Here is a 71,408-nt window from a genome sequence, read left to right as displayed (position 1 = left end):
CTTGCAACTATATAAATTACTTTAATAACCTGATACTATTGGGTTAGTAATTTATTAATATTATGCTTTTATTTGATATGACTTTTAGCTCTGCTTGATTAGATGAAACAGGCACACATGCTTTAGCTGTTAAAATTCCATTTTCTGGTTCTATGTAAAGCAACATCTAAAGTAGCAGAGAAGGGAAACAGGTATATTTTCAAAAATAGTTAAGCCAGACTGTTTCCTGAAGATACTTCATTTATTTTCCATCCTCAGATGCTACTGGCTATTTTTGGTAGGGTTAGACATTAATACTGACCAGTTTAGCTTTCCTGACTGTTAACAAACTATCCCACAATGAACTGCCTTCATACTGAAGCCATTGTGGTGAACTTTAACATATACATATTCTAAAATATATGCTCAAAGTAAAAAGATCCAAATTCACAAGAGTATGAAATATTTATAAAAAAATCATGCATCAGACTGTACAGCCTAGAAATAAAAGAAGGTTCAAATTTAGTAATAAAGGTAAGAGCAATACTTGCTCTCGCAGTTAACAAAAGACCTCGCAATCCCAGCGGGCGCTGGGCTCAGTTATCCTTTTCGGCCTGCAGAGAGGCCGCAGCCAGGGCCACTGCTGTGACAGGCTGGGCTATGCCGTGCAGCTGCATCTTCGCAAGTTTCTTCTGTTCACACTCTGTGACCAAACGGTTCAACTCTGCCGCACTGTATCCAATAAGAGTCTTCAAGTCACAAACAAACTTGTACACAAATCTCTTGCCTTGAACTTTACAAATCATGTCCCCATCATAATAATACCTTTAAAAACAGAAAAACACATCAGTTATATAAAGAAAACTTCAAAACATTATTTACTAAAATTTCGATTCTCGGTACTCCAAAACTATAAAGTTTATATACTAAATTTTCAAAGCATACTTCCCACAATTATGACAAAACACTGATTTTAAAATAAACATTATTAAATAAAACAAAAATCTTGGGAGCAGTAACAGAACTTATGAACAGGGGTTGAGAGTCAGAATGCTAAGATTCGAAATCTAGCATCTTTAACTTTATTTCCTTTGTGCCCAGAAGAAAGCCACCTTTTCTCTGAGCTTTTATTCTTCATCTAAAAATGGAGTTAAAGCCCAGCTGGGTGTGGCTCAGTGGTTAAGTGTCGACCTAGGATCCAGGCGATCAGGGTTTGATTCCCAGTCAGGGCACATGCCCGGGTTGCAGGCTGCAGCTGATCAATGACTCTCTCATCATTGATGTTTCTATCTCTCTCTCTCTCACTTCCTCTCTCTGAAATCAATGAAGATATATTTAAAAAATAATAAATAAATAAATAAAAATGGGGTTAAAAACAGTACTTACCCTCACAGAACTGGGGGGGGTGGGGGGGTGGTGTGTGTGTGTGTGTGTGTGTGTGTGTGTGTGATGAGAAGTGAATCACAATCTCTCACTGTGAAACTCATACACAATGTCCAAGTGAAACATGAAGTAGCAGTAAAAATGTTGAGAAATACAGAAGTAAACTGCAGAACTACGTTACTATATTCACTCTTCAAAAAATAAGAGACATAATTCTATGACATTCCTATATATTCTACTTCCCAGACACTTAAATACATATACTGAATTTCCATCATTGTAGTAAACATAATTTCTTATAGTAATTACATCAAAAATTTCATTCCAGGTAGGGGAAATTATAAATAATTTTATTCCATTCCACTTTTATTAATGTAAAGGTTGGATATTCAGATTTAGGCAGATTGTACGGGGAGAAAAAACAAGAAAATGGGCCAATATTTTGCATCTTATTATAAAAAGACAATATCTGTATATTTGCTCAAGTTTATACTCAATTCACCTATGCAAATGACAGTATCTTTATCTGTTATGTAAATAATAGAAACCTCAAAGATTAAAAATGTTGGTTTTAAACAGAGTTGTATATGCTTTTAAATAAAATAAAAACAAGTAACTTTTCCCCATTAGGCTATCAGATTTCTCAGCAATGTGACAAGCTGGGAGTGAGTAGAATGACATTCAAAATAATAAAAGGTAAGAACTGCCAGCCAAGAATAATCTACCCAGCAATTAATCTTCAGATAACAAAGAAGAAATAAAGGCTTTCCCTGATAAACAAATAATCTAAGAATAACCTTTTTAAAAACTCTTATGTACCTCAAAATTACAAAAGATATTTTTAAAAGTCATTTTTGCATGTGAAAACTTTTAGTTTTTTTTAATATATAAAGAAAACAACATCTTATGAACAAGTATTTTAACATCATTACCTAACAATGTTTACACCTGGAAGAAGTCATTTTTCAGAAAAGCTTGATACTCATTTTAAAAAGTACTAAATGCTTACCTTAATGCACGACTGAGTTTCTCATAGTTCATTGTAGGTTTATTTTTACGTTGTCCCCATTTTTGTGCAACCAATTCAGGCTGATTTAGCTTAAACTCGCCTTCATCACCAACCCAAGAAATGCAGTCTCGAGCATCCTTGTCAGTGAGAAGTTCTAGCAAAAACTGCCACAGCTGAATCTGGCCATTGTTTCCTGAATTGACAAGGGGAAGCATTGACCATAGTGCTATGAATTAACAGAGGGCAAAGGCGATAGGTTCTCTGGTTCTTATCTCAGCCATATTAAAAGCACAGTTTTTTCAAATGCTAAGCACTGCCAGAGAACTAGCCTATACTCACAATTTTATAGGGAAATAAAACAAAACAGACATAATCTGACAGATTTTATGAATACCAGATGAAAATGCAAAAAATACCTGTTCTGTTCCCAGGTGAACTTCTATCTTCTCCTGAAATCCTGGGAGCTCTTTGGACTTTAGCTGCCTTTGCACTGCTGTTTATACCTTTAATGGTAGTAGGTGTAGCTGACTGTACGGATGCTGGGATAATTTGGACAGCTGCAAAGAAAGGCAAGGGAACAAACTGTCTTCCCTTCTAATACAAGCAGTGAAAAAAACTACTGAAAGACAAAATGCAATTAGTTTAACTAATGCCCCTCTAATTACCTCAACAAAAGCCCTCATTTCAAAAAAAACCACCTTAATCCATAATAGTTTTGAACAAAATTACAAAAAAAGTTACAAGGACAAGGTATGATGTCTGTTTGCATTATGGTTCATGAACCTTAACTTAGTGCATAACAGTTGGCCTTATTTGTGAAATAACTTAGTGATGTATATGCAGTTATAAACTATCTGTTCATTAAAAATGGTTTATTAAATGCTGGAGAAAATGTGACAAAAGAGAACTCTCATTCCACTACCGATGAGAGTCCAAATTTATATCAACACTTTGAGAAAAATAACTGGTAATACCTAGTAAGATTGAAAGGTAGAAACCTTATGATACTACAACCAGAATCTCACATATATTGACAAATACTTATTCAGTGTAATGTTAATGAAGTTTTAACATACAGCAGTGAAAATGAACTCGAGCAGTAAGTATCAATATGGGTAAGACTTGTAACTTTTAAACAAAAAAAGCAAGTTATAAAAGTATATTCATAGTATATTACCATTTTACCCGAAAAGTTTAAACATGCAAAACAATGCTATAAAGTGTTTATGGTTATATAGTTGGTAAAAATATAAAATATGCAAAGAATGATAAAAAGATTTAGTTTTTAACAGTGTATGGTGTTATGGTGTACAAAGACGTTGGTTAGAGTTTATTAGTTCTTTGTATACCTAAAATACTTCATAACTATTTAAGTTTTTCTTTTTATCCCTTGCAGTACTGAATGAAACATATCTTATTGATAAATGGGCTGTATACTATGGCATGAATACTCACGTTGATCAATTGTAACGATCTCACTCATCTGTTGTTCTTGGCTTGCCAATACATCTGAAGAACACACATAAAAATTTTTGTTTTCATTTAAAACCAGAAAGGCCAACCCAATCCAGTAAAACTGAACTTAATAAATATTCTTTTAAAAGGAACTCCACAATTACAACCAAACAAGAAAAGCAAAGCATCCAATAACTGAAACTTACTGGCATGGTAACTTTAAAAAATATTTGACAGTCACTTTAAAACGAACAGATATTTTTAAGGGGCCTAACAGAGAGAAAGCTTCAATTTCTTTTAGAGTTCATTATTCAGAGAACCACGGTTTTCTAAATATAAATGCCTATACTTAAATCTATTTACCTATCTACACAAAACCATGTAAACATGAAAATCTTTGACACCGATCAGAGATGGGAAGGTACCACACTGAAATTACTTAGATATATATTCACCACCAAAATGCCCCTCAAGACGACCTGAGAAATCTTCACAATTTAACCATCTGTTCTAACATCCACTTTTAAATAAAACTACTTCAACTTGACAATGCTTCTTAAAGACAGCTAAATTTTCATTAAAACTCTAGCTGTCCTAAATGTCACAACTGAACTGGGTAATTTAACATCTACATGTACAGCTCTCAACAAGAGTTACATGGTAAAGGGCCCCAGTATAACCTGTTACAGAGAGCACTCATTACTCATCTTTTGCTATTCCTTACTCAAATGCTCTTTACTTCTCAAACAAGAGATATACTTCCCAGTCTCTATTCCTTTAGCCTATTTAACTGCCCATCACTGCCTGGAAGCTTCTGTCTTGAAACTGAATTATACCCACCAGCAATCGTGTGTACTGAGAATAAGTCCTGGGACCTGGGCTCCCAACACAGTTCTACTTAGGGTACCACAGAGGGATCCCCTGCCAGACACACACAGCTAGAGAGGGCTGGGGAACTAAAATGAAGTCTGAATCCCACCTGTTAGGTGGGAGTTTTCTTTGGGGGTCCTGGGTTTGGGGGTTTAAATAATTATATGGGACGAGCCTCACAGAGATCTGGGTTCTGACCTGAGCACTCACTTACTGGATGTGTGACTTTGGTTCAACCAACCTGAACATTAATTTCCTTGTTTAAATGAGATATCCCCCACCTACCACCTCATGAGGATTAAAAGAAAATGCTTTTCAGAAGCACAGTGCCTGAAATATAGTTAACTTCTCAGTAAACTGAAGATGCTACTGTTTTATCCAGATTCCTAGTTCTGAGCATGCTCCCCCAAGAACTGTTGTCTCTCTAAGAAAAATCCACACCATATGTTTGTGGCAGATTTCCCCCCAAAATTTTATAAAAGAACCTTGAAGAGGCAAAGTGCTATTGAAATGGAAATTGTTCCATTCATGACTGTAAATAAATAAAGGTGCCCTGGACTAAAAAGGCAAATGAGAGAATCACCATCACGTAGCACAGGTGTGACCAACCTATTAAGATCATCTTCTAAGTCCTGATTCTCAGGAAAAGTTTGGTCTGTTCCCTGGGAACTATCAAAGTAAAATAAAAGGCACAACTTGGGAAGATAGAAGTTTTTGAAAGCTTGGAATAAGACCATATAGGCACTCTGCCTTAATACAGAGATTAAATAATACACATAAAACTCTTAGCACAGCCTAATTCAGTTAATAAATGTTAAGTATTACTGCTATTATCGATAAGCAATTACAATAACAAAGTTATAAAGAAATAAAATTAAACTTAAGTTACAATGTAAATAGGTAATAACTCCAATTTATACATTTTCGAAGAAGCTCCAGATGACTCCAGAGAATTTCTCCCCGAGGGACCCGCTGAAAAAAATCTTCTTGGTTGAGACTACATAATTCTCGTCCTGAAATGTTGAGTGTGCTGAGGTCTATATCAGTCATGCTGAATTCCTTCATTACCCAAACTACCCAATGCAAGACTTGGTCTGTGGACCACTGTATAGGATCTAAAAAGAAAAATATTACCATTAACCTAGTTCCATCTTAGATATTATATACATTTACAGTTAAGCTATCAATACACACACACACACACACACACACACACACACACACACAGATAAAATCCAGACAGCTTTTTCCCATCAAGTAAATAAACTCAGTATATAAAGTAAAAAGACCTGTATGCTACATTTTCTCCTCAGCTCCTTTTCCATTTCTTCAACTAAATTTTTTATGGATTCATGTTTGTTCCACATCAGTCAGTCTGAAATTTTATCAAGACAAACAAAATGCAAAATTGCTCTCCAGTGGGTCAAATGAAATGGGAGATAATGTAGTAAATTGTCTTTTCTCATCTACCTTCTCTCACTTCAGCTACACTATGAACACCTTAAGGGTAGAAGTGTTTGTTGTTGTTAATCCTCACCTGAGGACATTTTTTTCCATTGCTTTTCAGAGAGAATGGAAGGGGGGAGAAGGAGGAAGGAAGGAGGGGAGGAGGGGGGGGAAGAGAGAGAGAGAGAGAGGGAGGGAGAGGGAGGGAGGGAGAGAGGGAGCGAGCACACTCTTGAGCAACACAGCAGTGAGAGACACATCAACTGGTTGCCTCCTGCCCCCGCCCTGACTGGGGTTGGGGGGTGGAGCGAACCCCCAACCAAGATACATGCCCTTGATTGAGAATCCAACTCATAACCCTTTGGTGCGTGGGGCCGACACTATCCACTGAGCCACACTGGCCAGGGCTAGAAATTTTTATGCAATTGTGTGCTGCATTATGTTTCAGTCAACAATGGACCACATTCATGACATCGGTCCTATAAGACTACAATGGACCTGAAAAATTCCTATCCCCTACTGACACTGTAACACTGTGTGGTGCAAAGGTTGCAAAAATCAACCAGCTGTGGTTGAGATGTCAGAAAACTTAACCTGGGTGTGGAAGAGGAGGACACTGAGTCCCAGAGGTAGTTCCTAGGGAACTGACTCATGAGTTGCTGGAACTGGAACAGGAACACATAGCTGAAGAAAAGGCAAGAGAAAAGGAAACTGCAGAAGAAAAAGAACCCCCAAGAAATCTGACAGCGAGGGTTTAGCAGAAGCTTTTGCAGACCTCAACAAACTCCTTAAAGAATTTTAAAACATGGACCCCACACTGAAAGGGATGACAGAGAGGAATGTTCATGATGCATTATCTGCTCACAAACAAATCTGATAAAAACAACAAAATAAGCAAACCACTATGGACATATTTCTAAAAAGAGTGACACCTCCTCAATGAGAGCCTCAGGCAGGTCCTTCAGGTATTCCAGAAGGCACTGTTCTCATGGGAGATGACAGCACCATGCCAGTTCTTTATTGCCCCTGAGGACCTTCCAGTGGGAAGAGGTGGAAGACAGTGATACTGATGATTCTGACTCTGTGTTAGGCCTACGGTAATGTATGTGTTATGTCTTAGTTCTTAGCAAAAAAGCTTAAAAAGTAAAAAAAAAAATTTAATTTTTAAAAAGCTTCTAGACTAAGGATATAAAGAAAATATTTTTAGTACAGCTGTAAAATGTTTGTGTTTTAAGCTAAGAGCTACTACAAGAGCTGAAAAGTTAAAAAAATTAAGTTTATAAAGTAAAAAAGATACAGTAAGCTAAGGTTAATTTATTGACAAAATTTTTCTGTAAATTTAGGGTATCCCTAGTGTATAGTGGGTCAAGTCTACCATAGTGTACAGTAACTTCCTGGCCTTCACATTCATACCGCTCACTCACTAACTCCCCCAGAGCACCTTCCAGTCCTGCAAGCTCCATTCATGGTACGTGTTGCACAAGGGTATCGCTTTTATCTTCTATACCATATTTTTACTGTACCTTTCCATGTTTTGATACACAAATACTTACCATTATGCTACAACTGCCCACAGTGTTCAGTACAGTAACATGACAGACAGATTTACAGCCTAGGAGTGATAGGTTTGTGTATGTGCGGCCTGTTTGCACAATGACAAACTGTCTAACAATGCATTTCTAAGAATGTATCCCTGTCTTTAAGCAAAGCATGACTGTATTTCTTTGTATTCTTAGCACGCAGAACAGTATTTGCCCATCATGTGTTACGGCCAAAAAAATGACAGCAATACAGAAAATCAATATTCTTCCTAAAAATCCTATATTTAAAACAAATTATAACTTATTTATTCTAGTTTCTTCTATGTCAAGCTTAATTCTTTTTATTCCACCTAAAATGTAATTATGTATTTTCTTACCATAGGGTATCCCAAGGCGCTCTTGCTCTTTCCTATAACCTTCCAGCGCGGCAGCCCATCTTGTCACTTGTTCTGAGGTTTCATCTGAAATGGTTGTAATGTGTTTTGTGCCATCGAGAGTTATCACCTGAGCTTCCTCTACAAGATGTGCTTCTGCCTCAGCGTGGTGAGCATCTGGATCAATAACTACTTCAACTGTTTCCGCAGGTTTAACAATTTCAAGGATGTTGAGCTTTGGTTCAATTCCTTAAGAGTGAATTTAAAAAAAAAATCTAAATGAAAACACAAAATTCACTAGGAAAATTTAGTTTAGTTTATATGTTTTCAAATGACAGAGCAAAACTCCATTTTAAATGTTTAGCAATATGTCTAGAGAATTTAAGAGATTCCTATTCAATGATAAAAACATCAATTCAACAGAACTTTAGTAGATTAGATAACAGTGTTGTGTCAATATTTCCTAATTTTGATAACTGTACTGTGGTGATGTAAAATAATTCCTTGTTTTTAGAAAACACATGGTCTGATGTATTTATGAATAGAAGGGGATCATGCCTGCAACTTATTCGTAAACAGGTAAAAAAAAATTAGGGGGCAAGAAAGAGAATAAAGCAACCTCCTTTGCAAATTCCTCTTTTTGTGCTAAACTGCAAAGAACAGATCTCCTTGCAGCAAGGTTTACCCGATGTGACTTAGGCTCTAGAATCACTGGATGAGCCTTCTATTGAAAAATGAGTTAATAGGAAATAAGTAGGCACATGGCATCCATTTTTCAGCTCCTGTGGATCACTGAAAAGGCTGCATGGTTCCAGACCCTGGCAGGCAGGGCAGCAGCTTCCCTGGCAGCTCAGTGCTGCGGTGTGGCTGAGGCATTCTTAGAAAGCCATCTAGAACCTGTTCTTCCAGCCCTCTCTGTGATCCTGTTATTTATTACCCTACAATATATTCCTTGCTGATTAAACCAGATAATATGTGATACTCTCTGCTTCATCCTGACATAAAATAATTAAAAACCATGAATATCTGGCTATAACATCACATTAAGTAATTTAGACAACCATCTAAAACATCCAAAACTTATGAGTTCTCATATTGGAAAAACACGAGTAAAGTTTTAAATAACTACACAAAAATTAACTTACCTTGGTAAGAAATTACCTGTACACTAAGCTGTACAGTACCATCTGTCTTTACTCCTTGGTCAAATAAACTTCGTTCTGGATCCAGCTAAACATGGGTAAAATGAGTAAGGTTATTTTCACACAATCATCTAATTTAATAAAAATGGATGTATCAAACTGTACTTAATTACTGAATTAAATTGTAAGAACACAATTACCCAAGTTGTCATATCATTTCATTATTTGCCAAAATTTAAAATATTTTAACCATTGTGGAAGTAATTAAGGACTACATAAAGAACAGGATTTATTTTATATGACTATTTTCTCTAGCTCTGGAATCTAGTTTAGGATTTTAAATAATGCCAACAGACAACTGTTTATTCTGTAAAAGTATCTCAAGTGGAAAATTATGCAATTTATCTGTCATGAAAAAGCAAGGGTGTTTAATTAGTGGGGACAATTTAAATAAATTTATTAATACTTGCCACATGTCCTTTGTAACCAATGATATACATTTAAGGTCAGGGTTAATGCTAAATCTCTAATCACAAAATTAATAAAGCACTTATGACTTCACTACTTGACCTAAATATGAACATTTTTTATCATAATTCGATACCCTTTAAATATCAGTTTTCCCTTCATATAGCCTTACGGTGAATATATTTCACACAATGACAGATGATGAAAAGTTACTATGACTTCTAGACATTTTCTGTCACCTGTTTCAAAACAGGCTTCCACTGTAATTATCCAAATAGTGTCTATCTATCTCTATGTGTCTGCATATCATAGAGCTGGAGGTACAAAGCTCCCCACTCATTCCCAAGAGTTCAGTCAGTACTGACACATTTTGTAGTCACAGTACAAACACATTTTCTAATATCAAAAATGTGATACGTATAAAGCCTAAAGCCTTAAATGACTATGCATCTAACTTAATCAGGGACACAACAAACTGTGTAAACCCTGCAGAGAGAGAGGTCAAACTTGCCAGTTTGTCTCAATATAATGGCCTATGCCTGACATTTTGGTAAAAATTCTCCTAATATCAAGATTTCTGCCCTCTCTAGTGGACACTGGTATAATCCACTAGGAGTGATGGCATGCAAAACTCTGAAACTGAGCTCTCATTACTGAATACATGAACTAGTTCAGTAAAACCTGGCACAAGGACAAAACTCAAGCGTGGTATTTGATCGTGGGTCACACTCCTCAAACACTGCAACTCAGCTGTTCCATCAGCTTTGAAGTGAACACTCATGTGAAAACGCAAAAGCATTACCACAATCAGACTTAAATGCTAAAATATAAATCTCAAAAAAAAGAGATTACCTGAATATCTTGTAGACAAATTTCATGAGCATCCAAAGAACACTGTAGTCTTGGTTCTAGTAGTTTCTTTAAATTGCCTATTGGCTCATTGATATCTATGGCCTGGCTTACACATTCAGCTGGGGTGTAGGTTTGTTCTACAATGCTGAATGTTAAAGGATATAATGGTTAAAAATTATGTTTTTACCCTGAACATTAAAGTAACAATATGCTCAAACCAAAATTGAATACTAAAACGTATTTTTGGTCTTTGAAACACATTTCTGCACAGGCACCATTCACAGTGGTAGACTTATCACGAACTGGTGTTGCCAAAAGACTAACACAGAAGTGATATATGGCTTCTTAAACTAGGTTATGTAAAACAACACTGCGGCTTCCATCTTGGTAAGCATGTTCTCTCAGAACATTTACCATGTCATGAGCAGCCCTACAGAGAAGCCCATGAGGTGAGCAAGTCAATAGTTACCAGTCTTATGAGTGATCTTAGAAACAGATATGCTAGCCCCAGTCAACTCTTCAGATGACTATAGCCAGACTGACAGCTTAACTGCAAACTCATGAAGTACCCTAAGCCAGAACTAAGTTCTGGGGTAATTTGTCACATGAATGAATGAATGAATGAATGAATACATATGAAAACTAAGAGAGACATGCAGTCACTATTGTTTCTTCTGCTGGAGAAAATAGCATAGTCAAACATGTTGAAATCCTCTATTAAAAATTTAAGGTCTCTAGGGCAGTCATGACCTTTTCTGTCAGGGACATATTTCTATGCCAGGGCATGGTAGCAGAGGACAGGACCGATGACAACTAACATGGGGTTTGTCTTAAGAGCTAGAGCCAGGCCTTTCCCCTGAGAAGAGGAGGTGGCATAAATAACCACAGCCTACTGGCAGAAAACATGGGGAGTTGCTAAATAACTGGTATAAATCTCAATTATGCCAGATGAGTAAGTTCTAGAGATCTGTTGTATAACATGTGCTTATAGTTAATGACACAGTATTGCACACACAAAAATTTCTTGACGGTAGATCTCATGTTAAGTGTTCTCACCACAATAAAACAAATTTTATAAAAATTAAGGTCTTAAATCTCAGCTGCACTCCCAACACTCAGCATCCTATTCAACCTTAGTAATTTGGTCCATTCTCACTGCAGTTATTCTAAACCTTTATTACTATACAGAAGCTCTCTTCTACTCTTTAGTCCCTTCTACTTTCAGCATATTATCTTCATCTCTGCAAAGCAGGACCATTAGCCCTAACCCCTAACCTTCCTTAACCTTCCTCTTGACTCCCAAATCTATTTTTACCTATATTCTCCCTCTGGATTCTGAATGTACAACCTCTGCCCTCCTTCCTTAATGGAGTCAGTATTATTCTATTACTATTCCAAGAACTAACACCTTTCACTACTGTATATGCTTAGTACTGTGCACATAATCACTCATATACCTGTATGCGTCCTCAAATACATGGTGGCCTCTACAAGGGCAGGTAACCGTCCCATATATACTTCTGGCAGTACACAGTAGTTCCTTACAGATATTTGTTAAATCAGTTCAGGTTGTGAACTAAATAAACACTATAGGAAATCAAAATAACCAGCATAGATGAAAGAAAAAAGAAACAGTGCCCTAAGGGCTAAAAACCATCACAATCAATTGCCTGATCATTACTAGCTATGCATATTACTATCTTTAGTTTAAAACTAACTTTCCCTGCCAGCCACAAATTAGAGGAAAAAAGCAATACATTATCCCCAAAAATGCCAACATCAGTTGAAGGAAGAAAAAAAAAGGCCCCCAAAGAACTCTGGCTTGATTCTTAATTTTAATTAGGTATGCTGATAATATAAAATGTGGTAAATTCAGATAGCACCAACCTTTCTTCTGTACATTCTGGTTTCTCTGTTCCATCAATCTCAATTTCTATCAGCTCCTCTGCTTCTCTTTTTGTCATGGCTGAAGTATTTCAAAAGCTTAGCCCTGCAAGAGTTAAATTTTAAGACATCCTGAACTTATCTACACAAACAGAAATGCTACACAAGTAGAGACCAATTCAAATAAAAGCAGAGGGCAATAGAACAGGAAGAAGTAATCTTTACACATAAAAGAAAATCCACATGATGCTGACAAACTAGTTTTTGTTTAGATGGTACTTAGTAGCCTGACATGAATTCTTCATCATTCTATTGGATTTCTTGGGATTTGTTCAGCTCAATCTCAGTCAATAAATTAACTCAAGTTACTTCAAAATCAAGTGAAAGGTATGTCAACTATATTACAGCAACTTCACTCTAAACCTGCAGCTTAAAAATCAACATGGAGATGAACTACAACTGTTCAATTAAAAGCTGTACTGTATCAGCAGAATGAGAATGTGCTTTACTAGCATTGTACTGACAGTGATGTAAAATTAAAGTTAACCCTAGCTATGATTTGTGTTACAAATTACATATCTTGTAAGCGCCAGTACAATATTCTAAAACAGCAAAATTAAGTGACAGAAGTTATCAATATGCACATTATTGTAGTAATTCATTACTGCAGCACTAGAAAACTAGTAGAGTCTTCTTTTCCACTTTAGCAAGGGCTGCACCTCTTCTCAGGTCTCAACATCTCCAACTACTGGGAAGTTGGTATTCTGTCAACTTAGTTCATAATTAACTGGCATCAAAATCTAGAATGCCTGGTACAAAATGGTCTGATTTTCCTCACATTATTAAGGCTGATCTCACATGTGACCTTATAAGAAGACCAATATGAGTCTGCGGTTCTCCAGTAGAATAGAAATACATCATGCCCATTCAGCAGTCCAGCAGACTGCCTAGGCCCCAGCAGACTTTTGTTTGGATAATCAAAGAATGATGGACTTTTGTTTTCTTTTGTTCTGACCCTAGCCTATTAAGTCTTCCCTTCCCCCAATAAAGTCTATTCCTTAACACACTATGTATAAAACTGGAATTCATCCTGAGCACTAGAGCAAAGTGGGTGGTGACTCTGTAGGACAACATAAGCTCCACTTGGTTTGAAGGGATATTTGTTTGTTTACAGATGTATACAAAATACTTTGAACAGTACCTCACTCTTGGTAGGCACTCTATTAAAAAAAATGTCATAAGAACTATTATACACCATATAAAATTGACTCCAGATGCCTTAAAGGCTTAACATGTGAAAGGTTAAACTATAAAGCTAATAAAACAAAATGGTGGGGATTTTTTTCTTTGTGGTTTAAAAATAGGAAAGAATTTAAAATTCCAAAAATTAAACCATAAGGGAAAAGAATGGATTTGATTATATAAAAATTAATATTTACGTTCAATAGACAGGTTATAGACTGAGAAAAGATATTTCCAATACCCGAAAGTGACAAGGGAATAATAACTGGAATAGACAGCAAACTCCTACAAATTGATAACAACCCCCCCAAAAGTCAGGACAAATTAGAAAAGCAGATAAAATATAGAAAAAAGAAAGTTACATAGGGAAAAACCAAAATGGCTAAGGATATGAAGAAATGTTCAAATTCAAATCATACAAAAATGCAATTTAAAACAAAAACTATATACCTCGATTGCATGTGTATGTGTGTAAAATTAGAACAGAATACTGAAAAGAATTAGCAGGGACGTGGGGACATAATCCTCTGCCTCTCGATGGAGTACAGACAGGTCCAGCTATTCTGGAGAAAAATCCAGCAGCACTTGCTTGAATCAAGTAGCTTATACCTATGACCCAGAACCCTGCCCTTAGATAAGCATTCCAGAAATAGTCTCATACTGATTGATAAGGATATTCAGAGCAGCTTTGCTGGTGATAGGTGGAAGCTGGAGCTAGTAAAAGTATCCATCGTAAGAAAGTATTGCAATACATGAAAATGTGAAAGAAGCACACACCATGGAACCTTAGCAGCAGTTAAAACAAGTAAATAATGTACACACAAAATCATAAAAAGGGTTGTGTATTGAAAAAGAAGTGAGAAGCAGTAAGGTTTATAGCAAAACAGAACTTTAAAAGATATTTATGTTTTACTTCCAGGGCCCATAAAGAGGTCCACTCCTCTCTCCATAACCAATTTTTTTAAAAATAGATTAGAAAACAAGTGATTTTTTCCAGGAACTTTGGAAAAAATAAAAAAGTATATGAGTAATCAACCAGGCTGAGAAATGGCCCTAAAGGCTTATCGGCAGGGTTACCTGTGGTTCCCCATAATATATACACTAAACAGGGAGCTGTTAAAAAGAAATGTATCCTGTGACCTTCCAAAAAAGTTATAGATCAGTCCCTAGAAGGTGTAAAATTAAAAAAAAAAAAAGAATCCCATACACTTTAGAAAAAAATATGCATCGTCTCTGAATTGATCCTTGTCTCTTTCTCAGTTCTCTAAACTTAGCCTCAAAAGTTAAAGAGATTTAGGAAGTTGTCCAAATTGTTGGTACCACTGCTCTTTTTCTGGAACCAGGATTCTTTTTCAAAACTTACAATGGAGGAGAGAACATTACTTGGGAGCCCTTCCACCTAACGGTGCCCCCGACACGTTGGTTTCTCCTAGATTAAGTCTCACCTGGGGTTCAGAACCCTTCACAAAATGGATATAAACGAATCTTAACTAAAATGTCCAGAAAAAGCTAGTTTTTAAAAAAAATACAGTTATGTTTAATATTCTCTCTTGGAGCCCTGGCCGGTGTGCTCAGTGGTTAGAGCATCAGCCTGCAAACCAAAGGGTCTCAGGTTCAATTCCCTGTCAGGGGCTGGAACCTGGCTGGCCGCTGGTACAACCCCTGGCGCTGTCAGGGTGCTTTCAGGAGGCGACCGATCCGTGTGTCTCTCCCATGTCAACATTTCTCTCTTCTCTTCCCCGCCCTCTCCCTACCTTTCACTCTCTCTAAAAATCCATGGAAAAATATCCTCAGGTGAGGATTAACAAAAAAATAAAAAAGTATTCTCTCTTAGAGTTACAGATAAACTTGAGGATTAGTCTTCTTCATTGGAACACATTGTTAGTTTAGGACAATTTTCCCCAATAAGGACAATACTTATATGTAATATAAATCTGTATTGAACATACAATATATATTAAAGATATGATATATAAAATAAGTGTATCTAATATAAATATGTAAGTGTGATCTGTGAGTACATACTTGATCAACTGAACATTTTCTCAAAAAATACTTTTAAATACCTGAAGAGATTTTTTTAAAAAAAATTGTTTTTTAAAATAAAGTCACTAGCCCAGCTGGCGTGGCTCTGAGCTGTCCCGTGCAACAGGAGATCCTGGTTGATTCCCGGCCTCGCACACGCCCAGGCTGCAGGCTCAGTCCCCAGGGGCATGGGGGCGGCCGATGCCTGCAGGGGCGTCTCTCCCTTAGCCCATGTCTCTGTCTCTCTCTCTCCCTACCTCTGAAATCAATAAAAAAATATTTTAAAAATGCCTCCCCCGCACCAGATGTCGATGTCCACTGTACAGTCTCATTGTATACTTTTTCAATTTTCCTGGAGATTTGAAGTTGTAAAAATAAAAGTTGGAGAGATTAAAGTTTTAATTTAGCATTCAGCCGCCACATGCGCGTATGAATGGCCTCAATTCAGGGTCTAACTCAGTATTTATCTACTTACTTCAGGACTATATGGCCCTCGTAACACATGGCCGTCATACGCAACCCAGGCAGAATTGGCTTAAGTGCCCCTCGTGTTAGAATATGCCTGGAAGTAAAGCAGCCTGGAAAGTCGGGATGAAGCCCTGAGAGCGGCGTCATCCCCTGGGAGCGGGGTGGAAGAGCCGACCGGTTCCTCCCGCAGGGGAAGGCAGCGCGCGAGAATGCCGCCCCGCCGCTCCCACGGCCCGGCCGCCGCGCGCTCCGGGCCGCTCGTCACCCCGCGGGCCGCGTCCGCCCGGCCGGAGCCTCGCCGAACCCGGAGCCCGGGATACACACGCGTGGAAGCAGCTTTTCTCCCAGCCCACAAAAAACTTAGAAAGTTCGCAAACTACCCTAACCCACCGTGTTCCCCTCGTCTTCCTGCCTCTTTGTAAAAGAAACCCAGTGGACACAAAAAAGGGGCTTGGATGCAACCGCGGGGCAAGTCTAGAAAGACAACTGGATCTGAGGGGGACCGCAGTCGCCCCGTCGGCGAGACTCGTCTGGCATCTTCCTTTGAAAGCCCGGGTCGGCAGGCTCGCTTCCCGACCGCGGAGACTGCGGACCGCGGCGGGCGGCGGGGACCGAGCGGCGAAAGGTGACAGGGGCCGCCCGGCCGGGGCGCGCGGCTTCCCCGAGCCCGGCGCCGCGCGCCCCCCGCCCCTGCGCTCCGCTCCCCGCACGGCCTCCCCGCCCCTCCCCACCCCGCTCCCTCAAGTCTCCACGAACGGAAATGGGAGTCGCAGCGCCGGGGACCAGCGGAAACAAAACACAGAGGTGGCCGCGGGGGGGCCGCTTCGGGGGAGAAGGCCCCGGAACGGAGCCGGCCCGCGCGGGCCCGCGCTCCCCTCCTCTCCCGCGGCCGCACTCACCCGCTCCGGAATCCACCGGGTCGCCCCCGCCCGCGCTCCAGAGCCGGCTGAGAACAGCAGCGGCGCGCGCTCCACGTGCAGCGTCTCTCCCGGTAAAACCTGCAGCTCCCGCGACTCGAACTGCGAGGCCCCTGGGCCCTTCCCGCGGAATCGGCGCGGAGAAACTCCAACCCCCCTCCCGCCTCCCAGGCACCCCCGGGTTCAGGACTACAACTCCCAGCAGGTTGCGCGAAACGAACGCCCCGAGGCAACGGAGGCTCGCGAGGCACAATGGAGCACAACGCCCCAGTCCGCTTTGTTTTACAGTCTTGTCACTCTGTCGGTACGTTCAGACACCTCAACAACCCAAGGAAAGGGACTACTGATTCGGGGCAGGAGGGGCTGAACTGAGTGAAAGGCCAGTTCCAAGTGCGCAGGCGTACATAGGCAGGTTTCCAAGCAGATCTAGTTAGGGGGAAGGAAGATGGCGGAGGAGTCGCTAGGGGACCCGGAAGCACTTACCCTCCACTTCCTCCTGTTTGCCTTCTGCCTCACCTAGAGCCGTCCGGTCGCAGACTGTCTCCGAGACGCTTCCTGTCCGGTGAGCGCCGACCGACTGAAACGGCGGCCCATAATGCATTGCGATGGCGGGTAGGCGGGTGGGGGCGGAGCCAAGGCCGGAAGTAGAACGGTGGCGGCGGCGGCGGCTTTGGCGGCTCGGGACTGAGTGCAAGGTGACTGGGTGGGAGGGTGGCCGGGCTGGCTTGGCCCCTTGGGACTGCGATTCTGAGTTTTTTCACGGGGACAGGGCCGCCTGTTACCTTTGCCCTTCTTGAGAGAGCAACTTTTTGGCCTCGGGGACCTTGACGGCCTGTCCCGAGGTCACTGCAGACCTCGGCGCCCTTAGGCCCTGCAGCGTGTTCAGGGGACTCCATGTGTATTGTAGCCTCGATTCACAGGCCCGCTCTGGCCGCGAGCCGGGGGTGCGGAGGTCGGGGACGCGGGGCTTCCACGGGCCGCAGCCCAGCCGGGCAGCCCAAGGTCATGCCCCGGGGCAGGTCTTCGCCAGGCCCGCCCAACCTGGGCGCCGCGGAGGGGGAGTTGTCATGAGCTATTGAAACAGACTGGGCACCGTAAGAGGGTGGTAACATAAGAGGCATTCAGATCTGCAGAGAACTTTTTTGAGTTTATTTGAGCCAAGCTGTTGACAAGTGCCGGGAAGCAGAACCTCAACAGATTGAGATAATGCCCCGGAGAATGGCAGTTTTGCACCTTATACATTATAATGGAAAGAGGAGATGCACCTGGGTTACTTGAGATCCGTTGGTGATAGATTAAGGAGGTGGGAGGAAGCCTAGCGGGGAAGCCTCTGGGATTGGATAAAAAGTAAAAGGACAGACACATACCTCTTACTTAGGTGGGTACAGGGTAGTTAACAGTCAATAATTAACATGATAAAAGAGAGGATTCACCGTCTCCACCCTAGTTGGGGCCTGTGGCGTCTGAAAAAGGAGACTTACCTGACCTTCCAAAGGAATGTTATTGTAGTTGCAAAAGATAATAGGCTTGGTTAAGGCAGTTTCACCTTTGGGAAGATAACGGGCCTAGGACCTGACTACCCACCGTAAACTGCTTTTTAGTTAAAACGTTTTAATTTCCGCCTAGCCGGTGGGTCAGTGGTTAGAGCATTGGCCCACAGACTGAAGAGTCTCAGGTTCCATTCTGGTCAAGGGCACAGACCACATACCACAGTTGCAGGCTCCATCCGAGTGCATGCGGGGGCGCAACCAATCGCGGTCTCTTAAAAAATAGTTTTAGTGTCAGACCATCCTTTGTGGTTACTTTAGGTCTCTGAGTTTGCAAGGCCACCATGCAGGCCTTCCCTGAGCTAGTCTGGTTAGTGTCCTAGGGCCTTTGGTTATGAAGTTAAAACTTGCAATGGGCAGGGTATGCAGCGGGGATCAGGTGACTGTTTTTAGCATTCAGTGAGTTCTGGTATGCTTGAAGTTCTATAGCAATTAAGAGAATTTGATTCCCACTATGTGATATAGAGGTGTTTTACATTTATATACATATTAAAATATATTAACATTGTGGTGCTTCTTTTCAGTAACAGAATCACCATGATTCTTCAGAGGCTCTTCAGGTTCTCCTCTGTCATCCAATCTGCAATCTCAGTCCATTTGAGGAGGAATATTGGTGTTACAGCAGTGGCATTTAATAAGGAGCTTGATCCTGTACAGAAACTCTTTGTGGACAAGATTAGAGAATACAAAACTAAGCGACAGTAAGTGGGTAGATAATTAACCATGGTGTAAATATATTCAAAGTATGTAGGTTTTGGGATGGTAATAAAATTACTTGGTGTTTAGAAGTGTCTAAAACTTTCACTGGTCAGGCAAGTGCGGGAGGCAGCCAGTTGATGGGTCTCTCTCACATTGATGTTTCTCCCTCTCTCTCTCTCCCCCTTCCACTCTCTCTGAAAAGCAATAGAAAAAATATCCTCAGGTGAGGATTAATTTAAAAAAAAATGAATTTACTCACATGATTTTGTTTATAGCTTGAAAGGGGTCTCAAACCCATAGAAGGCCATTAATAGACACAGCCAGGGGTCTCCTCAGGTTACAAATAATTGGTATGAAGGTTGGACAGCTAAATGGGGGTGGAAAGAGGATATCTTTTAGGAGGAAATATGGTGTGAGCTAAGGCATGAAAACTAGAAAGCATACTTGAGAAATTGTGTAATGCTATTTCCCAAGGCTATAGAATATATGAAAAGTGTAGGGAGAAATAAGGGTAGAATGGGGTTAGAATGAGGGATTATGGAAGGCTTGATTATAGACTGGACAAGTAAGATATATGAAAAGCACATGTGACCTTGGGCAAGTTATTTAACCTCTGTACCTCAGATTCCTCATATGTAAGACGGATGATAACAGTACGTGTATCATAGGATGTTATAAAGATTTAATAAATTAGCATGCCTAGTATTTTTTTAAGTGAAATAAATAAATCTCCCTTGAGTGTCTGCTTTGTCCCAGTCACCATCTAGAACAAGATGGGCTGGGAGAGTTGTAGTCAGTTGAGAAGGTCGGTGATTTTGTGGCTCCTTTATATTTGTAAGAGTACACATTTGAGTTGTGACTGCCATCAACCTATCAGTAACCAGTATATTCATGAGACTGGATCTTTTCAAAGCATTTTCTAAAGCTTGTGGATCCCAGAGCTGGAAGACAATCACCAAAGTATTTGGTTGAAGGCTCTATCAAGAACTGCATTGTATGTATCTCAGTAGCTGTTACTCACATGTGACTTTCCAAATTCTAATTTAGTACAATTAAGTTTATTTATTTATTTACTTATTTATTCTTAAATATATTTTTATTGATTTCACAGAGAGGAAAGGAGAGGGAGAGAGAGAGACATCAATGATGAGAGAGTCATTGATCGGCTGCAGCCCACAACCCGGGCATGTGCCCTGACCGGGAATTGAACCCCGATCGCCTGGATCCTAGGTTGACGCTTAACCGCTGAGCCACGCCCGGCCGGGCAGTACAATTAAGTTTAAATAAAAATTCAGTTTCTCAGTTGCCTTAGCCACATTTCTAGTACCCAATAGCCAGATGTGGCTAGTGGCTACCATATTAGACAGCACAAATACAGAGCATTTCTGTCATCACAGAAAGTTTTATTGCACATGCTGATCTAGAAGAAAGTTGGGTCCATAACAAGAATATCATTCGTAAGCTCTTAAATTAGAGCTGTCTCTCTATTTTGTGAAAATTCTGTAACATAAATAAGACCATATGCATAGGCATGTGTGAAAATATTATTACTCTTGATGGACTTTTCACTTGTAAATTTTTTGTTTATTGTTCATTGATACTTGGGCAATAACATTATGACACAAGAATTTATGCAAAGAATTAAGTAAATCTAATTGGCCTCATGGTGCTATATTTATCTTCCAAAGCACGACTCTATTTTTGTCATTTTATTGCTTAGCGAATAAAATAACAACCTCCCAGGCTTAACATTTCAGGGTTCCCATAATCTGTCCTGATGGGTCTTCTTCATCTACACTTATTCTTCCCACATAAAGCCAATGCTTTACCTCCTCCATATCTTTGTTTTTCAGTCTTAGAAGGTTGCACATTAAAATCTGACCCAAATGCAAATGCATGATTTGTCAGAAATACCACTTTTTTTTAATCCTCACCCAAGGGTGTTTTTATTGATTTTGGAGAGAGGAAGGGAGAGAGACAGAGAAACATCTATCGGTTGCCTCCTGTAGGTGCCCCAACCAGGAACGGAGCCCGCAACCTAGCTATGTCACCTGACTTGGAATTGGACCTGCCACTTTTCAATGCTCCAACCAATTGAGTCACCCGGCCAGGGCACAAATGCCACTTTTTTTTTTTTTTTAATGAAATTTCTTCTGATTAGCTCAGCAAAAGTGTCCTCTCCCCAACTTAAGTAGTTTTTCGTTAAACCACTTTGAAGCTTATCACGTAACTCCCTTACAGCATAAATGTTCTAAATGGCAAAACCTCTGAGGATAGGGAATGATTTTGGTTCTGTAACTAGTGCCTAAAATGAATTTTTACTTGCTCATTTACACACAGGTCATCTGGAGGACCTGTTGATGCTGGCCCAGAGTATCAGCAAGACTTGGAAAAGGAGCTTTTTAAGCTTAAGCAAATGTATGGTAAAGCAGACATGAATGCCTTCCCTGACTTCAAATTTGAAGGTAAATCTCTTTAATCGTGGCTTCATCCTGTGTTACTGTTTTGACCAGGGGACCTCTGGAGAGAGAGCCGCTGGGACCTTCATTTTCAGGGGTTTTAAAGGCTGGGTGTTTAGAGGTGGTCTTAGGTGAGGATCAGTGGAATATTCATCAGCTTTATGCTGATGTACCAAAATGAGATTTATTCTCTTAATTTGTCTGTCCCTGAGTATGATTGACAAATAGCACTAATTTCTGTTACCAGTCTTCCAGAGTAGGGTGATTTACGCTATTACCCTTTGGTTGGTGAGGAGAAATGCAAACCATTTACTTTTAAGTGTCCTTGGTTTAGGGAAGATAGGATTCACTAGTTGGCTGCTAACAGCTGTTTAACTATATCTCTCAGTTTCCCTGTTCCACTTGTCCTGGAATTTTCCTAGCTTACTATTCTATAACACTTGTGGGAGATCACTTTAAGAGGAAAATATGTTTACTTATTTATACTTACTTGGATTGTTTAGAGGATAAATGTTAAGTACACGTAGATTTATTAGGACAGTGTCGTGTGCATGGGAAGCTGTGGGATAAACAGTTGCCATTGGTATAGGAGATCACATAACATAGAGGTTAAATGATGGGGCTCTGAGATCAAACTCCCTGATCTTGAATCCCGACAGTATTATTGACAGACTGTGATCTTAGATAGTTAACTGGTACCTGTTTTTTCATCTGACGTTTGAGAAGAATTATAGTACCTTCCTTATGTGGCTTAGTTAAATGATATATATAAAGTCAGTTAATACCTCGCTCATAGCAAGTGCTGGATAAATCTTTAGCAATTGTTAATATTTCCATGTTGATGTTTAGAAAACAGTATTCACTAAAAAAAAAAAAAATCAAAAGATTGGTGAGTTAAATAAGCCTTCTCAATAAGGCATTTGGTTGCAGTATGGCTAAGCTTGAACTTTTTTTCCCTCTTAGATCCCAAATTTGAAGCTGTGGAAAAACCCCAGTCCTGAAGAAATGTAAAATTTATTTGGTAATTTGCCCTAAATAAGTGTACAACTGATCAGAAGTATCAGAATAAACATACATTTCAACAACTGTCGAATGTTCTTTCATTCTAATTCCAATGAATTTGCTGATGTTGGGTGTATGCTTAATTGTATTTAATTCTATGCTTTAGCATTAGTTTTAAATCTTCCCATTTGATTATAATGAAACATGTGAAGTACTTGGATAAATTGGGTACAGCTTGTTTATAACCTGCCAGACTCTTCTCAGTGTACAGGGTATCGTTTACATTGTGGAGACCTACTGCCCAAGGGGAGCCACAGACCTAAGGAATGTTTGCTATAGAGGTATACTCTACCAGAATCCCAGGCTAAGGAGTTTAGTAACAGATTATAGAAAAAGAGTGAAAGGCTTTTAGCAAGGGGAAAGGAGAAGGGAGTTGACATTGAAAGTAATTTGGCAGTGACTGACAGGGTGGGGAGATGGAGAAACTAGAGGGCAAAGGAGCCTTTAGAACATGGAGAAATTGTGACTAAGAAAGAGGACCTTTAAGGGAAGAAGTTCCTCAGAAGACAAAGGGTGTGAGATAGTAACAAAAGCCTAAGATAAAAGGATTAAAGTTGTGACTGTTACCAAATGTGCCAATGAATGACAGCCAATAAATGAATGGGAAGTTAAAGCTGGGAAGATTTAAAGAGATTAACCAATGAATTTATATGCATATATGCTGCATAATCCAAGGACAGACAATAGTGCAGGGAAGGCCTGGGAAGAGGGGAAGAGAGTGTCAATAAGGGGGAGAGGGACATCTGTAATACTTTCAACAATAAAGATTAAAAAAAAAAATGGGGAGCTTTAGAAAAAGGGTGGTATTGATGGTGATAGAATTTAAATGTATTCATCATGATTAGCTTCAGTATTTAAAAAAAAAAAATTTCTTTAATCCTCAAATTGATTTTTAGAAAGCTAGAGAGAAACATCACCTGCCTCCCTCCTGTACGTGCTGTGACCTGGGACCAAATCCACAACCTAGGTATGTGCCCTGACCGGTAATCGAACCTGCAACCTTTTGGTGCACAGGATGATGATCTGACATACTGAGCCACCCGGCCAGGGCTAGTTTCAGTATTTTTAAATAGATGATGTGGGCATCACTGGTGAGGGGAGAGTGGACAAGAGTGAAACAGCCCACCGTGCCATTTAGACTAGGTAGAGGAGAAAGGGAAGACAGAAAAGTGTTTTGGGCTGTGAGACTAGGAACAGGTGCCCAGACCAGAGATTTCTGAAAATGAAGGGGAGGTAAAGTACAAGAATTTGGAAATTTAATAGGAATGTTGGGAACAGAGAAAAACGTCTTCATGTGAAACATCTTGGATCACATGCAGTCACGGACCCTCAGTCTCAGTTTCCTCATCTGTAAAATAGGACATTGCCCACTTTATAATATTGATGAGGTAAGATTTTCTCTACCCTCTCCATTTTCCCCACCTCTAACAGATATAAAATGTTCAATAAATAGCTGTGGCTTTTATTTTCAGAGCTTTTTTCCTTTTCAGTGTTTGAGAGGTTGGCAGGTATCCAGACTGAGAGATGATGAGATTCTAATCTCAGGCAGCTAAAGAGCTAGCCTTATAACTACAGGCAGTAAGAGGGTGTAGTTTCCTGGGTTTCACTGAACAATAGGTGGATGACTCTTTCCCTGCACTCTTAAATGAGGCTAAAAAAGTTTAACAAGTCCAGCTATTTATATTAACGTAGACTTTCATAAAACAAAACCACCTGTGAGATGAAGTTTTTTGCGAAGCTGTACTGAAAAACAACCAATTGTTCCAGATTTAGTTAGGTTAAACCCCCAACTAAAAATAAACCTAGCCCGGCCGGGCGTGGCTCAGCGGTTGAGCGTCGACCTAGGATCCAGGCGATTGGGGTTCGATTCCCGGTCAGGGCACATGCCCGGGTTGCGGGCTCGATCAATGACTCTCTCATCATTGATGTTTCTATCTCTCTCTCCCCCCCCCCCCTCCTTTCCTCTCTCTGAAATCAATAAAGATATATTGAAAAAAATAAAAATAAACCTAGTTACAACAGCAACAATAATAACTAAAACAAAGCAAAACTTGCTATTAAAGATTCTAGAGCCCTAATCCTTGTATAACACAATTTCACTGAAGGAAAATAAAATCCAAATCCTCTAAGAATTATAATGAGGTTTTACTAGTTGTTAGTGTTCAAGTCCCTCAAATAAAAGCCGTTGGAAACACAAACCCAGACACAGGTGAATATAGTTTTAATAACTGGAAAGTGAGTGCTCAGTACTTATCCTTTGTGTGGGAGAGAGCATTCTTCACACAATGATTTTTACTTAGCTGTGTACAATATTTTAAGATAATGTCTACATATTTGACATAAAGTGTTAGATGTTAACACTGCCTAAGGTGAATCCTTTCACCTGTATGGCCTAGAAGCTTTTCATGTATTAGTAAAGCTAAGGCACTACGTATTTCTTCCCCATAAAATGGATTTGTGTCATTTAAATCAAAGAAGTTGATCTCATGAGCAAGTAGGTAAGCCTGAAGAGGCATCTTTGAGACTCCCATGTTCCCTTGGCACTTGGCAATGCAAGAGGAAAGCATTCCTCAAACCAAAGCAACTGGAAGCTTGGGCAACAGTTGGCCTAATTTCTTATAAAAACTTACAGATAGGTGTTTTTTCATGCTTTACCACTGGGAATTGGGAAATTGTGTGTTGGCCAAATCTTATCTGTGCTTGCTGTTTTTGTAAATAAAGTTATATTGGAACACAAACATGGCTATTTAATACTGTCTATGGCTGTTTTTATGTGATAATGGCAGAGTAGAATAGCTGTAACAGACCATATAGCCTATACCTTGTATTGCTTAATATACCTATCTGGCACTTTACAGGAAATGTTTGAATGGGGATTGGTGAGAAACATTGAATGCCACAAACAAGTGTTTACGTGGTGGGGGAGGGTGCAGTCTGACTACAGGTGAATCCTGAGAATTTGCTTTGCTTATTGGGCAAAAAGAATGGAGTCCTTTAAAAGCAGCTTAACCATGTTCAAAGTTGTGAAAGGTAGCAAGTGACCTTTTCATCTAAATTTGCCCAGAACTGGAAAGATCCTAGCCATATTTTGTTTTTAATATGAATTAATAATCAAATTGCATTTTTAACTGAGTCTAAGTGCTCTTACTATTAATTAGATCATTGGAATTTTAACTTTGTCACACTAGTTGGAGCCTTTGTAATTAAGCAGTTGAGAGACCAGAGGATTAGGCCCATTCTTCATTTCAGCCACCATTTCTCCTGTGCCCGAGATGTAGCAAGGGGGGTGGATGCCAAGTTCAGGGAGCCATAGGGAACTCTTTCAACTAATTTTACTTGTCAGACAGGCACTTCTCTCCTCCGTTTCACAGCTTTGTGATTAGCAGGATGGGCAATCCACTGACCATAACAGCAAGGGACTCGGCCCAGCCCCAAATTTCCCTGCACGATTTTGAGAGACAGGTATGTGAAGTCACCATCCCAGGAAAAGGTTTTCTGCAGGGTTCTGTGTGTTGGCTCCAGGTCACTGATCCTCTACAAAGGGGTCTTAGTAGAAGGAAATAGCATCAGGCAGGTCTAGGGGTGAAATAAGTTACTTGGGCTTGGGTTTGACTGAGTGAGCTCTGGTCATGAGGTATTTTTCATGTTGCTTTTGGTTCTTAGAAATGAAAGTAAACATGGAGTACAAATCCTTGGATATAAAACTCACTCCCACTACCTCCCTTCTGTGGAGGAATGAGCAAGAGAATAAGGAAAGAGGATTCTGGTGGAAATGAGACCAGAGGTTCCTTTGCATCTGTCAGAGTATTCCTGAACCCTCAAAATCAGACCCTTGCACAGAGAGTGCAAGCAGTTTATATTTGCATGCTCTGTGATTGATTGCACAATCAATATATGATATATTTTAGTAACTCTCTAGAAGTTAGGATATTTAACATCTCACAACACCCAGAATATTATTACCATGTATTTTGATTCTTTTAACTTAGTCCAGACTGTATTTTAGGTGCAGTCAGAACAATTGTTGTTTTTGTAATAATTTTTATTTTTCAATTACAGTTTACATACAGTATTATATTAGTTTTAGGTGTGCATCCTAATGATTAGACATTTATATAACTTAGGAAATGATTACCCTGATAAATCTAGTACCTACCTGGCACTATACATAGTTATTACATTATTCACTATTCTCTTTATGCTGTACTTTACATCCCCATGACTATTTTGTAACTACCAATAAGTACATTTTAACCCCTTCCCCTTTTCACCCATCTCTTCAACCCCCCTCCCATCTGGCATCCATCAAATGCAGGATCAGTGACCTGGAACCTACACATAGAACCCTGCAGAAAACCTTTCCCTGGGATGGTGACTTTACATCTCTGTCTCTAAAACAATCTATGAGTATATTTGTCTTCTTTTGTTTTTTAGATTCCACATATAAGTGAAATCATGTGGCATTTGTCTTTCTCTGACTTATTTCAGCGCAATATTCTCTGGGTCCACCCATGTTGTTGCAGATGATAAGACTGCATTTTTTTTTATGGCTGAGTCATAGTCCATTGCATATATGCATCACTTCTTTAGCATTCATCTATTGATGGACACTTACGTTGCTTCCACATCTTGGCTATTGTAAATAATGCTGCAATGAACATAAGAATACATGTCTTCTCAATTTAGTGCTTTGGGTTTCTTTGGAATAAATACCCAGAAGTGGGTGTGTGAGAACTGACTGTAAGTACAGTGGACAAGTGGTTGTGCAGGGGCTGATTCTGTGGAGCTCGACTCACTTTAGCAGGGCTGTGGCGCCTGCCAAGTCTGCCCTTTGAGTGTATCATTTGTGTAGGTGGTTGGGTGGTGTGCTCTGAAGCTGACTACCGGGTGTGTTGGTTCTGGGGTCTATTGGGAGGTGCAGGCCAAGGTCAGCAGCTGCTTATGCCCTGCCCTGGGCCAGATGATCTGTAGAGGATTGCCACTTGTGCTGGGCTTGGGGCTCCTTAGCAAGAGGTACAGGGCACACTGCGGCCAGAAGCTGCTTGTTTGGGGTTTATGAGCCTTTGAGTGATTAAACCTTAGGAAAGTTCGCAGCATGAACCAAGGCAGGTGGTTTGTCTGCAGAAGCCGCTGGAATTGGCTTGGGTGCATCTGAAAGTTGGGTGGGCAGGGCCTCAGGGGATCACCAAGGCAGGGTGAAGTGTTGGCCAGGTTAATGGAGACTCAGATATGGCAGCCACCTGCTGGCTCTGTGGAGGGAGGGCTGTGCGAAGGGACAATGGCCTTTGCCAGCACTTCTCTCTGGGAGAAAGCTGCCCCCCCAGCTCTTGCTCTGATGCCAGACAGTTCAGTTCCTCTCCTTGTGTACTTTCATGCTGGTGTCCCAGTGCTGGAGCTCAGCGAGTGAGTCCCGGTAAGTCCATCTGTGGGCTTTCAGGAAGAATGCCTGGGACTCTAGCATCCCTCCGCCTCACTCAGCCACAATCCCCACGGGTTTTCACAGCCAGGAGTTATGGGGACTTCTCTTCCCGGCACTAAAACCCGGGGCTTGGGGCCTGGTGGGGGGTTGGGACCCCTCGCTCCTCAGCAGGGACCTCTGCAGCCGAGATATCCCTCCCGATTTTTAACCGCCACATGTGGGTGTGGGACCAGCCCATTCTGCACCACCCCTCCTACCAGTCTCAATGTGGCTTCTGTATATCCTTAGTTATAGGACTTCTGTTCAGCTAGATTTCAGGCGGTTTTCAATGTTGGTTGTTCTGTAGTTTAGTTGTAATTTTCATGTGGTCGTGGGAGGAGGCAAGTATAGGGTTTACCTACTCCACCATCTTGACTAGAAGCCCAGAACTATATGTTTAAAATAACAATTTCAAGTGATTTAGTGTTTATAAAAATTTTAATGAAATACCAACTTCATCTCCTTATGTACCTCTTGGCAAATGTAAGACAAAGCAGAGTTTTATAATCTTTTAATAACTGTGTAACAACTGTGGTATTGGTGTATCTCAAAGGTGGAATTCTTTTAAATTATGAAGGATTTCGAGTGCTTGAAATCCTATGGAAAGAAAGAAAAACCAAGTTTAAATATAGAGTATTAATTTATATTGAAAGAAATGTTTAAATCTTATGAGTATAAAGCTACATCCACTATAAGAACCTTACAGGTACAAACCAGTATATATTGAATTAAATCTATTTTATGGGGAATTAAGTAATTAAATACTAGGCAACACAGTCTTTGAAACTATGCCTAAAGAGTAAAGCAATAGGCCCGTCCGGCATGGCTCAGTGGTTGAGCATTGCCCTATGAACCAGGAGGTCACGGTTTGATTCCCTGCCAGAGCACATGCCCGGGTTGCAGGCTCGATCCCCAGTCGGGGGCATGCAGGAGGCAGTGGATCAATGACTTTCTCATCACTGATGTTTCTATCTCTCTCCCTCTCCCTTCCTCTCTCTGAAATCAATACAAACATATATTTTAAAAAAGAGTAAAGCTATAGGAGTGGGACTTAGAGCAGGAGAAATCTCCTTTGCTGGGGCTATGCTATGGGAGCTAGTGGGTCAAGGTCAGGGGTGCTGCTAAGCATTCTCCAATGCACAGGGCAGCCCCCCCAAAACACCAAATTATGCAAAATTATAAGAATTCATTATACAAGAATTGTAAGAAAATGTCAATAGTGCCAAGGTTGAGAACCCTTTCCCTAGGGTAAAACGAGAACTGGAGACTCTAGCTCTCAGCTGATGAGAGCAACTGAGAGGAGGAAGAAACAGTGAAAGGCTAGTGCCCTTCCGACTCGGCCCCAGAGTGCTGTTTACTGTTTGGTGGGGTGCGGTTATTTTATTCCACATTCAGAGAATATTTTCCACAAGTGGTAGGAACAAGTATGGACTGTTACATATCACTTGTCTGCCAATTAGAGGATAATACACTTTCTGTAGAGTAAACTACAAAATAAAATGACTTCTGTGATCGACAGATTCTGGCATAGATGATGTAAAAAACTTTTGATAGGAAAAATTCTTTAGAGCAGTTTGTGGGTGTTCAACACTCGTGTCAATCAGAATCACTTCAGTGTTTAAAATACTGATGCTCATGCCCCACCCCCAGCTCCAGTGAAAGGAAATCTAAGAGAATCCCTGCCATAGATACTAAAGAATTCGGAGAACTAGGGCTCCATTTCTCAAGAAAGGGCTCAGGCTTCTAAAATCTTTGGAAACCTTCCTCCCCACACTGTGTTCCTGAAAAATCATCTAGAAATTTGAATATCCATCCAAAGAGCTACAGAATCTGAGCGATGTATTTACTGCTTCGCTGTAGTGTTCACGAATGCGCAAGTACACCAGGTCCAAGTGCCTAAATTATGTCCCCTTAGCCATCTAAGTTAGGTAATAACTGCATCTTTTCAAGGGCATCTGAGATGCTCCTTTCAGCAATAGCAGAGGATATTGTACATCCTTAAAATTTCTCAGTGCTTTAAATAACCAAAGGAGCATCCTGGGACCACGGATCTGCAGAAGCGAGCTACTTGGTCAAGCTGAGAAAATCAAGGTGCCTGGTTCCCAGCTCTGCCACTGTAGTCCTCTGAGAGCTCGTCTTAATTTCCTTACCTATAAAATGGAGCTGATAATGCCAGCCCTAAAGATACTAAGAGGCTGACTAATAACAGAAAACACCAGAAGATAAAATAATGGCGTGGTAAAGCCGCCTCGCTCTACAAACACGCGGCAACTTGATCATGCCACCGCAGTCAGAGATGGAAGCTAACTTTATTCAGCTCCTAAGGACCAGTGGTAGACACTAGCACAAAGTATATTAAAAGTGAGAATCTATGATTTCCACACAATTACTTCATTTCCTTGCCATATTCCCGAAACATTTGTTCTATAAATATGCTTTAAAAATACTCACATTTTCACTCACTGGCGTGGCTTTCGACGCAGAGCTACTCTTCCTGTTTGTGGAACGTAAAAGACAACATTTAGTCCATGATCGCTTCCAATTCTGAAACATACCCTCTTTCAGTTAATGTTACCTCCAGTTTCCCAACAGGAAGATGAACATTTGTAGCCAGGTGCAAAAAACAGCCAGAAAGCCCAGCTGAAGTTCTTATATTCATAGACAATATTCACAGAGAAAGCCATGCAACAAAGTATTAGTGTGTGTGAAGCCCTGTGTAGCTGGTTGGATGTAGGAAAAGGCCAGCAAACAACAAATGAACTCTGAAGGAGTTGGGTAGCAAGCTTCCCAGGATCGCAGATGTCCCCTTGAAAACGAGGGAGACATTTCTGCCAGGAACTGAAAACAGATCCTTATCGATCTGGGAAGCTCGCCCCCAGGAGAGTTATGGCCTTAAGGAAAAATGTGAAGCATACAGCTCAGAACAAAGCCACTTGTTCTTGCGCATTTTACGGTTTCTGCTGATCACTATCTTCCACACCTGCTTTTCTGTGGCTCACAATAAAAATCGCTGGATGGTGAGGAGGGTGGCTGAAGCGCCTCCAGAGCCTCAACCCTCTGCATCTCCACCTAAATTCTACATTCTCCGTGTCTCGAGTTTTCTTCCCGTCCTGCGAGCACAACAGTTGGAGCCTAGGGCTAGTATACTAATGATTTTTGTGGAATATGCAAAACAGATGTACTAACATTTAACATTTTGAAAGCTTGAGATTATAATCTCAAATTTCATTTTTTCCTTAGAAAGAAAGTTCTATGTGGTGACTATGGCTATGGGCTGAATTGTGTGGGTGCATCCCCCTACCCTGTTTTGTTCACTGCTGTATCACCAGTCCCTAGGACAGTGTTGGGCAGAGAATCGGTATTTAATTAAACGTAAAAATGACCACTGAGTAAAATTTTACTTGGAAAATTTCAATTTAGCAAATTACAGAAAATATATTTTTAAAAGGAATACTATGGAAATGCCTATGAAGTCAAATTAAGAATGTGTTTCTTCTCTAGGTAATTAAACATCATTGACAAGTGGGCATGAGGTATGAGCTGGGATGTATTTCTCGATGAACCTGAGTCACAGTCACTTACCATAGGATTAAAAGCCTTCACAAATTAACTCAGCTTCCCACTTTGGACTTTAAATAGATGATTAACAGAAAATTTATTGATATGGGAGAGAGGCATGCATTTTAAGAAAGTATACTTACTGGAAGGAGGTTTCTTCTACAAAAAAATAAGTATATATCATTAATACAAGAGTTCATATGGCATGATACAGATTCATATAAAAATGAGTTTAAGCTTAATTTCTTTGTCTCAATCTTGATTCTCACTTGCTGGCATTTGTATCTTCTAAATCAAGGTTTCCAAACTTTTTCTGCAAAGAGCTACATGGCAAATATTTTAGGCTGTGGGCCAAGAGGTGAAATTGAGGATATTACGTAGGTAATTATATAACGAGAGAAAACAAACTTCCAAAAATTTTTATTTATTTAAATTTTTAATATAATAATAAAGTCTGGTGTCTACTAAACAGAAGAACGGAATTCTTTTGAGAGAGGTAACATTTCTTTTAATTGGGACTCAAGGTTAGTGTTCCCTATTATCAAAAAATTGCAAATGTCCATCTTTAAAAACCATTCTTAGCTCATGGGCCATAAAGAAACAGGTGGCAGGCCAGATTCGGTCCACAGGCTGTCGCTGGCCCAACTCTGTCCAAAATGCAAGTTCAAGAAAATGGTTCTCTTACATAGATTTTCTGCCAGTTGAAAATGGGAGTCACATTCTTAGGGAATGAACTACTAATACCCACACCAAATCATTAATTCAGTATTTTAAGGAAAAAAAAAAGTGTTTACCAAATCTTCAAAAAATGCTTATATATTATTTGCAAGTAGAGAGAAAGATGACAAGAATTTGAGCACTCTTTTGTCTGTACTTTCACTGGTGACCAGCAGGGGGACTCAGCAGATTCCAGTCACAAAGTTACGCTGGACTAGACTGTGGCACTACTATACGAAGGACAAGTGTTTATTCACAGAACGCTTCATTTTAAAGAATATCCTTGAAACCATGTTCATGGAAATATTTTATGACAATATCCACTTATAGGTATTATTAGAAACCCCTTTTCAATTTTTTTATTTTGGTATAAAATATTTTTTTATACCTAAACTCCCAAATTAATGTTCGCTGTGAAACAGTGGATCTAAAACTAGCTTACGCTGTAAATTTATGTATTATTCCATTAAAAATTCTACTTTAGGAAGGAAAATGAATTAAGAGAATAAAACAGATTATTTTTAAATCCCACACATTTACATCAAACCAATCACCAAATGGGGGGCTAGAATTATAAGACTCCTAAACACGAAGAACTAAAAACCTTGCATGGAAGGAACTCTAGTATAACAGGTGTCTAGTTTTTACTGGGCAATCTCTTCTAAATACAGTTGTGCTAAATTTGACATTCAACATTCCACTGTTCTCTATTATAAAACAGCTGACAGATTTCAATGAAATTTCTCATCATAAAACTAGAAATCAATTTACCGCTTGAGATAAACAATTCCTAACTTAAAAGGCTCTTCAATACATGTACATGTCCTATTAACAGCCATCGACGTGGACTACCTCTTGGTATCGCTGCACTCCGCCACTCCAGAGAGCCTCCTGCGGATGCGGCGGTGTCCCGGGAACCTCGGGCTGGGGCAGCTCTGCCTTGCTCCCTATGTTTACCAAGGCGCTTCATGACTCACCTGCATGTCATCTTGGATACTTTCTACTACTGAAAAGCAATGAAAAATATTCTCCACAGTTTCTTAAGAGAAATGGTGTCTCATAAGAAAACTCTCTGTCCACAGGAATTTATCTAGCCAAGGGTGAAATTCACTTACTTGAAAAGTAGCCTTTCCTCTGAGCATAGCACACGCCAAGGCCACAAATGGAAACCACTAAGGCAACGACTACCACAGCCGCTATGATGCCACTGACGTTGAGATCATCTGGAATGCAAAATAAACCACGAATTCATGTCAAACAGACGGACAGATGTAGTCATTAAACTGAAAAAGTTCAAGAAAGCTCCCATTTGCAGCTATACCATAGACAGATTTATGAATTCATTTTATTTTATTTTAAATATATCTTTACTGATTTCAGAGAGAGGGAGAGAGAGAGAGAGAAACATCAATGATGAGAGTCATTGATCGGCTGCATCTTGCACACCCCCTACTAGGGACTGAGCCTACAACCCGGGCATGTGCCCTGATTGGGAATCGAACTGGTGACCTTTTGGTTCTTGGGTCGATGCTCAACCACTGAGCCACAATGGTGGGCAACTTTAATTTTTAAACTAACTTATACAGAAAGAGCAGATATATGGAAATCATGTTCAAATTAAAGTGGTACTACTAGCAAAACAAACTATCAAATTTTATTTGTTATATATTTACTGCATGTTGGGAAAATGTAACTAGGATGTCAAAACCATAACATCACATATTATTACTTCTTAAGATTGGCTAAATTAGGCATTAAAATTAAACATGGCCATTTAAAGGAAAAAAGTAGTAATAATACGAGTGGAACAAGGTTACAGTAAAAACCATGAGGCCAGTATGTGAATGAATGAAGTTAGGAAAACACTGGATCGTGTTAATTTTTGTAACAGATTCTGATTAATTTTCCTAATGATATGTATCCCTGAATTTAAAAAACACCAGAAATTCAAACTTACTGTGGAAATTAGACTATTGAATATATTATACTTTAGGATATCCTGAAGTCTAATAAGATTATATTTTCTTTAAAAAACAATGCTGAGCTTAATCATATATAGACAATGCACATTACTGCACACATATCTCTATACCCTTAAGTACACTGGGAAAATGAATTTCTTCAAAAAGCTGAGGACAAGCTCCTGAACCAAGGGGAACCCTCAGACTTCTGCTCCAGGGTGCACAGTGACCTTTAGCCCCTTGGGTACCATCTCAGCTCAACCTTCTCTATTACACAACCACTTTAAAAATGCATGGCTTTCACACAGGAAGAATTAAACCAAATTATTAAAAATAAAATGAAAAATTAATATGAAACTCTTATAATCTGAAAAGATCGAGCACTAATTTTATTGAACTTTAAGTTTATTTTGTGTAACATAATGTATGGCAGCTACCTTTTATAGCAACCTAGATCCATAATGATATTCAACGTCTTTTTCTGAGAGCCCATTTTGCAGTAAGTCTAAGCATAGTACTTCAGAAGATCGACAAAATTAACAACAATAACCTGATAACAAGTAAACAGCAACACTTACATAGCCCTCACAATATGCCAGCGCTACTCTAACACTTTCAAATATTATTTTTATCTTCATAACAACCCTGTGAGGATGGTATATTAATATTTCCATTTTGGGGGAGACCGAGGCACAGAGGTTAAATAGTTTGCCTAAGAGTATGTAGCTACTGTGTGGCAGGGCCCGAATTCAAACCCTCATACTGAGTCCTTGACCCTGAGTAATTTACAAGACTCACCTTTTGTCTGAAAGAAGATTGCTCCCATGAGCACAGTGTCAAAACAGTTATTTGAAAAATCTGTCAAGTATAATAAAGCTAAGTATTTTTGGCTTGTTTGCGAGACGGATTAAAAACAATATCTTTGCTCCTTGCAACACATATGTCAAGCTAGTCTTAAATACTCCCTCCAGTTTTTCCTCCCAAGCACTCAGCCCTTTCCCACTCCTTGCTCCTTCCACCCCCAGCCACTTGCGCCTTCTAGGTGCAAGCCATTTGCTCCTCTCGGTGTTTCATGCTTACCTACTTGCATTCGTTTCCCAGGGCACCTGCGAGATCCAACAGAATTACGGGCTTCGCAGTAATACTCTCCGGTGTCCAGTTTTGAAACAGTGTTAAATTGCTGGAATTTTGTAGAAGAATAAAAAATAAATGTATTTTTTAAGCAATAAGTCTGCAAGTAGACTCCTAAAATAACCACGTCCTTTGAATTTTTGCAGTAAGTTGGTCTTTCCTTTTCAATGACTTAAGACTTTATATTTTTACTATCAATTGAAAAATCTTCCGTGCCTTCAAGGAGTAAATAGCTAGGCCTCCTGCTTAATTTGACAGAGAAAGACTAATGGAGAAGCGTCTTTTTGTGTGTGATACTGTGAAAGATGTGCAGTTATGAAAGCAGTGGGCATTTTTTACAGTTTATAGTACACTGTGGTATTAAGTATTCCAGGTATTTCTATTCTCCTAGGAAATTCCATTTGTAAGTGAGGCCTCCTTTCTGAAGTCGCAAGTGAGTCCAGTGCAGCAGCAAATATTAACACGCCCTCTAAAGAGCCAGAGTTACCACCAGGAAGAAATGTGGAGCCTGGGGAAATCATAATTGATGTAGTTCATGGGATTATAAATCCTATCAAGCTGTAGAATTTTTGAAAATTCTGAAAACATAAAGTCCAACCCTTGCTCCTTCCACTCCCTGCTAAAGCTACTGAAAGGAAAGACTTTGATATAATAGGTTCATACTTGCTATTTGTAGTTTTATCCCCTTGGGGAATTTCCGGGAGGGAGTGGGGCCTTGACTAGGTGGGGACCCCGCCAGGACCAGCACAGGGTAAGAGTGGCTCAAAATAGTCCCTTCAGTGCCCACCTGTCACGCCCTCAGTCCCGCAGCCATCGCTGCTGATGGCCACGAGAGCCATGGACCTCTAAGGAGCACCTCCTCATGGTCTCTGATCTTCATGCAACATTATGTTCCTAAAAATAGCCAAGGTTCTTATTTACTAACACCTTTCCTCTCTCGCTTTGCTTTACCCACTACCTGCCTACTTGTCCTTTCTGGGTACTTCAACACAGTGAGATTAAAGTTTTTCCTCATTTATTTTAACTCTATGGAAGCATCTCTCTCACTTCTCCAAAGCCAGGACACTTAAAATATTCACCATGAGCTCAAGGCCGAGGTATGCACAAACCATTAGACTACACCAATGACCTTCCAGCACATTATAACTGATGATTAAAAGGAAGCCACTGGCATCCGAACACTGGCATCTTGGTTGCTCATTTCTCAGCAAATAACCCAGTTCTGCCCTTGACATCACAAGGTATTTCAAGGGCAGCTGAGGAAAGTGAATCTATATCATTTCAGACTCGCCTTGGGGCTTTTATCACCTGCTCTGAGAAAAAATAAATTTGAAAAGTAAATATAGCAAAGTGTGACGGCAGGTTTTCTGCCCAATTTCTCCGTGTCAAGTCACTGGGACCTGCTGACTGGCGCTGGTGACGCCCTCGGGGCCGGAGCGGGGCCTTCCCCAAGGCGTAGCTGCATCTACTGATATGCTTTGTTATTTACCAGAGAGCCGAGTTTTTAATTGGTATCATGCACTTGTAGACTGAAGGCATAAAAGGAAACATTATACCCTCCTTTTAAAATTCATCTAATGCTTTCAACAATAAACATAAATTTCAAAGACTGAAATAAAATTCATCTAAATTATTGGGGGGATGGAGCTGAAAGAGTACACAGAGGGGAAAAATGGTGATGGAAAAATAAAATAAATCATCAAAGTTATTATTACCATGCCTTTAAGATTTTTTGATAATGGTTGTGGTAGTGATTCTGCATTATTGGAAATCAGATATTTTTAAACTGATGTTATATTTCTTTGAATGAAAACAATAAACTTCAAGCCTAATGATCTTTATTTTTACTTCCACCTCTACCCTGAAAAGTCAGAGACAAACAAATGTAAAAACACTTTTATTTTTAAATGTCATTAACTTTAAAGAGCTTATCTGTTAGGTTTCCATCAGTATTCCTAGAAAGGCTCTTCAATCAGTCAGAAAATCTGGACAAAATCTAAAGTCATAGGTTCTTCAGTCACTGAGCCAATGGTTGATGATACAGTTATGGAAGAGTTTAATGACACAGTCACGCTATCATAGGTTGGGAAAAGTCACTATTCCTACGTGGCTGGCACTGGGGTAAGGGCACCCCACCCCAGAGGGGTTTTGTGCATCTCCCTGATACTGTAAATAGGGGCCCGTACTTACTGCCTTTCCAGGCCAGGAAGGCAGCTGCAGTGAACTACCTGATTCGTCGTCGTGAGTCAGACGTGCTCTGTTTCAGGTCTCTGTGCAGACCTGTGTGCAGTCCCATCTCCCGTCGCAGCCCTTTCCCTCACTTCTCTGTGGATGCACCCCCATCTTTCCTGCCACCCTCTCCTCTCTCCACTTAATAAGCAATGATATCAGCCCTCTATCCTACATAATTTTAGCTCCAATCATTTTTTTCCCCTCCAAATGCAGAACAGTTATTATTAGGCCAAGGCTTGCAATGCCCTCACCAAAGTTCCAGATTTAGTGTTCATTGTGTACGAGCTGTTGGTGGTCTGGGTGTCAAGCTTCGGATTCCCCGACAAACGGGTGCCATCCTTAAACCACGCATACTCAGGAGCTGGAATCCCTTCTTTGTCTTTACATCGCAGCTCCACCACGGTTCCACTCAGAGCAGAATTGGGTACTTCGCAGGATGGCACTCCTGGGGCCACTGAGGGATGAAGTCAAATGGCATTGGTTACTTATAAGCTAAACAAGGATTTTAACAGCCAGAAGAAGATTTATCAGGTACCCATGATAGAGATTCGCTACTTGTTCCAAAGACCTACTGCCCATCTTCGTGGGCACATAGCTAGCTCACATTTGCCAGCCTCCTTGCTGCCAGGTGGGGTCATAGGCACAAGCTCTGTGCCATCTCTAGGCCTGATCCATAAAAGCCTCCTGCACGATTCTCCATTCACTCACCCCCCACCCCCTCCCACTGCCAAGTAGGTGTCAACACCCATGGTGACCACAGAAAGCCATGTATTGAAGATATGAGACCTATCAGGTTGGGTTTCTAAAAATCTCATGAAGTAGAATAACATTGCTCCACCAAACTGCCCCCGCCATTCAGACTTGACCTACATGAGAAACTTCTATCACCTTAAGCCACTCGCTGAGAGTGCTTTTCTGTTATAACAGCAACCATGGTGTTAGCTCATATAGCAACTACTCTTTTTTGGGTAAACAATCTCTACTTTTCCCGTCACCAATGATTTTAACGTTTTTATTACCAACTATATTCAAAAGAAATCAACCAGAGTATATTTTTTCAGGCCCAGTAGGATTGTATTCTGCCTAGGACTGGCCAAATTAGTGAATACTTGAGTTAGGTTATTCTGGTCCCAGGGATTTGTAAAGTCAACCAGACTTTACTAAGCAACTAAAATCCAGGAAAATCCAGAATTCTAAGTGGTGGGCAGAATTCTGAGTCCCCCAAGTTCCCCAGCCCTGGTACCTGTAGGCTTTCTCTCATTCATTCCATCAAACACTGATCTAGGTACCGCTCTGAGGGTTTTGGGAGATGCAGTTAAGGTCCCAAATCCACTGTCCTTCCAATTGGGGCTGACCTAACCAATGACCCCTGACCCCTTTAAAAAACCACTTTAAAAGTGGTGTTTTCTGGCTCATCACAGAAGGGAAAATGAAAGATTCAAAGCACAAGAACGATTAGATATTCTTCTGTGAGACTGAAGATTTCAGCCTCGTGAAACCCTGAGCAGACAGCCAGCCCGGTCACGCTGGCCTTCTGATCTGCAGAACCGTGAGCTAATAAATCGGTGGGGCTCCTATGCCTCTAAGTTTGCTATCATTTGTTACGAGCAACGGAAGGCCAATACACCAGCTCACTCTCCTGCAAGGTTTTCTGAATTTCTTTTGTACAAGTACATCACTAGTATTTTAGAAAGAGGATGAACTATTAAAACAAAAATAGTAGTGATTTTTCACTCCTGTACCAACAGTAATCATGACTTGTTAATATCCATCAGGGATTTTTACAGTAATTAGCTGTAGGGCTTTAGGGTTAACCCCACCAGGCTCCAAATCCTGGCCCAGACACTGACTAGCTGTGCGGCCTTGGGAAAACCATTTAACTTTGTTTCCTCATCTGTGAAAATCAGGTTGTTAGTGACGGTGAAGTAAAATTACATATTTGAAAGGGCCTGACACATACTAGCTGCACAATAAATCCTAATTTAATTCCTTTACCAGGTAGTTTCTAATACTTCCCATGGCCTACCTTTCTGTTTTACTGCTTTTTTGTATCATCTCACGGGATACTATTTTATGTGGTAGGAGAAACACTACATATGCTAAAAGCTATTGCAAAATAAACTCTCGGGGGAAATGCTCCTACGTACAGTGTAGGACCATTAAGACTGACCTCAATCTTGAACAAAGAGAGGTTTTGTGATAATGAATTAGTCACAGTAACATTTCATGAGCCAACGAGGTGAAGAGAGAAAGAGGGGAGACTCTGCAGGAAAGGAGGTGCTGGCGGTCTCTGTGACTCAGCTGCCTGGGCCCCGAGGTGCCTCGCTGCCCCCAGGGCTGGGTGATGGGAAGGAGGGTGGGGACAGAGTAATGGCACAGACACAGGGACATCACCTAATACTTCCAGAGTGATGGTGTCCTCTTCTAGGCTTTGGCCTTTCTCAGATGGGGTACTAACTTCACAGCGGTATTTCCCAGCATCGGTTCTTGTAACATTTTTGATCCTGATACTGAAATCCATCATCTGAGCGCGATCTTTAAATTCACCTTTTAGAAAAAGAAGACGATGTTGGTAACAATGCGAGTAATTTCTATATGCTACCTACCTCAAGTCGCTTTATTCAGTAACCCAAGTATTTTCCTGTTGGTAAACTCAGTCTAAGAACTTAAAACTTGTATGCGGGCGCCGCTACTTCAAACTTTTTTTTCTTTAATGGCATATTGTTCACAAAAAAACATTCGGTGCCATATTCCTATATTTTAAAGAATTCAGCCCCCCCTCCTGCCTCACGCCCTTGCTACTAGTATGTTTATAAAACGATTCCTGCCGTCAAAAGGGACCGAAAGCCTAGTGTCATGAGCTGGAAAGTAACTTTTCCTGCTGTGCGGGGGCCCACGTGACACTCCACAGAAGAAAAGGTGAGGGCGTCTTAAAAACATTCTTTCGGTTAGTTTTTATAGTAACGTGTATGGAATTGAAATAGCGTTTCGTATCGTGTTTAGGTGCCGGAATTGGCAAATGTAGAAAACTCAAGTCGAGGTAGCTGTGCTATTAGCACCCTAAAGTCTGTAGCCTTATCTTGACAGGTAAGAACCAGAGGGATATATGAAATATTCTGGAAATACTTTAAGCATTTGTTTACTTATGTAATTCTTTAAAATCAAAGTAATGCACACTATTTTAAAATAACGTGTTTATTATACTTGTTAAATTATATTTCCAACTTTAAAAATTGTAATGGCCCATTTCAATCATACACAAAATTAGAGAGTGTAGTAAAATGAACCTCAGTGTACCCATCACCCAGCTAACAGCAATTAACGCATGGCCATCTTATGGTATCTATACCCTAACCCCCGAGTTATTTTGAAGCAAATCCCAGACATCCAAGCATTTCTTTCATCCATTACTATCAATACTTTAAATCAAATGCTCATCACATCTTCAGTAGGAAGAACAGGGAGTAGAAATATAAAACAAAAAATAAAAAAGGAAAGCATTGGATAAATGTAGTTGTATTTACCCTCCTCTAAGTCTTAACTCCCTAAGTGTCTCAGTGATGGCCTAGCTTTCTGATGGAGATACGGAAATATGGGGAAATTATTATAACTGAGCAGTGACCCTGCCTCTCGTCTGCCTTTCTCTCAAGAGTTTAATCTACTGGGCCAGTAAGAACAATTGTATTTTACACCCTTGAGGACTGAGCTGAGCACCCAAGGGTCCGGGGCTTCAGTGGAGGTCACCTACTTCTGTGTTGTGTTCTCTGGTTTTGTGGCTGTGTCCTAGGGCTCCATCACTCACTGTTGGTTTCATCTCACACTTACAAAAACACATTTTCAGTAGCCAGCCATGTCCTGCTCTCATTTGCAAACTAAAGGATCCCAGCTGCCCTTGGTGTTCATTCTCTGGCTCTCTCCTCATGTCCACAGCTTCTTACCTCTTAGAGACTGTTGATAGTAGACAAAGGAGACACTCTGCCCCAGTTTCTTCCACTCTAATCTGGAGGCTGCGGACTTCCGTGGGTATTTACAGGTTAAAATCACCTCTAGAAACAACAACAAAAATACTTATTAGCAAATTGTCCCTCTGAAATTATATTTCACTTAATTAAGCAATGAATTTTTAACATCCTTCAGTTATCCCTTTGTATTTCTATTTATTCCATTCATTCATTCATTCATTCATTCATTCATTCATTCATTCATTCATTCATAAGTTCCCTCAACATGTACCACATTGGCTTAACCCAAAGGTAAATTGAAAACATTATAGCTCCTCCCCATAATAACTGTGAGACACTCTGTTACTTTCCGTAGTTCTTCAGCATCAGCTACCGTCTGTAAAATGAGATAGTATCTCAAATTCTTGTGAGTCTTCAAATACAGTAATACATGCACAGTAAGTACTTTAAAATGGCAGCAATGACTGATTATCTTTTTCTTTCCAGGCTCAGACCTCAAGGATTTTATCGTCTGGAAAAAGAGGCAATTAAGAGAACGCAATTTCAGCCCAGTGTGATGAGCGCCAGCCTGGAAGCAGCAGAGCGCGCTCCCCCCGAGTGCCTAGGAGGGGCACCAGCTCCCGCCCAGGCCACGCTGTGGACACCCACAGACGCCCCGCAACAGGCTGCATTCTCACTCAGCCCCTTCTGGGACTGCCCGCTCTACAAACAGATCAACACAAACCCAGTATTGTCTTCTAACAAACTGCTGATTCCTACTCCTTCCCTCAATCCACATACATTATGTTAAAATTCTCTCCACACCTCAGATTTTGATATTAAGCAGATTTGATGACATCTTAAAAAACAATTCAGGATATTACATGACACAGTAGATTAGAGAGTAATACTTATAATACACACAGGTATGGGCAAAAAGCCTGTATAAATCTGTATGAAAATATTAACCCAGTGATGACTTCTGTGATAGAATTATGAATTTTCTTTTTGTTATATGTAATTTCTAATGCTTTTCAGCTCCACATGTATTGCTGGAATTACAGAAATAGAATAAAAGGGAAGGAAAATAGAAAGGAGGAAAAGAAAGGCAAGAAAAACACACAGTTGTTTTTTTCCAAAGATGCCTAAAGGTTTAAAGGCAGGTTTTACGTTACAGAGACATCATTTTACAGGCATGTTTACAATTCTACTGCAAAGACAAATGCGTGCTGAGGAACTTGTCTGAGGAAACACAGTTCTATTCTGTTGATTAAGGAGAATGGGTGGTGACTTCCCGGAGTCTTGAGTTTTAGATAGGTTTCCTTCCCGTATTTTGTTGAGTTTCCAACAATTAAACACACACCCACACTCATTTTTTAGCCCATACTCCTCGGTCCTAGGAATAAATTTACACTCAATTGTTTTAACTAGACACACGCACACCCCTCTTGGTGAGTTCTTCCTAATTTCTGTCCTCACGGCTCTATGGGGATCCTCTGCAGAAATTATATTCGAAAATGCAACCAGTGATTTTCCTAAGTGCAGGGGACTCCACTCCAGCCTCACTGGCACTGAGCACGTCAGCTGGGGAGGCATGGTCTACCCAGCTTGTCTAAAGCACACTGAGCACCTACTGTGTGCCCGGCAGCGCTCTGGGGTCATGTCAGTGAGCAACACAAAGGGCTCTGTCCTTTCGGAGCTTACAATTTGCAGGGGGTCAGGCACACGAGAAACTTCGTAAAGTAAATTATACAGTATGTTAGGAGGTGGTACGTGTTATGGAAATAGAGTAGATCAGAACTGATGCTCCTAAGTAGTTGTTAAGAATTACCTGATATTGCTTCTGTGGAGAAAAGCATGCTATTAAACCTCGATTTATAGCTCTTGGGGTTGGACACTCTACATAAGGCTGTTCATATAACTTACAAGCCTGGCAGAGCTGCCCTTTTTTCAGTCTTATTCTGCTTTTGGCACCACTATGGGAAGTGATACAGAACAGCAGTACTGAAAAGGAGGAATTAATTCATGATTTACTGACGTCACAGTGACAGAGACAAAAAGCTGAATGAATTGGATGGAACACACATATACACAAATTACAAAATATTTTTGACTGCAAGTAAAATTAAGTTACTGCCTAAAATATCCTATAACTAAAATGTGGAAGAAGGTAGAAATTTATTTTTGCTTTATGGAGAGCCAAGTTGGAATGACTGGGGCACAGAGAAAATGGAATCAAAATGTAATTCTTAATTAAAAGGAGCAGAGGTGAAACAAAATGATAGAAAATATTTATTTGGGAGCAAGACTAACATTTGATTGCAATAAACTGTAGAAGGATTTTCCATAGTAAACACAAAACACTCATTAAAATGTAATGTAAAGGCCTGGCTGAGTGGCATAGTTGGCTGGAGCATTGTCCTGTACACCAAAAGGTTGCAGGTTCAATTACTGGTCAGAGCACATACCTAGGTTTCGGGTTCAATGCCCAGCTGGAGTGCATACGGGAGGCAACTGATGTCTCTCCCTCAAATCAATAAACATATCCTCAGGTAAGGAGTGAAAAACATACTTAAATAAAAGTAATATAAATGGCACAGGGTTTTGGCCTGGAGCGATAGAAATGTTTTGAAACTGGATAGAGGTGCTGGTTTGCACAACATCGTGAATGTTACCCAATGCCACTAAATTGTTCACTTCAACAGGGTGGATTTTATGTTATGTGAATTTCACCTCAGTGAGTTTTTAAAAAATAATGGAAGACTAAAGAATATAACTTTGGCATTCTAATTCAAATATGGCACAGGGCTGAGGGGCAGGGTGGATGTATATCCACGGTATCCAGTTGCATCCAACAGCAAAAACCTCCAGGAAAGTAAAAAGTAGGAGACATGAACTTTTCTCCCTTTATCCCTCATGAACATCCTGACCTATTTTCCTTTCACTGCTCACGCTTTTGGCCTTTCCAGTGTCCTTGGCACCTCCTCCAGCCCTGTAACGCCCTTCCCATTAGTGCATTCCCTAGTCCCAAAATACTCCCAACCATTGAGTCCCCATCCCCACCTCTGCCCATTTAAAACTAAGCCATTATGCCTGCTGATGTTTCTCTCTCTCTCCCTCTCATTTCCTCTCTCTGAAATCAATAAAGATATATTTAAAAACAAACACCTAAGCCATTATGAGTATTTTTATTAGCTTAATCATGTAAAATATTAGGACTTAAGTGACTTATTAAGTGATGCTCTCTCTTTTTTAAAAATATATCTTTATGGATTTCACAGAGAGGAAGGGAGAGGGAAAGAGAGAGAGAACCATTAATGATGAGCCATTGATTGGCCGCCTCCTGCCGCCCCTGACTGGGGATCGAGCCTGAAACCCGGGCATGTGCCCTGACCAGGAATCGAACTTCGACCTCCTGGATCATAGGTTGATGCTCAACCGCTGAGCCACACCGGCCGGGCTAAGCGATGCCCTTTTTGAATGACAGGCTGCCTCTTATTATGGCATATTTTTACCAAATAAGCACATATAACACAAAGTGCCAGGTACTATCGTAAGCGCTGATGAAATACTAATTCACTTAATTCCTCCCCACCCAGTCCTCTTCTATAATCTATCTTTCCTTGAAATCTCTCTCTCTCCAACTCCGGGGACCTAAGACACTCTGGAAGAATAGGAATCAGATGTTCAGGACTTGTTTCTAAATACCTGCAATCTCTGCCTAAACGAGCATATTTAAGACAGAGTCACTCTTCTATTTGCCTAGTATTATTGTGTTCTAGGTAAAAGAGCCTTCAGGAAAGTAGTGGATAGTTAATATTTGAGGTAAATGTACAAAAGCCCTTATAAATTTTGGGATATTTGAACCTTAATTTTTTTTTTTTTAATATATCTTTATTGATTTCAGAGAGGGGAAGGGAGAGGGAGAGAGAGAGAGAGAAACATCAATGATGAGAGAGTCATTGATCTGCTGCAGCCCGCAACCGGGGCATGTGCCCTGACCGGGAATCGAACCCTGATCGCCTGGATCCTAGGCGGATGCTCAACCGCTGAGCCACGCCCGGCTGGGCTTAATTTTTTTTTAAATTGTGGTAAAATACACATAATTTAAATTTAAAATGTTAACGATTTTTAACTGTACAGTTCAGTAATGTTAAGTATATTCACACTGTCGGGCAACCAATCTCCAGAACTTTTTCATCTTGCAAAACTGAAACAATATACCCATTAAACACCAACTATTCCTTCTAAATATTTTGAAGAAGCTAAAATAAATAACAAAATGGCACCCCCAAATAGGCTATATTAATGCCATCTTAAATACATTAAATATCATTAAATATCATAAGGCTCGTGGTGTTAATTTCCATTCACCGTGTCTAGCTGGCTGGAAACTTTGCAGGATCACCATCTCCCCAGTTTCACAAATTAGACTTGTTTTGTTGCAGATAACTGACGCAGTAAGAGACCTTTTTTGTTTATCGGGTCTTTCATCGCATATCCAAAATTTCCATTGAGGAGGTAAAGAAAATGTTCCCAAGGTATAAATGGCATTTTAGTGTGAGGTGAGGCAGGGGGTGTGGACAAACAGAAGGATAACATCATGTATGTCATAGTCTTGAGTCATTTAAACAAAACAGTCTGTGAAAATCAGGAAAGTACTCTACCTTGGTACTCGATTGCTGTGATTACTTGATGGTCTTTTGGGGCAGACGATCCATAGGCCTTATGACCTGGAAGATGAAAACAGATAGGATAATTAAAAGAGTACAAAAGGTCTTTTTTAAATGTTTGAATGGGGTGCAATAGTAAAGAAAACTGGCCTCAAGTTTGGTGACAGTCTCACATAATTCATAGCACATAAGTTTTAAAGTATCAAAGTAAGAAAAACCGAGCCAAGCCATTATATGTCTCTTCCATGTTCTGTATTGTGGTTTTACCCTTTAAGCATTTCCTAAAGCAGAACCTATAAATCTATTAGGGCCCCCACCAGAAACAACACACTTTCACAAGCCCGACTGTTAAACAAGAGTGTATGTCCTTAATTCAGCTAATATGTGATCTAGGGTCACAGGATATTGTCCCCCAAATAAAAACTAATAACTTTTAACACCTCATTCAAGGGTATAAACTGCTTTGCATACTTAGCCCTGACTATACCTACATCATCTGGAATGGGTCATTATGGTGATTATGGTGGCTAATGTGATCTGATAAGTTATACAGTGACGATGATGATGGTGACATCATCATTCCCATAATCTTATACAAATTTTTCATTTAAAAAAAGTGCACATATATACTCTTTAAAAATTCTATAAAGTTCAATATTCAGAGTGACCTGGTGTGCTAGACATTACTTTTAAGTTTTTTAAAATTTATTTTTCAATTACAGTGACATACAATATTCTATTAGTATCAGATATACAACATAGTTATTAGGCATTCATGTACCTTATGAATAGACATACTAAGACCTGAAGCAAGTAGCGGAACCAGGAACTCAATCTTTCTGATTCAATCTTTGATACGTACCACTTTGTGTTATGAATGTCATCCTACAGTCCAGTTTAATAACCACATTTAAAAATAATCTAAATCACTTCCTGGAAGTATGTATCTCTGAAATACAAACATTACAGGGGAAATATTTTTACCTGGTGTATTCTCTGATATAGCCTGAAAACCTAGAACAGTGCTGGGCATAAAGCAAGGCACAGTAAATATCTGTTGAACAGATAAACAGTACCACTCCATCCATATTGTATGCCATGGAGAGGAATTCAGTAAATGGGGTCATATCAAACCAACACTAATGAAGGGTTCCTGAAGGCAAGCAATTCTTTGGGGAAGGTGTTGTAAGTATACAATACTGGCTGGTATTAATTAATTACTTCAAAATAAAAAAACTAAGCATTCTCGCTGGTTTGCTTGAGTAAACAATTTAGGTCAAATGATCTAACTGCTGTTCTTCACCCCTAAAATCATATATGAAGTAACCTAAGGCCACAGTAAGCTGATCATAAAAATCTTAAGGTTATTTCTTGAATATATTTCTACAATTTACTAGAAATGCTGTTTCTCTGTTCATGCTATCATCTGCCTTCTGTCTTCATTCGATCCACAGACCCTGTTTGCACCGAGGAACAAACCTACCTCACTGTTGCCATATCCAATGGACAGTTTTTAGTGTTTATCTTACTTGATCTCTCTCTGACATCTGACTCTGTTGACTTCCTTGGATTGTATGTTTCCCTCCTAGTCTTCATTCTCTCTCTTGTGGGTTCTTCCCATCCATCCATCCATCCATGCAGTCAGAAACTGCTTTTCTGACTCAACTAACTCCTTTCTATATAATCTCTTATACTCTCATTGACTCAACTACCATTTACTTGCTCAAAAGTTCTAAATCTGTACCTCCAGCTCTAATTTCTCTACTGAGATTAAATCCATAAACTCCTCTTTCTACAGGATATCTATATCTCCATTCCCTGTAAGTACCACAAACTCATAGGAAAAAATAAACTCATATGTTTACCCCCAATCTTTGTTTTCTTTCTACAAATCCCATCACAGTGAAAGACACCACAGTCCACGTGGTCACTCATGCCAGAAACTCAGGTTTTGCCCATGATGTAACATCGTTCCATCTATTTACTAATCAGTTCCCATCTACAGACTGAGAACTGCGTGTGATCCAAGACAACGTTTTGGAATATCTGCCCTTCCTCACCTTCATGCAGCCAATGGCTCTTTGCCTTAGGAGGGGATATAGGTAGCCAAAGCCAGAGAGAGAAAAGCAGGGTATTTCCAGCCTTTCCACATCTAGAAACCTTGGCCATGAAGGAAACGGAAATGACTCATAGCTTATACAAACATTAAGAAAAATCATACTTTCTCCCCAGCCTTAATAGAGTGGAGGAAGTCAGTTGGAGAACATGGATTTTAATGGACCCTTGAAAAATAACAATAGATAACATTTATGAAGCACTTAGACGCTAGGCAACATCCCTAGTCTTTACAAATGTTAACTTAACTAGCTCTCACAACAATTCTCTGTGGCAGGGTACCATTTTTATTCACATTTTTTTCAGGTGAGGAAACAGAGGCACAGAGAGGGTAAGAAACTTGTCCATGGTTATACAAGTAGTAAGTGGTGAAGTTGGGATTTGAACTCAAGCCAGCCTATATCCAAAGCCACTTCCATGCACAACCACTCCCTTAAGCATTAACCCCTAGGGATAAATAACATCTAGGCCTCAGCTGTGTTTCAGCTCCAAGACCAGAAAAGCAGCAAAACCAGACAAGCAATGCTATGGTGGACATTAGGACCCTGCCCTGGCTCTGGACCCTGAAAAGACACACCTGGAAAGCTGATGAATTTCCTATTGGGATCCTCCCCTGAAATATCCAGATAAATACCCTCAAGACAAAGACCCAGTGCAGCTCTCCCTCCTGGGAGCATCCTCCCCTCCCTGCCCCGCCCTGCCCCACCCCGCCCCAGGTGTGTTACCTTTACCTTTCCCTCTCCTAAGCTCCAAGGGCGCTTGTTTTGCCTTTGTAACTTGTTTCTTGAGCCCATTTCTTCTACTGCTCACTTCTTTGACCCCTGTGACTTTCTAAATAAACTTTCTCTTATAGTTTGAGTCTTGGCTCTGAATTCTTTCTTAGCCAGAACTCAAGTACCGAGGTTGCTGAGCCAAGGTCAGGTCTGACTCCTCTGGTCTAACACCTGGTGCTGTTTCACTACTGCCAACAGTTTGAAGAACCAGGAATAGAAGTAAATAAATAGATTAAAGGAGAGCAAAGAACCATGAATTTAAGGATTTTGAAAGTTCCTATAGAAATTTCTATCAGAACTTTTCAACTATGAAATAATTTATTATACTTCTGGGAAGTAGAGTAAAATCTTTCATACAACATAGCACCTTTTCTTTGATTTATTTACCTATATGTAAATTAGCCTTTCACTGTGCTAGACTATCATTTCTAAGGAACGCACGCTATTCTGAATTTTCTTTTCTCTCCCTTAGAAGCCTGAACAGCAAATCTAATTATGGGGGGGGAAGGTCAAAAATCTACAGGCCTCGCCCGGCAGGGCGTGGCTCAGCAGTTGAGAGTAGACCTAGGATCCAGGCGATCCGGGTTCAATTCCTGGTCAGGGCACACGCCTGGGTTGCGGGCTCGATCCCCAGTCAGGGACGTGCAGAAGGCAGCCGATCCATGACACTCTCATCATTGATGTTTCTCTCTCTCTCTCCCTCTCCCTTCCTCTCTCTGAAATCAATAAAGATATATTTTAAAAGAAAAAAAAATCTACAGGCCTCAAATTTATCTAGCTCCCCTGTCAAACATCAGGCAACTAGTCAGGTTGTGTCTTTCTAATTTGTAAACATCTCCATTAGGGAATTTGGCAACCCTGATGTCTGCGTGAAGAGGGCAGCACTGAACTGATCCTTTTTATTAACAGCTGTAAATAGATTTGTACAAAGCCGTGAGCCACGTCAGGGCCGCTGAAGAGTAATTTCAGAATAACTGTTTTGCTTATGATTTTAAAAACCATGAAGGGGGTCTAAGCAATCTTTTTAAAGGTCATTTTTCCCTTCCCCTACACTTCTGTCACATACCAGAATATGTCCCGTGTTCCTCTGAACTCCCCCCCCCCATGCCTTTCTTTGGCAGCTTTCCCTCTCCTTCCCCAATTTTGTTTTGTAGCATCCACGGGTAGGGTGGGGGTCTTCAGAGAGCAGAGGAAGGGGAGACACTAAGCTGGTCAAGCCAGACCCCTCTTAAGTGAGCTGCAGAAGACGGGGCTTTGTGCGTTCTTATTGTATTATACCTGCATTTAAATCATATGCATTTTTATTGTATTTTTTTGCCGGTGATTCTAATTCCAATCCATTAGTTTGTGAGACTTTCAAAGCACACTTCAAAAAAGACTCCTCTCTCCTTCAGCAACATATACATTAGTGCCCTCAGAGACATGCCACTTAGGACTGGTGTTTCTTGTCATTTTTAAACTACTTTAGCATCTTTCAGACAAAACAATGACTCATATTCCCTAGAAACCAGCTGAGGGAGAAATCTGGGCGCAAGAGGGAAAGATCATTTTTGTTCCCGCCACACCATCATCTCTGAACTGTTCAAACACCACAGTGCCCACTGAGAGTGTTTATTTTCTTCAGGGGGCCTGCACCTTCTTTCATTTGAGGCAAATGTTCGTTCACCTAGAGGCTGGAAGATTGGGACTGGGGTAAGTCATATCCCTCCTTTTCAATTTTTCTACTTACTTAAGCTTCCCTTGAGAAAAATTTCTTAAAATTTTCAAAAATCACTTTAAAAGTTCTATGGAAATTAACAGCTCTTAACCTCAGATTTTCTTAAGTCCCTCATGATTTTTATACAGGGTGTCTCCAAAAAATGGATACACACTCCTAACCCATTACGAATTTCAATGGGTTAAATCTGAAAAGAAAGAAACATCAGTTGAACTATCAGCTGTTAAAGTGTGTATGTATATATTTGAACAGAAAAAAAATAATGTGTCCCAGACACTAAAAAAGTTGGGATTGGTTGAACTGGCAAAATTATAAAGGCAAAATAGGTAAATAAATAAATAAAATGAGGATCAGTTTTAATGAACTAATAAATAGGTAGTTGAATACTTATTTTTGTGATTTTAAGCACCTTCTCCCAGCTACCTTTCTTCCTCTAATTCTATTTACTTCAAGATTTAATTAAGTAAAAATAATTAAAATGTGTGGTTGCTTATATTGAACTTATTAAAGAGAAAGTTCTAAATCTTTTAAAAAAAACATTTATTTATTATAAGATTTCTACCTTGTTTCAGCCTTTCTAGTCTTGGCATTTAGTTTTAATTTTTTAAAACTTGCACTCAACTCTTCTTATGAAAACAAAATGTTGGATTCTTGTATAAATATTTCACTAACAGATGTTAGGGATAGTCTCTGTTGGCTGCTTTCTTGAGCTGATTTTTATTTTTCCTTCAGTTTTCTAGAACAAGTTAAATAGGAAAACAAATAAAATTGTCATGTACGTCCGCTGGTTGAGGTCAGCAATTGTTTTAACATTCGCTACAAAACATCTTTAATCGTTATGGGTGTGCGCCAAAATCTCTGGCAGAAGTTCATAAAATGAGGTTAAGGGATGATTATTTCCATAGTTGCTAACAACTCCCAGTCAAGTCAAATGAAACCTTTGTTTCTTCCCCTCCCCAACTGTAAAGATAAAAATCGTTATATTGTTTACCACTTATCTAAATAATCTGGTTTGACTAAAAATAAATACTTATTTACACTACCACAATTTTAAAATTTACTATGAAAGTATTTAAATGAACACTTTTCATTAAAAACATATTTAGCAAAAACTGACATGTTATAGAAGTTTTTTATTTTACTTTAAAATACATTACAGAGACCACCATGCACACAAGCAAGTTATAAAAACTGGATATAAATTATTTCATAAATTTTCAAAAATAAAAATTAATAGCCATATGGTTTTGATCATTACTAATAGACAATTACATTAGCAACTATAAGAAAGATAGATACACAGGGCCAGCAGTAACAAAATGATACCACCCAATATTTATTATGGACAAATATTTATATGACTAGAAAGTAACCCAAAGAGTTAGGAGTGAGGAGTTGAATAAATACTCATCTTTCTCACTATCATTTAGCTATAGCAGGTCTAAAGAGTGGGGGAGAGAAAGGGGAGAGGAAGACAGATGTACAGACAAGACATGTCCTTCTAGTCTCTCAAACTGGACATTCTGGCCCTTCCTCTTAATGAGACATTGATACCCTACTTTCAGAGAAAGGGAAGCCACATGGAAGTGCAAGGAAAAAAAAGAAAAGATGTGCTTAACTTTAGAGCTAGTGGTTGCTGATAAATTGGTGAATTAATGATGGCCTGGAGAACTCAAGGGTGACTTGACTATGAATATATTTTCCCCTTAAGAACCGAACATCTCAGTAAAATGTGGCTCCCCTGTGTTAGCACCCTCATTTGGCAGATGTGAGGGCCGAGGGGTGAAGTAGCTTTTGCTCAAGGTCACAGCACTAGAGAGCAGGGAAGCCACGGGTGCATCTGCATCTGGCGGGTCTGGCTCCACATGTTCTCCCCGCACCCAGTCGTTCTCAAGTTCATGCAAGGCTTTGTGAGAAAGTGCTCGTACCAAACACAGTACTGCCAGGCACTGCAGAGAGCTTCATATCCATTTGCAAGCCTTCGGGTTCAGAGATATCATCCAGAGAGTGCACAACAACTTGCTATTTTTAGCAGAGAAAGGGTTCATGGGCAAATGTTTATGGCCAATGAAGTAATCTGAGTAAACCTTGTATGTTTATTATATACGGCACAGAAGTTTTCCCGTTTTCTGTTTTTTTAATCGTTTGAGTACAAGAAGGACGATTAGTGTTTTAGAACTGACTTTAAAAAGTTGTTTACATATAAGTTACATGCATTAGTAAATTTAGGGAAATTTTCAGGGCATTCTGTTACCCAAACAACTGGACAATTAAAATTTTGGGGTGATATTTGATAGAGATGAAGTAAATAAATCAACTTCTTACACTTAAATAAATTCTCAGAATTTTCAAAGAAATGTCCTTCAGCACATCTTCAAATGTTTAATGGTGGCCAATAGCATCGAAGGCCATCAGCGGTTGAGCTTCACCAGGTAGTCCCCAGGAGATAATAAAAGATGCCATTTTAGTTTTTTGCGAAATTCCACTGATATTCTCCAAGTGACACTCTCAGCCAAATAATATTCTTTTACCAATGGTATGACCTATAGATTTTAAATAGATGATATAAGTCAACTCAAATCCAGTAGAGACTCTTAAAACAAAAAGAAATGTCATTGTACAAAACTGATGCCAATAAGAATCACATACTCCAAGGAAGGCGTGACTGCTGGTCATTCTATGCCCTAACTGGTTCTCCCCAAGATTAAGGTGCCAAAAAACAGTATCCCTAAAACTTTATTAGTGTGAAATAAGAAATTATTACTAAAGATGTCAGATATCAAAATAGATACACGATGTAATGATGAAGAGCACTAAAATGGGAGAGGTGGGAGTCACAACCCAGAGCGTCTCTCCTCACTGTCTCATGTGGTCTGGGTTGTGTCTCAGGCACATCTTAGAGTAGAGATGGTGCATCAGGTTTTGAGAGCTTGATGACTTTTTTTTTTTTCTTAATATGTCTTTATTGATCTCAAAGAGAGGCAGAGAGAGGCAGAGAGAGAAACATCAATGATGAGAAAGTCATTGACCAGCCGCCTCCTGCATACCCCTAATGGGGATCGAGCCCACAACCCGGGCATGTGCCCTGACGGGGAATCGAACCTTGATCTCCAGGATCCTAGGTCGATGCTCAACCACTGAGACACGCCGGCTGGGTGAGAACTTGATGACATTTTAATTTAAGATCATTCACTGCCCTTTAATCTGAAATTTTAGTTACTAATTCCTGACCTTAATATGGTTTTTTAAGAGTTAAAGTCCAGAACCACCAGTATTTGATAGTTCTATTTCTCAACAGGAATGAACATATTAATATACTTGTCAAATAAATACTTTTTGAGAGCAGGCACTGTAAATCATTCCTCTAGAGTTTTGATCAGCTCTGGGAAAGAGCTAAAACTGAGTTTCTGAATCTGGGTCCTGAACTCTGGTTCTGAAACACCAGCGTGTGGGAGTCTGGGAACCCTGCACAAATTGTCCTCTAACAGCTGATACACAGATTACTCAGTGGCCATCTGGCTCAGGGAAGAGTGAAATGGTTATTCTGCAGTCAGCTGATATTTATAAATCCACTTAAGCAACAAATGTGAGAAGATAGCACTCTACCATCTACTAAGCTCTCTGCACCTCCCACAGGACACAGGTGTTTGTTTTAAACTTTCTTTACACCTTCAGTGTTTTATTGCGTGGCCTTACTAAGTGAATTTTGGGAATCACAAAATGCATCAAAAGTTTTTACTTTTTGAAAGCATGAACACGCAGTTATGAATAAAATTTGTGTATTGTAGAGGTTAGTACCAAAAGGATCAAAAATTTGTTAAATTTATAATCTGCAAATGAAGTTATCTTTGAATTTCTTTTTTTTAATTTTTAAAAATTGTTTTTAGAGAGAGAGGAAGGGAGAGAAAGAGTGAAAGAGAGGGAAAGAGAGAAACAACATTGATTTGTTGTTCCACTTATATTTCATTCATCGGTTGATTCTTGTATGTGTCCTGACGGGGCATCAAACGCACAACCTTGGCATATCCAGACGATGCTCTAAACAACTGAGCTACCCGGCCAGAGCTATCTTTGCATTTCTTAAATGAACATAGAGCACTGCTAAAGTTTCCTATCTTTTTCTGAGTTAGAAGTGTTACAAATATAATGAAAGACACATAAAGGGAGGCAGACTGACCAGGAATTTAATGAGGTTTCCTTTGGGGTTCTCACTGCACGAGCACCTCCCCACAAAGGCCTTGTGGTGAGGTGGGGAGGGCCTAGCAATGTAAGCATATTTTGTAAAATCTGAAAGAATGAAATTTTTGTTTAATTTTTCTTAGTGAGGGCTCCAATAATCCATTTCTGCACACAGCTATGGACTTCTCATTGAGTTTATTTAGCTTTCTAGATCTGACCACCCATAATAAAGAAAGCCTCCAGAATCCATTATCTGATAGTTTAACCTTTAAAATACTAAAAATTTTATATGACCAACAACTTAGAGCTCGTCTGCTCATATACACTAGCTCTCTCCCGAACTTTAATTCTTAAAATATATTGTGTCTCAGTGGTTGAGCATCGACCCATCAACCAGGAAGTCAGGGTTCGATTCCCAGTCAGGGCACATGCTTGGGTTGTGAGCTCCATCCCCAGTAGGGGGCGTGCAAGAGGCAGCTGATCAATGACTCTCTCATCATTGATGCTTCTATCTCTCTCGCCCTCTCCCTTCATCTCTCTGAAATCAATAAAAACATACTTTTTTAAAAAATATGAATGTTACATGAATTTTATTTTTCAACTCTCGTGTTTGATGATGATTCATAAGAACTTTAGCCCTTACATTTCATACATGTGATATAAACTTCTGTTAGCATAAATTCTTCCAGAAGACATCTGAAAAGTAGGGTCAATCCTCCAGCTTATTATTGCTTCATGTTTCCTTTGATTAGCCTTCAGGAAGCCGAAGGAACACGAACCATTAATTTTGAAGTGCAGACCGTAGGAACAATGGCTTGGCATTGCTTAACGGTTGTATTTTACAACTGTCAGGGAAGATTGCTCAGAATTAGTTACCCTGATTTCTTGAGTGCTCTAAATGGAATCAGTGCCCTTATAAAAAAGACTCCAGAGAATTCTCTCGCCCTCTAAGCCATGTTAGGACACAATGAGAAGTTGGCAGTCTCAAACCAGGAAACCAGACTCAGCAGACACTGAGTCTGCCAGGGCCTTAATCTCAGACTTCCAGCTTCCAGAAATGTGAGAAATGAATGTTTGTTGTCTGAGCCACCCGGTCTATGGTAGTTTTGTTATAGCAGCTAGAACTGACTAAGACAATCTGCATACGTACATTCAAACTGGAGCTGCCTACTGAAATGGTCAGAAAATGAATATGAGCTAATAGGGCTACAATTTTTGCAACTTACTCAGATCAAGTATTAAAAAGATGGACAAAAGTATTTGTGTCCAAATATGGCATGCAAAAGTCTAACTGTCATAACATAATTCAGGCAAAATGGTTGTTTTGATATCCTGTATTGCACAAGGATGACTACATTTGTGACAGAATCAACCAGGTTATTTGAAATTATGCAGTCGGTCTTAGAGCTTCAGTTTTGGATGCGGTGGTATGAGAACTGACTTCTCACCCACTGGATAAAGAGCTAACTAGTACTGTACTACCACCACCATTTTCAACACCTTTGCTTTTTTACTAAATATCTGAAATCAAACAAAAAGCAACATGGAAGTACAGATGGGCGAGGAAAGGGTAGTCCATGATAGATGCGGCCTGAGTATTACAGATGGAAACAGATTCATTCTTTGTCCTCAGGGGGTCATAACTGATAGGGAAGAAATGACCTGGCTAGGTTTAAAACCCAGTGCTATGAATCACTGACCACACAGCCATGCGCAAGCTTTACAGCCATAACCTTCTAAACCCTAGTTTTCATTTGGGTAAGACGAAGCTAACCATGCTTTCTATGGGTTGTGAAGATTAAATAAAGTGTGTCATTGCTTGGCCTAGTTCCTGGCATACGGTAGATGCTCTGTAAGTGCTTGTTTCCCATCTTTCTCCTCTAACCCCACGTGGCTTTTAATCAAATTTAGCTTCATAAGTGATTCCACAAAAGCCATGTATTAGGAGGGACTGAAGATAGACAATGACTAGTTAGGGGAACATTGCTGTCTTCCTTTTGAAAGTGATTAGCATGACCTCTTCATTAGAGTGGCTGCTCAGAGCAGGAAGGCCTGGGTCTGAATCCCACTTCCTCTGTTTTTGCCATGGCGTGTCTGGGACAGTTACGGCCCCTTTGGGCTGTTTTGTCATCTGTAAAACATGATTTACAAGCCTTCCCTAGCTACCTTCATTGGAGACAATTCACCACACCCTTCTCCTTGATAACTTCTGCACTTACTGTCCAGAACAACACACTTTCCCAGGACGGATCTTATCCTGGGTCATCTCCTCTATCTGTACAGTACTTCCTTCTTTAATGATGTGACCCAGACTCATTGCACTAAGCAGAGGCTAACAACTCCCAAAATATATATCTCCAGTCTAGATGTCTCTGCTGAACCCTGGACTCATCCAAATGCTTACTCAACCTTGCCACCTGAAGGTTTAACAGACATTTCAAACACTATGCCCAAACCTCATCTTTCTTTCTAAACCTGCTCCACCTTCCCCCACCCCAGATGATTCCAGTTGCCATAGCTCATATCCAAGTCATGAGCAAATCTTACTAGCTTTACCTTCGAAACGCACCCAGACTCAGACCACTTCTCACTACTTCCATTGCTGCCACCTGGTCTGAGCACCATCATCTCCTGCCTGCAAAAGAAAAGTGATGCCACAGCTGACATCAAGGCCAGCTGCATTGACTAAATATAATGTTCCTTTAATATAAAAGAGAAATAAAAAGAATGCAATTTATAGTGAACTAAAATATATTTCAATTTATAAATGCTTACACATGAGAGTACACTAGAAGATACAATGAAGTCGGATATTAGTCTATACTTACAATGTTAAAGAGATTTAAGAGAAAAAGACCAGCAGCCATTCCGAATGGTGCAGGAAAATAAAGAACAGAGCTACTGTGGACATTAGAATAGAAACTTGCATATCTAGTTATACATATTAAGGCTGTGCAAAAAAAAAGGTTGTGTTTATAGGTAAAATAGTGTAAGTCACAGGCTTCGATAGTTATAAAGTTTTCACTTCCATGAACATGCAGTAGGACTTGAAAAACCACGACGGATGAAGGACACAGGGCAATTCTTTATCTTGCAATGTTGTCAGGCACATAGATATTTATCAGTACTGGTCATACGTCCACCAGAACTCCACAGCACCCCTGGGGCAGCGACAGCCCGCCTGCCGGGAGGTCCCTATTGAATTACTTGAATACACGCTCAGCTAACAGGTAGTTGTAAGCTTTGTTTATAAACTGAGAGTGTTCTCTGCTTAGCTGATGTAACATGAGCATAATGCTAATTTTTTTAAGAGTAAAACCTATGATCTACATTATAGTCCACTGGCGGTACTTGTTCTCACAACTGTGGACAAGAGAGGGGCCACACGCTAAACCTGACAAGTTGAGGAGAGGCCAGGATGGCTGGCCTGTCCACATAGGAGGCTCTGAACATGAAAATGCCTGAGGAGGAGCCGTCACTCCTAGGCCTGTAGCTTCTTGGCTAAAGGTCAATCTTTTCCTTAAGTGAGCCTGCCTGTTGTCTTTTTGCATCTAAGACAACATAGCCTTGAAATGTCAGAGTAACCGTCTCTTTGAGATGGTTTAGGGCACAATCTCCCACCTCACCAGAGCAGAATTCCTCATGTTATCTTGCCTATATACCACCTCAGGGAGCATTTTCTCAGTCCGCTGGGATTTTGCTTCACTGCAGTTGTCATCAGTTTGGCTCAAATAAATGTATAAAAGTTCTCTACAGGCTTGAATGTTTCTTACGTCAACACAACAAAACTACGTAAGAGGTACTGGAGGGGACACAGGATTTATTTGAGACCTTTTTTTGTATAGTTTGGAGGCTTTTTCTTTTTTAATGTCTTTATTGATTTCAGAGAGAGGAAGGGAGAGAGACAGAAACATCAATGATGAGAGTCATTGACCGGCTGCTTCCTCTGCAGGCCCCTGACTGGGGACCAAGCCGGCAACCAGGGCACACGCCCCAACCGGGAATTGAACCCCGATCTCCTGGACCCTAGGTCGATGCTCCACCGCTGAGCCACTCCCGCCGGGCCAGTTTGGAGGCTTTTCAATTCTGTAATTTTCTGTCTTACCTCTCTTGACTTTCAATTACTCACTGCTCTAAACTGAAGCCCAATATAATTCTTCCTACTCACAATACACTGTATTACAAAGGATAACTTTTCAGCTAAGAAACATTTAACCAATGTTGATGAGTTTAACTGTGATGACTGGTGTCTCCTTAGCTGTCCAGAATAGTATGCCTAAAGATACTTCATTTTGTTCAAGCATGTTCTATCACACTTAACTAATTTTAAAGCTCTCTGATCCAAGTCTTTAACAAAAATCGTTGAAAATGCAAACCTATTGTGAAGTCATAACCCAGTTTTCTACACCTTCAAAGATATAATACAGAGACTCATATTAAGTCAGCTATGAGTGCCTGAAGCCTAATTGGGAATACTTAACTCAACATTCTGAGGAAGTCTCAAATACTTTCTGACTGATTCCATTTCCATGGAAACTTAAGTTGGGAAGTAGTAAAAAACAAAAGAAATTACACAATGGTACCAAAGAAATCAGCTAAAAGATAAAACATCCTTGTGTTCCTCTATCAGATAACACATAGCAACTTAAAAAATAATACCTATACCAAATCTAGGAAATACGTGATATATAACAATCTTTATTTTTACTTAAGACAAATTAATGTTTTTCTTTTGATGTTAACTTTTAGAAAAAAGGCAAGAAAATTATGGGGACTTTTTCTATTTCCCTTATAAATGATCTGTAAGGCTGCTAAAGCGACTAAATTTGATGATAAATCCCTCACAATATTGGATGTGCTTAGGTTTAGATATTTTTTCCATTTACTTAAACAATATTCTCCAGTCATGCAATATTTATTACAGGCTTGTGGCTTACCCTTCAGGTTAATATTACTTTGAATTCAATTTGGGTTGTGAATGTGGAAAGCATTTATATATGTTAAGAGACAACCACAATGCAAATAAACTAAATGTCAAAAAGCATTGTAATAACACATGAAGATACTTAGAACGTTATCCGCAATCTAAACAAAACATTCAAATTATTTTCTTAATATTCTAGAAAGGTCATCCTCACTGCACGCTGATTCTAAATCCATCAATAACAAGACAGAGGCTCCTTCTCTCCTGTCCTTCGGCCTTCTTCATACTGCGGAAGCAAACACCAGAAAACACCCACATTTGCCCTAAAATCTCCTCAGCCTTCTACCTTTCCTTACACCTTTCAAGCATCTTTGTCTCCCATACTGAGCTAGGATTTGGAGTCAGAAGTTATAACTTCTTCAAGTCCTGCCTCTGTGTACCCTACAAACATTCTAAGCCTCTGCTTCTCATTTATGAAATTACAATGAAAATAGTTCTAGGGACTGCACAGAGATGTTAACGTGAGAGTTAAGGAATAGAATTCCTGTAGAAGTCAATCCTAAAGTTCTACTATCAAATAAATATACTTAGAAATATAGTTTATGAAACAAATCCACTTAAAAAGTGCAGGTGAACCCTGGCCAGTGTGGCTCAGTGGACTGAGGATCATCCCATGCACCAAGAGGTCGCTGGTTCGATTCCCAGTCAGGGCACACGCCCAAGTTGCGGGCTTGATCACAGTAGGAGACGTGCAGGAGGCAGCCAATCGACGGTTCTCACTTATCAAAGTTTCTCTCTCTCTCTATTTCTCCCTCTCCCTTCCTCTCTCTCTCTCAAATCAATAAAAACATATTTTTTTAAAAGTGAAGGTGATTCTGCCCACCATCTCAGTCAGTGTGAACATGCTCAAGTCACCCTGTCAGGGAAGATGTAACTCCGATATTGTTTCAGGTAAAAGATGAGAATCTGTTGGCCTCTGAAAAGAAACATTTATATTCAACACACTCATTGGTGAGATAACTTGGCTCTATAAAGGAAGTATTTCCATATCCCACTTCCAAAATCATGTTCTGTATTTTCTAACAGTTAGAAATACATTTCCCTGGATATTCTAGCCCACATAATGAAAAAGGCTGGTCTTGACGGTGTCATCATCGCTTGGCAGATTTTGGTATCTGACTGTGACAGATAAATCGTTGAACGTATGAAATGGTACCATCAAGAGAGACCCAACTTGTTTGTTAAAATAATTAGCATTCTAAATAGAAATCTATTAAGGGTGGTGGTGCAATTTTTCTTCATTGGAAAACTAAGAGTTAATGGAATGGGAGAAGTAAAAGTCCTTTCTCCAGTAACATCACACTCTCTTGCTCAGAAATTCATTGCGTATTTGGGGAAAGTGTTATCCAGCAGGGAAACAGATTCTGACACAAGTGACCACATTGGTGTTGTGCATGAGGTGCTGACACAGGCTCTAGGCTGCTCCCAATGGATAGTGAACTGCCTCTATTCCTTCCATTCTTTCCCGACAACCATAGTCTTCTCTAGAGAATCCTAACAGCTTAGGGATCTTCAGGGTTACAGCAACTATGGGAAATTAAATCATATAAAAAACTCACTGGAGCCCGGCTGGGAGTGGCCCAGCAGCTGAGCATCAATCGAGGATCCAGGAGTTCACGTTTCTATTCCTGGTCAAGGCACATGCCCGGGTTGCAGGTTCGGTCTCCAGTCAGGGGCGTGCAGGAGGCAGCCGATCAATGATAACTCTCCCACCACTGATGTTTCTGTCTCTCTCTCCCTCTCCGTTCCTCTCTCTGAAATCAATAAAGATATATTGAAACAAACAAAAAACCTCATTGGAAAGCTGATATTAAGTTATTAATGACAGATTTGAACATTACACGAATATTTTAAAAAGTATGAGTAATTCTGAAATGTGCTTGAGTTGATATGTGCAATGCTGAAGACAACCTTACCCTATAAGAAGCCTGCAAGAATTCTCTTTTATTGATTACAAGAGCCAGAGGGTTGACCAAAAGAGCTTGAATGAACCAGTCTCCATTAAAGAGGAAATTTTTTTAATTTTCAGGAATTTAATCAACTCTCTTTTACATTTACCTTTTCTTGCCATCAGTCCATGGATATGACATGCACTCATTTAATGGTTACTTTTACATTTTAAAAAATAAAATATTAAAGCCCCTTTCAAATGAAATGAACAGAAAGGGCTACACTACTTTGTGAATAAAAATGTAGCCTTTATGCAGTGGATTTACTAATGGACTCTGCTATATAACCCAGTATCTTGGAGTTCCAGTTAATGACAGGCTGTGTGTTTGTTTTTAAGGCATTTTAGTTTTCTACTAGTGTGAAATAGACTGAATAGATTAAAAAGTGGGCCGTTCAAACAAAATCTGAGTTTCTAATACTAACTACTCTGGTTAAAGTGTAGAGTTTAAGAAAATGGATATTTCAGTATTTCAAGTAGACTCACTTTGGTCTATTTATTTTCTCTTTAAACCAGTAGACGCCAAGGTGAGGTATACAAGAAAACTCACAGGGGTGAAGAAAGAAAACATTAGAATTTCTATACCATATTTATCATATTCTACTCTTTTTCTCTGTTTTTTTATAAGTTTAAATAGGTTTTATTATGAAAAGTTTCAAACATCCACCAAAGTAGAGAGAACAGAACAAACCCCCATATTCTGTATTTATTATCAGAATTCAACAGTTATAAAGATTCTGCCACATTTATTTCATCTATTGTTTTTGTTTTGAGGAATTTTAAAATAAATTCAATACATCAATTTTCTTTTCTATTTTAGTAGTTATCAATGCAAATTAAGGAAATATCTTATTAGAAGCGAATTTCATTTGTTTGATATTTATTGCATGTATGTTTTTATAATTAATGTACTATATTGATACAGAAATGCATGTATATATAATTTATAACCAGAAGCTTATGTTGGAGCATATGCTCTTTGTATACGAAGTAGGATACGGGCCAAAAAAGTTAGAAGACCAGTGCTCCTGGCAGCGATGTTTGAAGATCCCGTACCTTCAGAAAGCTTTCCTGGGGGAGTAGCCCAATAGAGCCAAGGTCCTTAGGATGTGCCAATTCTTGACATTTGTCTAGTGCTCAACTCGGAGATAGTATCCTTGGAACGAGACGATGAGTCACCTGCATCCAGGGAAATTTTTTCAGGCTAATCAACAGGAATCAAGATCCCACAAGAAGATGTTATGGTGACTGGACAGGAATGCTCAGGAGAACCATCTGTGGCTTAAAAATAAAGATCACTTTATCAGGCCCTGTCCTCTCATCTCTCTATAAACTTTTGCCTGCTGCAGGACATAGACTGCTGTGACATCAATGAGTGTCAAAAGGGGTGGGGTAAGTCTGCAGTTCCCTACTCCAGAGAGCACCTTTACAATGTTCTAGCATCCTATGTTGTGTAATATCTCAGGTAACTTGCACGGAGGTGCTGTTTGATTCACCCGAGTTTTTAATCGATGCTTACTGACTCAAGGAAGCATCAGGCAGTCGGCAAAATTTCTCAGAGCTCTGAAAGGCTAGACCACTCTCCAAATTTCCTTGTAACTCTACGTTGGCCATGGTTAATCAGGAAGGAGGGAGTTCTAAGAACAGGACAATTAGGCATTCGCTAGGGACTATTAAATTTACATGGGTCCTGGGGTTTTTATGATTAAAAAGTTATGTAATTTTATGAAGCCATGAAACAAATAAACCAACGTTACACTCCCAGTTACTTACTTCTATTTAACGATTAAAGAATCTCTAGGTGCCAGGCACTACAGTAGGTGCTAGAGACACAAAGCTGTGTTGTCTCTGCCCTCAACAAACTCACAAATGCAGAAAGATGCACATGTAAGAAGTACCATAAAAGAACCAGGAACATACCAAGAGCATTGGGAGTCCAATATGCAGGGGACACTGGCTCTGAAGAATGGATGAGATGGGAAGGCTTCTGAGCAGAGGTAAGGGGTTTTGGAGTGAGACCTTCAGAGAGGAAGTGCGTTTGGCCACATGGGGAACATTGCAGAGGAGAGGGAGGTCAGAGAGGAGAAACATATCGGGGTAAAGTGGCATAGAGGTTCACTCCCTTACACACACACACACACACACACACACACACACACACACGGGGCACAGAAGAACCTGACTGGTTCTGGGACCAAAAGCATTATATGGGACCCAAGTATCATAACCCCACGGGTTCAATCGGCTTATGTAGAGTTTTCATCATATTTTTTATATGGCTTGCTGCATCTTTACATTACTTATTAAATAGTAGATTAACTCACTAAGTATTGGATTAAATAGATTCGTGTCTATTTACACTTGAGTCATTGTTTATGCCATCATGTCAGTTCTCCTTCTGATCAGAACCTTTCCAATTTTAAAGTGTCTCTAGAGCATTTCTTAGGACATTAGCACCATTCTCTCTTTTCAAATTTAGCACTTTCCCAGTGGTTCAACATGTTCCCTTTTTATTTGTGGCCATTCCTTCTTCTTTGGTCTCCTTTAAAAATAGCCCCAGCCTGCACTTGTCTGTCAGTCTGAGCGGGTGCCGATGTCTCTGTCTTCCCTGGACGTTGGTCCCTACCCTCTTCTTTGGCCTTGTTCATTGGGTCTGGGTTGGAATTTTCCCCTTTCCAGATTTGGGCACTGGTTTGGGGGCATATTTCCCTCTGTTTTGTTCTATCTCTGTTTCATCACTTACTTTTGGTAAGTTTTAACTAGCAGGTAGCCCCTACTGTATTTTGCAGGAGGGTTTTAAAGGCCTCTCTGTAAGATGTCACCAGGAGTCCCGTTTCTGAGAGCTAGCCTTGAGTTGCCGCTTCATTACTAGTAAAAGTAAGTATTTGTAGGGAGGTGAAGAATACTACATATAACGTGATTTGATTTGTTGAAAGGTGACAAATGGTAAGCAGAATAAATTTTGATTTTAATTTTTAAAGAAACTATATCATATACGCTGCAACTATACTTTTCCTCCCAATTTTTCTGGATCTATATGCAAGAAACCTAAGTGGGTTACTTGTGAGGAGTGGAGTAGAAGTCGGAGGGCTGGAAAGAAGCCGTATTTTTCATTTTATAACCTTTCTGTGTAGTTTGAATTTGCCATATACATATTTTTAAACATGTAAGTAAAGGCATTTAACAATGACCTATTTTTGTCTTTGGCTATGTCCATAATAAAGGAGTTACCAAGTTCTTACAGTGTGAGCAACGCTAAAATTAAAAACAGCAGGTGACTGTTGTGAGCGAGGACACTGGCCTCACACAAAGAAAGACCCACCAGGCTTTTCTACTCCTTACAAATATAAAGACAAATCTGTCCCACACTGTCCCTGTGAGACATTGTGAAAACTCAAACAAAATCCAACAAAACAAATAAAAATGTAATGCCGCCTGGCCGGCGTGGCTCAGCGGTTGAGCATCGATTCATAAACCCGGAGATGGCGGTTCGATTCCCGGTCAGGGCACAGGCCTGGGTTGTGGGTTCGATCCCCAGTCAGGGGCGTGCAGGAGGCAGGCAATCGATGGCTCTTCATCACTGATGTTTCTCTCTCTCTCTCTTCCTCTCCCTTCCTCTCTGAAATCAATAAAGACATATTTAAAAAATAATAACCAACTAAATAAATAAAAATTTAATGCCAATGACATAAGGAAGAGGCAGAGAGAGGCAAGGCTCTGGACTTAGGAACGACACTGAAGTACTGGCTTAGCATTACTGCCCCAACATCGCTATGAGATGAAAGGAGTTGATATTTTAAATAATGGCCTTGAATGTTTTCTGTTGGTCTGACTTGAACAAGGCAGGCCTGCTGACCAACAAGAGAGGCTGTTCCTCAAGTCTAGAGTCCGAAACATCTTCTCCACCCAAAAGGCCCCAGGAGGGAACCAAAGTGAAGGAACCCACGGGTAGAGCAAGCGTATGTAAATTCACATGGGCCCTTCTCATTGAAGCGCTCACGTGGAGGGGTAATTAGTCTTCTCAGCCACAGGAAACTCCTGGTTCTCTTTATGCTGATGTTTTTGTTTTGCCTTTTAAAAAAATGATTTTAGAGAGAAGGGGAGAAAGGGAGAGGGGGAGAGAGAGAGAAACATTGACGTGAGAGAGAAACAGCGATCATTTGCCTCCTGCAGGCACCCTGACCCGAGACCAAACCCTAAACCTGGGTGTGTGCCCTGCCCAGGAACTGGACTGGTGACCTTTCAGGGATGCTGCTCAAACCAGCCGAGCCACCGTGGCCAGGGCCTGACTTTATTTAAATGTCATTCCCGTCACAGTCTGGAAACGGCTGTTGGATCTACCAGCCAGCCCACCTGGACCTTCACGTTCATCAGATAATAAAACCGCGTGAGGATGGAACCAGTTCTCTTCAGCGTTCGTGATAAAGCTTTGCTTTCAACAATGTTTACAGAGGGCAGAACCTTCCTAGTTGCTGCTTTGGAGGAACCTTGTGATTTTACAGAAGATCCAGAAGACCTTACAGAAGACCCCTCGCCAGACCCCGCGGTCCTTATCAGCTGATGAGAAATTACACACGATTCAGGCAAAGTCGACTGGCTTGGGTTCCAGTCCAGATGCCTGAGGACCCGCTGCTACCAGCCATCAGAGTCAAGGACAGCACACTGCTCTTGCTCACAGTCAACTCCTCGGCTTTGAAAGATCCCAGGGTGCATAACCATCTCCTCCCCTGCCCCCCGATACTGAACATTCACTTCTTTTGTTTTTTCAAGGTATCAGCTTAAATGTCACCTTAGAGAAAACTGACACCCCGCCTACGTAGGGCTTCATGGTTTAGAATATAATCACCAACTTCCTCCAATTTCTTCCACCCACTCCACTTCATCCCCTCCCGCCAAACCAACAGGTATATATTTATACCGACTACCAACCAGGCACTTTGCTCAGCGCTGGACCAACAGCGGTGAGCAAACATAGAGAAATTCTCTCCCTTACGGAGCTTCCATTTTGGTGAGAAATAAAAGTATAATTCAACTAAACACACAAGTAAATGTCATATATCAACAGGCACACACTGAAAGCATCGTTTAAATAACAGTAGCAACAATAAAAAGAGTCTTCCAGGCTACAAAGGAAGACAAACAGAAATAAAAGGAAGAGTGGAATAAGCATGGTATCATACACGCTGGGACTGGGACAGAAGAGCGTACAGTTATATCTGGATAAATGTTAAGATGAGTATGTAATTAGAACATAAGAAAGCCACTAATTCCACTAAATCTACTCCATTCTCCTCTTGAATAAAGACAGCACAAGGGTAAAGCACTCAGAGAGAAAGATAAGAAATCCAGCTCTCTCTGGGAAAATTCTCAGATCTTTAAACTCCAGTTCCATCTCCTTCCAGACTAAATAAGCGGGCTCAGACAAGTAACTTAGTGTTCTTGAGCCTTGAGGCCTCTACCTATAAGTTTCAAGATACGTTCTATTGCTCATTCTCATGAGTTTGTCGAGACCTTGAAAAGGGACTGTAGGGTCAAGGGGAGATACAGCCCAATTCCCCTCTCAGTCGGTGGAGAGGTGTCCACCTGGCCAGAGGCCACAAGGAGCAGAGCAGCTCCTGCCCAAGCGGTTCCCACGTCCTTGAGGGCTAACGAGCGTCACCAGGCTCTCTGTTTGTCCTTGGTCTGCACGCAGGCCTTTCCCAGCATGGCTCCCTCCCTCGCCCCTCTGCTAGATAAGCCATTAGCTACCCTGGCCAAATGTGGAAACTCACCCGAACTACCTACCGGACCTGCCAACTGACCAGTTGACTGGCCGCCATCAGGTCTTCCCCAGGTGTAAGTAATGAAGGCTTTGTCTTTCCCCTCTGGTCCCCCCACCCCATGGTTTTTTCAGACTAGCAAAGAACAGCGTGGCACTCCTGGGGTTGGAGCTCCTACAGTACAGAGATATACAAGGAAGCCCTTAGAAAAGTGTCTGCTGTACACATAAGATTTCAATACACTGTTTTTGGGTCTGGACATGAACCCTGAGTGGATAGATCACAAAGAGGACTGTAGAGTGAAACAGCCTTGAAGAACATTCTTGTTTTTCAACAACACACCCTAATGGCAATGAGCATACTTACTGCCCAGATTTTGGTTTCTAATACCATTCTCCAACCAAAGGAACCAGGGATTCTTTGGAGATATGGCTGAGTCTAACAGTGGAGCATGAAATATACAAGATCAGCCTGGAGCATTGTGTGATGCCAGAAAGTAAAGAAATGTTAAAAACACATGGGGGCTGAATGATGGAGATATGTCAAAGGGAATAGAAACCAACTGAAAACATTCCCACTGGCCAAAGCTGAAATAATCTGAGTACTAAAATACGTAAAATAGTATTGGACTATAATCCAAAATATAAAATAAATGTTCATGAGTGCATACTGATATAAAAATGAATGAATGAATGAATGAATGAATGGGGGATGGGTAGGCACATCTCCCAAGGAGAATTCCAAATAATTTATGGAGATGCTCCATCTTCACGGATATGAAACATAACTCTCCTTCCTTAAAGTGTGATTTGCACATAATGACTTTCCTTTCAAAAAATACAGTTTTGAAAGGGAAAAAGAGGGGTAACCTGAGGAGAAACCTGATCTATATTACCTCAACCAAGTGATGAAGGTCAACAACAATGGTAAGTCATGTTCATAGTATAGGGTGTCCCCAAAAAATGGATACACACTTTTTTCTGATAGCTCAATTGATGTTTCTTTCTTTTCAGATTTAACCCATTGGAATTAGTAATTATTCAAAGTGTATATACATTTTTTCAGGGGCATATCCTGAATGTACCCTTCAGGTGATGTGATGAAAATGCCACTTTACCTCTGTGACCTTCCTCCAAAAAACCAACAACAAATCACAACTATTAACTCAAGTCTAGTTATAAGAAAAACAACAGAGAAATACCAATTGAGGGATGTTCTACAAAATGAGAAACTGTCACAGTTAAGAGGAGCCTAAGGAGACACAATTATCACATGTAACATGGTACCCTGGGTAAAATTCTGGAACCAAAAAAAAGGCATTAAGTAAGAATATAGGAAATATAGGTGTGGGCTTTAGTTAATAACAACATATTAATATTGGTTCATTAATTGTGGCAAATGTGTCATACTAATGTAAAATGTATAACAGAGGAAGGTGGGTATGTATAATAGGAATTCTCTATACTATCTTAGCAATTTTTCTTTAAACCTAAATTGCTATAAATTTTAAAAGTGTATTTTAAAAAGGCAAAGAAAAAAAAACCACATTCTTGCAATGCTAGACCTTTGGGCATCCCGGAACAAGGCAGAAAAGACCCCACATTAACTCCCTGTAGGAGTCAGGGTTGGGAGAGCCAAAGCGTTAGATTCACCCAAAGCCTGAGGACCCCGAGGTTATCCTGCGCATCCCTCCAAGCCTGTGTCACTTGCTTCTTGGCTACAATGTCAAACTTGGGGTGCATAGTTTTTATTCTGATTACTGAATACAAACAGCACAGTAAAACCCTTTTGTCTAACCAGTGACAATTCGACGCTGAAGTCACAGTCTTCTTTAATGTGCATTTCAGGATGGTCAACAACCACATAACTTTCTCAGCGGTGGTGTTACAGTTCCTGCAGCCTGACTCTTTGTTGCCTTTCAGCGTGAGCGCGTTTTGTTTCTCTGCGTGTTCAGCAGGACACCAATTGATACTGCAAAACTGGAGGCTGGTTTTATTGTGAAGCTTGCCTTCCCGGTCTGCTTTTCTGTAACATGTAAGTCAGCATGTGGCCCTCAGGGCGCCAGCCCGCACCTCCCATCTCACTAAGGAACGAAGCGCAGCGCCCTGGGCTGAGCAAGCTCCCGCGGCAGCCAGAGCAGGACAAGCCGTCGCACTAGGGCTTTAGGCGCCCATCTGGCAGGTTACTGTGTTATTATATTACCCAGACTTGAACAGCAACAATAACTTATTCTATCAAAAAAAAAAAGAAGAAGAAGAAAAAGGAAAAATGACCCAAGGGAAAAACGAAAGAAAAAAGACTTCATTGCTTAGGTGCTTAAGATTTGGTGTCATTTCCACCATTTTCCTAAAAAGTTAAGGAGAAGAAAAGAAAATAGGAAACGTTCTCAGGATTTTAGCTCTATGAGCCCAGAATCCTTGAAAACCCCATCTGGAACCACCCCTTGAAAGTGGCTCTGGGACGCGTCCCCTCGTTTCACCCGCAGCTCAGTCACTCGGCTCCGGCACCTTCCTGACAGTCGTCCCCTCGGGCGTCCCCTGGAGGGCACAGCAGCTGGCGGGAGCCCCCAGACCAGAGGGGAGCCGCACGGAGATGTGCAGGTGGAGGGGATACGAGCACTTCTGGCTCCGCAGCCACGAGCCCCCTGCGCCCACCACAGCCCCACAAGTGCGCGGCGCGTCGGGGCGCGGGGGGACCCTCGGGAGCCCGGGGACTGGGAACACCGCCCCCTCCTCCCGCACCGCGTGCGGCCCGCGCCGCCTCCCAGCGATGCCATCTTGGGATCTTAGCATCTCGCAAGTAGTTCGTGAGTTCTGCATTCCGGTCACGTCCCTGCGCCTTCGAAAACTTAACCCAACTTTGCCAGACGACAAAGAACCTGGTGGTGTGGACCCTTCACGGTCTCGTAACCAGAACAGACAGAATCGGACGCCGCCCACGACGAGCCGAATCCCCCGGGGCCCCCGCGCCCCCGGCACCGCCGAGCCCCCGCGGGCGGGGAGCCAGGTCCCGTGCGCCCCGGGGACCCCGCGCCCCGGGACCGACGCAGCCCCGCGCGGGCGCCGCGCCCGAGGCTGGAGGGTTGGGGGGCCGGGCCCCAGCGGGAGCGGGCGGGGAGCCCAGGTACCCAAGCGACTTACAGCCCAGGGCGACCACAAGGTAGCGCAGCAGCAGCAGCAGGAGGCGGTGGCGGCTCCTCCTCGCCATCTTCCCGCGGGCGGCGGCGGCTCCTCGGGGCGGAGGGTGCGGGCGGCCGGCGCGCGGAGGCCGAGCTGGGGCCCCTGAACTTCTGGGGCGCGAGGAGAGGAGAGCTCGCGGGGCAGTGGGAGGGGAGGGCAGGGCAGGGGAGGGGCCGGCGCCGGCGACGTCAGTGTCTCCCGGCCCGGGGCGCTTTGGCGGCTGGCTGCCTGAGGATGGGTCTTCCCGTGCGCGGGGACGGG

At 40.7% G+C, this 71,408-nt stretch overlaps 3 protein-coding genes across 7 annotated transcripts in view; 1 reads left to right on the top strand and 2 right to left on the bottom strand.

Annotated features, from left to right (window-relative positions):
• Positions 1–17,058, bottom strand: part of GABPA (GA binding protein transcription factor subunit alpha) — a 17,244-nt gene extending 186 nt beyond the window's left edge. The window contains exons 1-10 of one of the 3 annotated variants that reach the window (XM_016197628.2): positions 17,038–17,058; positions 12,407–12,509; positions 10,520–10,664; positions 9,203–9,287; positions 8,061–8,306; positions 5,617–5,811; positions 3,827–3,880; positions 2,788–2,928; positions 2,372–2,564; positions 1–804 (exon numbers count right to left, since the gene is read on the bottom strand). The exon at positions 1–804 is cut by the window's left edge and continues 186 nt beyond it. In XM_016197628.2, coding sequence (XP_016053114.1) covers positions 576–804; positions 2,372–2,564; positions 2,788–2,928; positions 3,827–3,880; positions 5,617–5,811; positions 8,061–8,306; positions 9,203–9,287; positions 10,520–10,664; positions 12,407–12,483 — 1,365 coding nt within the window. In that variant the 5' untranslated portion in view covers positions 12,484–12,509; positions 17,038–17,058 and the 3' untranslated portion in view covers positions 1–575. Of the gene's footprint in view, positions 805–2,371; positions 2,565–2,787; positions 2,929–3,826; positions 3,881–5,616; positions 5,812–8,060; positions 8,307–9,202; positions 9,288–10,519; positions 10,665–12,406; positions 15,599–16,528; positions 16,767–17,037 lie in introns of those variants that run through there. The other 2 variants (XM_087818381.1, XM_016197626.2) reach the window with 2 other exon arrangements.
• Positions 17,059–17,252: 194 nt separating this feature from the next.
• Positions 17,253–22,853, top strand: ATP5PF (ATP synthase peripheral stalk subunit F6). Of its 3 annotated transcripts, none has more exons than XM_016197632.2 (4): positions 17,253–17,359; positions 19,127–19,303; positions 21,642–21,766; positions 22,724–22,853. In XM_016197632.2, the coding sequence occupies exons 2-4, from the start codon at positions 19,140–19,142 to the stop codon at positions 22,759–22,761; spliced, it is 327 nt and encodes a 108-aa protein (XP_016053118.1). In that variant the 5' UTR covers positions 17,253–17,359; positions 19,127–19,139; the 3' UTR covers positions 22,762–22,853. The 3 variants fall into 3 exon arrangements, with proteins under 3 accessions (XP_016053118.1, XP_016053117.1, XP_016053116.1); XM_016197631.2 differs by lacking the exon at positions 17,253–17,359 and adding an exon at positions 17,515–17,617; XM_016197630.2 differs by lacking the exon at positions 17,253–17,359 and adding an exon at positions 17,673–17,750.
• Positions 22,854–28,699: 5,846 nt separating this feature from the next.
• Positions 28,700–71,207, bottom strand: JAM2 (junctional adhesion molecule 2). The gene is made up of 10 exons (XM_087818379.1): positions 71,109–71,207; positions 46,488–46,553; positions 41,818–41,925; positions 40,274–40,426; positions 38,131–38,333; positions 35,597–35,696; positions 33,671–33,778; positions 31,982–31,997; positions 30,732–30,774; positions 28,700–28,877 (listed from the first exon to the last, which is right to left on the bottom strand). The coding sequence occupies exons 1-10, from the start codon at positions 71,173–71,175 to the stop codon at positions 28,845–28,847; spliced, it is 897 nt and encodes a 298-aa protein (XP_087674505.1). The 5' UTR covers positions 71,176–71,207; the 3' UTR covers positions 28,700–28,844.
• Between the last annotated feature and the right edge of the window lie 201 nt (positions 71,208–71,408).

This window comes from Miniopterus natalensis, chromosome 6 (genome assembly GCF_054644295.1).
Source record: "Miniopterus natalensis isolate mMinNat1 chromosome 6, mMinNat1.hap1, whole genome shotgun sequence".
In the NCBI taxonomy this organism is placed as follows: domain Eukaryota; kingdom Metazoa; phylum Chordata; class Mammalia; order Chiroptera; family Miniopteridae; genus Miniopterus; species Miniopterus natalensis.
Note: the sequence above shows the minus strand (reverse complement) of the source record. Positions and strands in the feature narration are given on the sequence as shown.

What these genes read in the sequence shown, in the direction of transcription:
- ATP5PF (XM_016197632.2), top strand. Translation starts at nt 19,140, where the DNA reads ATGATTCTTCAGAGGCTCTTCAGGTTCTCCTCTGTCATCCAATCTGCA. An exon ending in GAATACAAAACTAAGCGACA is followed by an intron (nt 19,304 to 21,641) that starts GTAAGTGGGTAG and finishes ATTTACACACAG; the next exon opens with GTCATCTGGAGGACCTGTTG. An exon ending in CCCTGACTTCAAATTTGAAG is followed by an intron (nt 21,767 to 22,723) that starts GTAAATCTCTTT and finishes TTTCCCTCTTAG; the next exon opens with ATCCCAAATTTGAAGCTGTG.
- JAM2 (XM_087818379.1), bottom strand. Translation starts at nt 71,175, where the DNA reads ATGGCGAGGAGGAGCCGCCACCGCCTCCTGCTGCTGCTGCTGCGCTAC. An exon ending in CACAGCAATCGAGTACCAAG is followed by an intron (nt 41,926 to 46,487) that starts GTAGAGTACTTT and finishes TGTTGTTTCTAG; the next exon opens with AGGTGATTTTAACCTGTAAA. An exon ending in TGGGAAACGAATGCAAGTAG is followed by an intron (nt 33,779 to 35,596) that starts GTAAGCATGAAA and finishes TTTGCATTCCAG; the next exon opens with ATGATCTCAACGTCAGTGGC.